Here is a 71,731-nt window from a genome sequence, read left to right as displayed (position 1 = left end):
GTAATACCCTCAATTTTATTTCTCTTGTATAGGAAAAATAGAAATTTAGATAAAAGGTATCTCGCTCAAGCGAGGTAGGAATTTCTAGAAGAGAATGTTTTGGAACTCTCTCGCTCAAGTGAGATGAATCTCGCTCAAGTAAGATGAGATAAAGTTGCCTCAACTGTCATCTCGCCCAGGCGAGAAAGGAGTCTCGCTCAGGTTGGGAGCAGCTCGCCCAAGCGAGATAGAGATTGCCTAGGCGAGGAGTCGCAAGAAAGATAGGGTGCTCTACGGACTCAAGGCTCGCTCAAGCGAGATAGAGATTGCTCAAGTGAGATGATATCTCATTCAAGCGAGAATATAAGAAAGATGAGTAGTTTCGCTGTCTAGTTGTCTTGCCCAGGCGAGAAAGGCTCGCCTAGGCGAGGGTAGAGTTCGCTCAAGCGAGAATCTTATCGCTCAAGCAAGATTGCGCGAGTTTGGAAGGATATTTAAGGAACTTTAGCCTCAAAAACCTTTATTTTTTACCAAACGACCTTCTCTCTTCATTTTCTCTGTTTTCTCTCCTTCCTCTCTCAAGGGAGAACTCTCTTGAACTTCAAATCTCTTCTAGATCTAATCTCAAACATCGATTTCATTTGAATTCAAGTAAGTTTCTCAGAGCCCAGATCTCTATTTTGTTCCTTTCCTTCCGTTTTCTTCTCATATTAAGATATCTATCTTGAAATACTTAGAAAACTTCATCTATCAGATGATATTCTCGTTGATATCATGGAACCTCTTTGTTAGATCTCTCAAAGAACTCGTTTTAAGAAACCATTTTCAAGTAAGGGAGTATTCTCAAGCCTTAGTTTTATATACATATATAGTGATCCCATGATAATCTGAGCAACCTATTTTAGTAATAATCTATAAATTTTATGAAATCATATGGTGAAAACGTATTTTTGGTATAAAGAAAGGTTTTGGGTTCATTTGAAATTAATGAAATTAGATTCTTAGAAAAGATACGGGTTAGAATAATATCAAGAAGTTTTAAGGCTAGGTTACTAAGAATATATATGAGTTAAGTAATAAAAGACACAAAATACTAAATTTTAGGTTAGAAGACCATATTGAGATTGTACGAATTGGACTGAGTTCGAAGGTGTCTGACCTTTAACATATTGTACTGATTGTATGGTGTGATATTGTGTGATAACCTCTATGTTAGATTGACACATTGTATTGATTGTATGGTGTGATATTGTGTGATAACCTCTATGTTAAATTGACACATTGTATTGATTGCATGGTGTGATATTGTGTGATAATTTTCTATGTTAGACTGGCATAATATAATAAGTATAGATATAATTTGATAGCTGATATGTGTCCAAATTGAGTAAATTCATATGAATAATTGAAGTGTTGATTTATTTTGAAAGCATGTGATATATGTAAGAGAAAATAGAATATGACTGAGAAAGGATGAGATTCATTATTATGATACGTGGGCCAAATAATTTGAAAAGTGTGATTACAATATATATATATATATATATATATATATATGGTGATACATAAGATTATATAAATCATAACTCATGTATTATGACATGTTGATTGATAAAAAGGATATGAAACTGAAAATGAGAAATGCTGAGAAAGAAAAAGAGAATAAATATAGACAGTTACAGAGATACACTGGGGTATAGAGTCTGGAAAAGATTTGGAAAATATGAGGGAAACGTAGGGTGAAGGATGACATTCGCTTGAGTGTACACATTTATAAAATTGCGAATGCATCGTTTGACCACACACTCATTTCGTGACGAAACTCCTGACTATACCTTTGCTAAAAGGAGTCGAGGTGGCACACGTGTATTCGTGATGTTGTGACTAACCAACAGCTATCTATGCTATGAAGTCCTCAAGGGATCCTAGGGGCAATTATTATGAAAGTATGATGAATATAAAAGTGTCATAGATGTGAAATGGTATATAATTTGTATGATTATAATATATGCATCGTAACAGATCGATCTATGTTGTTATGATATATGAGTTGTAGTACATCAACGAGTGCGACTAGGACACATGTATTGTGACATATTAATTGAGACGATATGATATATGTATTATAACATACAGGTTAACATAGAAATATATATAAAATGAGTGAATCGTTGTATATACTTTGATTGGTGGTTGTCTTGTTGTATATGCTTTGATACAATGGCTATTAATGTAAGTTGTTATTATTAGTAATGAGTTAGAATAGGATGTTAGGTCATAACTATAGTTTTATTTAAAATAATTTATAATAAAAGAGATTTAGTGGGGCGAGAAATACTCACTTTTACTGATATTTTTCAGGTAATGAAAGAATAAAGATAAAGATGGTTGATCTGTTCTAGGGTTATACTCGTTAAGGAATATAGGAAAGAACACTCAGATATAATTAATTTAATGTAATAGATATATAAATCTATTTATGTATCTTTATTTCATTGATAAACAAATTTTTGATTTGATAAATTTTATAAATTTGTCAAGTTTTATTAGTTTATATTTCTATATTGTACTATTTTCTCAAAGTTGTACAAGTTCTTACAAATTTCTTAATCATATTTTCAATAACATAAATTATTAAAGAAAGTTATTTATATAAAAGAAGGATGTTACAATTATTTTGTTTACAAAATTTATAAATAAAAAAATCTTAATAAAACTTATAAGTAAAGAATATTAAAAAGAGCATTATACGATTACACAACACAAGAAATAAATATTGAAAGATCGAGCATATAAATTCAAATGAAACAAATTTAACAATTTCATAATTTGAAATTACAAAAATAAAAATAAAAATAAATCTTAAAATAACACGTTCTTTGCATAAACACTACATTAGAAAAAATATGAGAGATCAATTTCACCTCACCTTAGAGTGAGGTTTAAATTGTTCTCATAAATGGTATTATGCAAGTGATTCAGACTTTGGAGAGTAATGAACCACTCTAAAAAAGTACTTTGGAAAGAGGTTTTAAGTGACCATTGCTCTCAAATGTATACAATACTAAACTATTCTTGATATTACACTCTCTGCAAAGCAATTCATGTGAAATTGTTCTTCAAAAGTACACTTTTGAAAGAATTTTTTTTTTAACAACTCGCTTAAGTTTTGGCAAAATTTACTTTTATTTTAAATTTTATAAAAACTTGACACACTTGATAGAGAAGAATTAATATGACAATCAATCGATAAAATGAAGTTGTGGATATTTTAGTATTCCAAATACACCTAATAAAGCAAGTTATATATTAAAATTAATAAATAAAATAATTTGAGAACCATTCAATATCCCAAATTCTAAAACAGTACAAACAAAGACATAATGAATATAATTATATTATTGCTAAAGGAAATCAATGGAACTCTAGGACACTCTTAAGGAAATACACCTAGTGTCGTAGCTAACTGAGTAGCTCTTAAAGTATGTGTACAAGCTCATAGTAACGGATGTTATCTTGCTCGTGAAGATAATGAAATTATCCATGAGACTAACAAATAATACACTTACATATATGAAATATCATACTGAGTTTTCATATGAATACAATTATTAAGAATATATTATACTTAATTTGTCCTTGAAAATTTTATGATAGAGATATGCACGTTAAATCAATATGTTTTAAGAAAAAATATTGGAATCTCATCAATCTCATAAGTATCATATAAATCCCATCAATTGAATCACTTTTCTAAGAAATACGAGACATATAAGTCATATAAGTAAAGTGATATATTTCTTGATAATTTAAAAATTTTATGTTAGAGATATGTGCATCACTCCCTCTAAAGTTGAATTATATGTTTACTTGTTAAACAGGATTTGCATATATGTTTGGTGTGTAAGCTTCTTGCAAAGTGGATTCATTTAATATAAGGTCTAATCAAAGGTGTTGATGACAATTAACACTCAACGTTGCCTACCATTAATGACTACCTTTAAGTTATTTACAACAAAAAATATGATAACAAACAATAGAGTGAAATATATGTGACAAAAGAAAGAAGTTGCAACTTATACAATATTATAAGATGCTAAAATCAAGTGATCTTAGCCTACATAATGCTTTAACATTTCAGCTATATGTTGATGTAGGGTGGCATTAAACTTCTCATTCAACTCATACAAAGATATAAATAAGAACTTACTTGTCTTATCAATGTTATGCAAATATGCTTCACATTGACATCTTTGAAAACAAATTAAATAACTAAATGCATCAACATGCCATGAAAATAAAATAACCTAATTAATAAGAAGTTATACAATGGTATTATATAATATAAAGACAAATGGTAAAGGCACTTAACCATTAGTGACATATAATCTCTAGGATGTAATTTCCTTCCTAACAACATAATCCTTACCTAGTGCTCAACAAACATAAGAATAAAAGTTTCATTAATAAATTGATCACGTATTACAACAAGCTTCATGATGTCAAAGCATGCAACACTTTGGGTTTTTGCAAACTTTATAATGTTTGAATTAGAAATATGACCTTATTGTATGGATCAATGATAGACTCCTTAGCATGATCTATTTATTTTACTATTCTTTACTTAATGATGGTGCAATCTAAAAAATTACTTTTAGATTTAATATTTATAAATCATAAATAATTCTAAAATTATAAAGAAAGTTATATAAATACCTTTAGTTGTAAAGTTATAAGAGACAATAGTCACGCAACATAAGCACCTATCACATCTCTAATGCAAACAAAGTTTGCTTTATGATTAAGTACGAGCAATGAAGACTCTTCTTCATGTTGCTGCACTATTTCAATTGAGATCGTAACATGATTCAGAGAAGGCTCCTAGTATGTAAGGTATCTCCAACCAGTATACTATACATTATTCCTCTTGAACAAGTCAATATTAAGTGTTTAAATACAACATACATTGATGGTCACCTTAGCCAATAAATTAACATTACAATTAGTTAGTAATCCAAAGTATAAATATAACTAAATAACTATATATAAATTAAATTTCTAAATACCTTAGGAATCTTTAATGATCCTATTGGTTGCAACTACTTTTCTAGTTATTATAGGGTATATCTAGTTGTGATTGAGATTCAAGTACCGGTATGTGAGACATTTAAGGAGGGATGATGAGAGATGTTTGCATAAATGTATGTATGAATGGTGGTGGAGTAGCTCTAGGTATAAATAATGTTTTGACCTGGCATAAATGGTGGAAGTTCATGATCCCCTGTCAATTGTGCTACAATTTGTGTCCAATGTGTTACTCAATGCTTCATATTTTGTCATTTGATAAATGATGAATGAGGAGTCATTTGTGATGACCCAAATGCAAATCTTTGTGTAACACCAAAATCTGCATGTCTAACATAACTAGGATGCTCAGGTACACTAAGTGCTTGAGATAGGATGTCATGTCTTCCTTGTGATTTTGACCTATCTTCAAGGGTGGCCTGTGATAGGGTCTCCTAAAAATAACCAAAAACAAAACATATGTTGTTAAATAATGTAAATTTTACATTTTTGCATTAAAATACAGGTGCATATATAGGCTGACTAAATGATAGGCTACTTTCTAAACTCCTTCATCATCTATTGCACCTTGTTTGTTAATACTTATTGCCTTCTATAGAACATGTTGTGGTACAAATGTGACATTTGACCTTGATGATGCAATCTACACGTAATAATTGAAATGTAAACTTTAAAAGTATATCAAAAAAACACCTAACAAAATTTAAATGCATTAATATATACTATTTCTTGGTTCAGCTGAATATATCCCTTTTCTAATCACTTATATTTGTAGGACATTTGTTTAACTCTTTCTACATTAGTCTTACTTTCTCTTATCTTTGATTTTAGCAAAACATTGAAAACTATCAGCAAACAAAGTCATAACATGACTATATTCAAGCAAATAAGCTAAAATTACCTTAAATTCTTCTATAAAGCTTTGGATGTGTGTTCCTTAAATTCTTCAAGACATTTGTTTAACTCTCTCATTCATTTTTGTTATTCCATGTGTGTTCCTTGTCTCTTAGGACTGAGAATGAGAACTTTCTTCCATGTTATCTAAAGAAGTCATTTATGAAAAAAATAAATATTAGCAATAAATAGTAATACAGAATTAAACGTGTTAGTTAAAATCATAATACAAAGAGATACATGTTTAGGTGAACTCTTTTCTTTTCTTAAAAATCTTACAATCTTTTCTATATTCTTTTATGGTATGAAAGGATGAATTTAATCAAATACCTTCTTCATGATCATGTCTTGCATAAAAGTTTTCGTTATTAAATACTAAATTACTATTCAACATGTGTTCTACACCAAGAAAAAAGATATTTCTTAACATCAATGTCTTTTTCCTAATTTTTGCTATCTATGAAAGCGTTGATTTTATTTTATAACAAGTCAACAACACAATTAACCATGAATTATCTTCTTCAGATCAACTCTTAAAAAGCCTAATTCGTCAATACGACCATCATTGTTATTGTCAACTCATTTGCAACCGAACATGACAATGTGAAACTTTGTGTAATCTAACTTTCATATGTGTTCAATTACATTAAAGAATGACATATTTGCATAAATAAAGTTTCTATCTTTTGCACTAGAGATATGTAGTAATTTACTTACAAGAGTCATCTTTGATATTTTGCATTGTATTTTGATTATCATGCTATTTTGTGTAAAAGGTGAAGTCATTGATTGAGTATGAACTATAAGAAAATGTAACAATACAATAACCTTTTAATAACCATCAAATTTTTTCTATAACTAAATTTTTATCTTATATAAACTATTGATAGACATGCTCTTGTAGCCATGTAATGAATCTTTTATTATGTTCTTTTGTAATCCAATTTTCACTGGTGTTAGAATTTTTACGTTTCAATATATCATTATGTGTGATTATATAAAGCTCAATCTCAATGGTGTTTTGTAAAACGTAGAAATGCACTTGATCTCATTGTAATCTCAAAACCTTTGAGTTCATAACTAGTGTTTTTTTAACTCAAACATCCTTTAGTGTGATGGAATTTTAGGAGACATGTTAATTTCACATTTGACAAGTATTCATTACAAAATTTAATAACTTCTTTGATTAAATATCATTTAGCAATACATCCTATTGGTCGACTTCTATTCTTGATACACCTATTGAAAATTTTCATATATTATTCAATGGGCATACATCCATTTTATATATGTAGGTCCACACAATTTTGTCTTCCCAATAGAGTAGATGGTCAAATGAACCATGATATTAAAAAAAGAAAATAGAAAATATATCTCAAGCTCACAAAAGGTTTCAAGAATATGGTTTTACAAAGCTAGTAATCTCACATGGTCAATCACCTTACTACAAATTTCCTTATCATGTTCAATAATGTATCAATAACACTTTCACATACATTTTTTTTTCAACAAGCATAATATCAAAGAAGTATTTGACATGTAGTGATGTCTAATATGATAATTTTAAAAAATTAACATCTTTTTTCAATACCGAATTAGAAGCTCTTTAGTAAAAGGTTTAACAGAATTTGTTATGATGTGTTTTATCTTTTCAAACACTATCTCCTATCATCAAATAAGAATATTGCCGTTCTTCATTACTTCAATTAAATATTTTATTTTCATATTTCTAAAATTATGAGTACATAAAAATCACCTATGATATCCCATAAAAATATTCTTGTGACAATTTTCGAGTCTGATGTAATATGTTCTTTCACAACTTATTGGATATGCACTTTATCCTTTTATGGTATGCCTATATAGATTGTCATATGTTATAAAATCATTAATTATACTATATAACATTGTCTTTAAGGTAAGACTTCCTTCCCTAAACCCATCACATACTTCTACACCAATTTCCTTTAAAAACTTTAAATGCTTACTTAAAGGACCTACTAAGTACACATAATAAATTTTATAGGATCAGAAATCAACAAAGGAAACATCATATATTTTTACTTCATGTAAAGCCATAAAGACAAGTTGTAAATCATCAAGATCATAAGTCATGTACCATGAGTCCCGCTTTGCATTTAATAGGGATTATTCCATCAGTTGCCAAAATAAAACGTGCCTAAGCTTCTTATCTCTAGACTTGCCTTTGGCAAGCTATGTCAAATGTTTTGCACGGCAAAATAAGTGTCTTAAACTCAGTATTATGACGGCTAGGCAGACTGCTCGCTGGCAATTAGTGACTAGTTCCCGGATCAGTATCAAACCGGGGAAGTTACAAGTCCCGATCCCACTCAAGCTTAAGAACTACTGCTGAAGGAACGGAGGAAGGAGCTACAAACTCGCTAGCAAGAGAGAAAGACTGAACTGGGAGTAAAGGCAAGGCCGGTCCGCTAAAAGGCTTCCAAGCAACCCGGACTACCTTAGTAAGTACTACTTCTGAAAGGAAGGACGTAAGCTTACCTGGTCAACAACAGAAAATAAGGGCTACTCTTCTTTTTTGTCAATCGAGCCGCTTTCCCTCATTCCACTCGTCCAGCCTCTTCGCGAACTTGTACAATCGATGCCACAAAGATAGTCAACTCTATTATCGAAGAAATAAGGAAACGGGCGACGATTTGGCACCAGATATCCGGAGGTGTGGAAAGAGCAGCTGTGAGAAGCGGAAAAACCATCAAAAAACGACGATTGTTCGTGAAGGTTTCCACAGAAAGACCCCTTGGTTCTGGCAAACAGATCACAATTACAGGTACCTGAGAGCATACCGATGGAATGAACGAAATACGAACAGTTAGCATAATATGGTCATAGATCTTAGGTTGTAACTTGATCATGAGCGAATTTGTTGATGTTGCACCCACGAAGTATAGAAAGTACCAAACATTGGGAACTACCCGGGGAAGAGTTAGGAACAGGAACAAGGAGAAGCGAGAACCACTTAAATAGAGGAATCGATTGTATTTCCTCCTTTGTTCCCCATAGCAACTGGGGATCAAAAAGCACCAAATTTGATGACTTATTAAGGGAAAGACGAAGTAAGAACATGCTATTGAAGACGTTGCAACATATGTCGAGGAAGCCTCCGTTGATTGTGAACAAACAAAATTCGAGCCGACAGCTGATGGCTATTGGTCACGACTGCCACCAAAAAGCTCCAATGAAGATGAATATTTCACATTTTGAAGTGTGCATCTGTATGGTAGGTGTTCTTTTGTCATGCGACCCGACGACTTATGTGCGACCTATGGCCTACGCCTCCTATTTGTTCAGGGCGGGCCACTTTGATTGATGTAGATTCATTCTTTAGGTACTGTGAGACATTACATTTTGAACATTTTCTTAATGATGCATACTGATTTCAAAATAAAATAGAGTCATTAAGACATGTATTTTTTCATGTGTCAATCCAATGGAATTTTTTTTTTGTTTAGCATCATATGTAATAAGATTGATCAAAAGTATACTTGTGGTACCAGTTATCTAACACTATTTGGAATGCCTTCAACATGATGGGTCTCATCTTTAGTTAATGTGTTTGACTATCTAATACTATGCTTGAAATTATCAAATATATGTTGATTACGTTATATCTCATCATGCTTTGTCTAATAATTACACTTTCGATTAATTACTTACATATTAGATGTTTTACAATCACTCGTATTATATTCAAACAACACAAAAAATGATATGAAATAATATTTGTATCACTACCATGCTTAATCACAAACCTAATAAAGTTATTCATTCCATTTTCATATTGTTGCATCAAATGATTAAGACACATCCAACTTTGATCCATATTTGTTCCAACTACTCAAATGCTAATTACATTGTATGTTATAATCAATGTCTTATTTTGTCTCACATGGTAAGGCTCTATCATATTCAAGAAATTTTTTTTTTCATACATCAATCAATATTTTCTAGTTAAACATAGTATTTTATGTTAGAATTTTGTTTAATCTATTATGTAATTTCCATTATGTAATGACTATTATGAAATTACCTTTTCCCTTTGTGATCTTGATATAACGCTGCTCTCACAACACAATATATGGTTCTCATACAATTAAGAATTTAGAGAGCACTAACCTGAATCCATTGTTACTTGATGTTACCTCTCTCTTTAATGTCGTTGATCCCTTGGTATTTTCCCCAACTATTCCTTCTTCTTTCAGCTTCTCTTAGATGGTTGAGAGAAAGTTCCTTTCTTGCATTTACCATAAGCTCACTCAGAGACCGTGAAAGTAAAAAATAGAGAATATCGTTACTTCTATTTGGTAACCGCTCTTTAATTTATATGAAGGGAGAGGGGAGGGTTTCCTTATAATTGTATTTACAATTATACCCTTAATGACTCTATATTTTATATTTAACCACCATCACATTAAATCATTAATTAGAGTCATACTATAAGTTACATAGGCCACTATAATAATATTATTAAAATAATCTAACAATCTCTCACTTGGCCTATGTGACAACTTGAAGATTCAATAAACTGTAAGTGTGCATATCATTGATAATATCAAGTCATCATCTTTTGATGATTTAAGTTAATCGGATCATGGCAGTCACAAGTCATTTGACGACATAATTCCTTCCAAGTATCACAGAACCAACCAAAATCAATATAACTTTAATCAGTCATACTACAGACTGTAACTCTTATGAGTTTTTAATACTTAACCTGTTATCAAACTCAAACCATACATGTACATTAATACAATTCATATAACAAGTAAACAAGCAGAAACAATACTTTTAATGAATTCCCAAAATGTCTATAATAATATGAGCAAAACAATCTATACACATATATGTGAATTACACAATCATGCTAACAAGGACTTGTATATAATGCCCATTCTACCAACATGGCCAGAAAAGATTTTAGGGGGCAATCCCTTAGTTAGCGGATCCGCTATCATTAAATCATTACCAATATGCTTAATAGACACTTTCTGTTTCCGCACTTCTTCTTTCACTGATAAGTATTTTAAGTCTATATGTTTTGCTCCTTTTGAATACTTATCATTCTTAGAGAAGAAGGTGGTTGCAGAATTATCACAGTACATTCTCAATGGCTTTTCTATGATATCAACAATACCAAGCCCTAAGACAAATTTTCGCAGCCATAAAGCATGAATAGTAGCCTCAAAGCACGCCACAAATTTCGCTTCCATGGTAGACGTAGCAATAATGGACTCATTTCCACTCTTCTATGAAATCGCACCTCCAGCCAACAAGAAGATGTAGTCAAAGGTCGATTTCCTTGAGTCTACACATCCAGCATGGTCTAAATCCGAGTAGCCAACCACTTCCAGTTGACTAGATCTCCTATAAGTAAGCATGTAGTCCTTGGTGCCTAGTAAATACCTAATAACTTTCTTTGCAGCCTTCTAGTGGTCCATTTTAGGATTACTTTGATATCGGCCTAACATTCCAACAGCAAAACTGATATCAGGCCAAGTGCATGTCTAATCATACATTAAACTCTCGACCACTGATACATAGGAAATAGATTTCATTGCTTTCCGCTCCAACTCATTCTTAGAACATTGCATTTTACTAAACTTGTCTTCGTTTTGAATTGGAACTAACCTTGATGAGCACTTTTCCATTTTGAATCTCTCTAATACTTTGTTGATGTAGACAATCCCAGTAATCCTTGTGATATATTACGGAATATTTCTATTCCAATCACATAGGAAGCCTCACCTATATCTTTCATCTCAAAGTTCTTAGAGAGAAACTTCTTCACATCTTGCAACAACCCAACATCATTAGTAGCAAGAAAATGTCATCAATATACAGGACTAAAATGATGAACTTGCTCCCACTGACCTTCATATAGATACACTGGTCAACAATGTTCTCTACAAAATTGTATGACATGATGGTATCATTGAACTTAAGATACCATTGTCTGGAAGCCTGTTTCAACCCATATATTGATTTCTTTAACTTACACACCATACTTTCTTTACCTGCGGTCAAGAAGCCATCTGGCTGATCCATATAAATTTTCTCTTCCAAGTCACCATTCAGAAAGGTGGTCTTTACATCCATTTGGCGAAGCTCTAAGTCATAATGAGTCACCAAAGCCATAACAATTCTTAAAGAGTCCTTCTTTGAAACTGGAGAAAAGGTCCCTTTATAGTCTATGTCATCCTTTTGAGTGTATCCTTTAGCAACAAGTCTAGCCTTGTATCTCTCAACGTTGCCTTTTGAGTCACGTTTGGTCTTAAAGATCTACTTGCAACCGACTCGTTTTGAACCTTCAGACAACTCGACTAGATCTCATACCTTGTTATCACTCATTGATTTTAACTTTTCTTTCATGTCATTAAACCACTTTTCAGAATTGTAACATTCCATGACTTGCTTAAATGAGACTGGATTCTCATCAATACTCAAGTCACATTCATGCTCAAGTGAGTAAACCACATAGTCATTTGAAATAGTAGGTCTTTTCTGCCTTACAGACCTCCTTAATACTATCTCTTGTAGTTCACCTTCCTCTTGCTCACTTATGACTTGTGCATTTTCAGCTGGTTCATTCTCTATATGTTGTTCTTGTGGGTTTGGAACATTAACTTGTTGTCTCCTTATGTTGTGTGACTATGATACAACAAGAGAAACAATAACTGAAGAAGAGACACCAACTACAGGAGTTTCAGCACGTGTCCCTTTAATTTCCACCTTTCGTGTTTCACCACTCCCACTAAATTGACCATTTTCAATGAACCTTGCATTTCTAGATTCAACTATTCTCATACTATGGTTAGGACAGTGGAATCTGTACCCTTTGATTTTTCAAGATAACCGATGAAATAACCACGTTTGGTTCTAGCATCAAGCTTCTTTTCATGTGAATTATACGCTCTTACTTCTGCTGAACAACTCCAGACATGAAGATGCCTTAAATTGAGTTTCTTTCCTGTCCACAGTTCATAGGGAGTCTTTGGAACTGCCTTACTAGGAACTCTATTAAGCAGATACGCAGCGGTCTTTAATGCGTACGTCCATAAAGACATAGGTACAGAACTGTAAGTCAACATACTCCTAACCATTTCAATAATAGATCGATTCTGCCTTTCAGCCATACTATTTTGTTGTGGTGTACTAGGCATAGTATACTGTGCACATATGCCTCAATTTTCCAGAAGTTTCACAAATGGACCTGAACATTGTCCATTTTCATTAGATTTTCCATAATATTCACCACCTCTATCTGACCTCACAACCTTTACCTTTCTATCTAGTTGCCTTTCCACCTCATCAATGAACACCTGTAAGACATTCACTGATTGAGATTTTTCATGCAACACATACAGATAACAATAACGTGGGTAGTCATCAATAAAGGTAATGAAATATCTTTCATCACCTCAATATGGGATGTCAAACGGACCATAAATATCAATGTGTATCAACTCTAAAAGTTGACTGCTTCTTGTGGCTGGATTCTTTGATGTGTGTTTGGTTTGTTTTCCTTTAATACAATCCACACATACATCCCAGTCAACAAAATTCAACTGAGGTAAAATTTCACTTTTCATTAGCCTTATCATCCTTTCTTTGGATATGTGACCTAACCTTTGATGCCACAATAAAGTAGAGCATTCATTACGCACATTCAAATTACTACTAATAACATTCTCAACATGAAACAAAGATTCAGCAAATTTAACATTAAGATTGAAACGATATAAACCATCAATTAATGTACCAGATCCAAAATAGTACAAGTGTTTATACAAAGAAAATGTACCGTTTCCAATCTTAAAGACACTTTTCTAGATCTATGCAACAACCAGTATGCAAGATCAATCTGTAAGTTCCTATTCCTTCTATCCGTGCCTTCATTCTATTTTCCATGTACAAGAACTCTTCAGTTCTTCTTATGAGCTGGATTGAAAGAAATCCCTGCATTACATGTGACTGACACATAAGTAGTTGCACCAGAATCTAACTATCAGATTTTTTTAGGTACCTTAATAAGATTTGATTCAAAGTATATTGAAACATAATATATATCTTTCCTTTCAAACCAAACTTTTCTCTTCGGATAATCTTTCTTGAAGTGACCAATCTTCTTGCAGAAGAAGCACCTCTAGCCCTTCTGAATTCGGTCTTCACGAACCTTTAATAAGGCCTTATCCTTCTTATCCTTGTTGTCCTTCTTACCTGGCTTAGCCTTGCTACTATTAGCCCTTTCATGAAATGTGAGATGGACGGAGTGTTCTTTCACCTTCTTCAGCCTCCCTTCCTCCTAAACCAACATGACCTTAATTTCTTGTATGTTCCATTTATCTTTAATGGTGTTGTAATTCACCTAGAATTGACCAAACTCAGGAGGGAGTGAGTTCGAAATGAACTGTACTAGAAAGAATTCCTTTACCTCTATGCCCATTAATTTCAACTTTGCCGCTTGATTGATCATTTCAGTCACATGGTCATGAATAGGCCGTGACCAATCAAACTTCTTAGTAATCAGCTCAGTCAACAGGGTGCCTGTAATGGACTTGTCAGTAATGTCCGATTGTGCATACTCTTTTACCTTTGTTATAAATTTCCTAGCATTTTCAGTCTTTGGCATTGATGACTTCACATTTTCTACCATAGTTATCTTTAGCAAGCTCAAGCTCAACCTATTTGACCTTTCCCAAGCCTCACGAAGAGTCCTTTCCTCTAAAGCTGTAGGCTCTTGTTCCATAATAATTGCTAGGTCTAAGTCCATAACATCTAGCTGGAATCGAACTTGTTCAGCCCAATCATCATAATTAAGCCCATTGAACTTGACTAAACCATTGCTCATGCCATACGTGTTCATAGAGAGTGAAATATTTAACACATGCTTAAACATTTATGCTTTGAATAAACTTAATGGATTCAGAGAGTCAACTATCATCAATTATGCATCTAAGTTTACTTTTGGGTAACGCCTAAATACACAATTTATCTATAATGATGCTAATAAACAACTTTAATTGACAACCAATCACTCAAACCAATATGCAAGTCATCTTTGGATATACAAACATATTATGAAGTGCTTACATGTCTCTTTAATGTCATTAATCATATGCAATAATCCACTTTTGGGCGATCTCCTAACGTTATAATTAATGAGCTAAATTGTTCACACTTTATGTTTTCATATAGCATCAAACAATTTTGAACAATTTACAACATACAATTAAATGCTTAAAGAACTTTTAGAGCTAGGCCACTTTAGTGACTAATAAGCTACCCTTAAAATTAAGCATTAAATTGTGAAGTTTTCATTATGATCATACAATTTAGAATTAATTAATTTGAGAATTTAATCACTTTGGTGAGTAAAATCCACCTTGATATAATTCTAAAATGATCTATAAATTTTATGAATTATATTCCTTATTCTGTCGTGAAATCACTATGCACAACCGTACTTTTACTTGATGCATGGCTGTGCTTACAATATGCAAGCTCGTGCTTCCATTATGCAAGGCTGTGCTTATAATTGATGCATGGCTGTGCTTAAAATATGCAAGGCCATGCTTCCATTATGCAAGGTCGTGCTTCGTAAAGCATGACCTTGCTTGTTCCTGATGCGTGGCCCTGCTCCCTGATGCATGGCCCTGCTTACTAATATATGACCTTACTCATATTACAAATTCAAAATCCAATGTTTCTAACTTCCAAAACCTTAGGGTTTTCAATTATTGAATCCAGAAATAATTATTCAACATCAAAATAATGCCAATCCATCATATAAAAAATACCTAAGGTTCATGTAATTTGAAAAAAACTTTAACGGAAAACCAATCTTTTATGGAGAATCAACGAAATTTACAACTTTGCTCTGATCCCAACTGTTAGAATTTTCTTTAATCCATTATGTAATTTTCATTATGCAATGACTATTATAAAATTACCTTTTCCCTTTGTGATCTTGATATTACGCTGCTCTCACAACACAATATATGATTCTCATACAATTAAGGGTTTAGAGAGCACTAACCTGAATCCATTGTTCCTTGATATTACCTCTCTTTTTAATGTTGTTGATCCCTTGGTATTTTCCCCAACTCTTCTTTCTTCTTTCAACTCCTCTTGGATGGTTGAGAGAAAGTTCCTTTCTTGCATTTACCGTAAGCTCACTCAGAGACTGTGAAAGTGAAAAATAGAGAATGTCGTCACTTCTATTTGGTAATCACTCTTTAATTTATATGAAGGGAGAGGGGAGAGTTTCCTTATAATTGTATTTATAATTATACCCTTAATGACTCTATATTTTATATTTAACCACCATCACATTAAATCATTAATTAAAGTCATGCTTTAAGTTACATAGGCCACTATAATAAGATTATTATAATAATCTAACATTTTATACTTGATGAAATTTTGACAATATTTTACATTAGTTTTCAAGTACATAAGTTGAATGCTATGTCATTACCACAATCAACCATGTACCCAGAGACAATGAGAAATGTACCAATTCAACAATTGGACAAGTATAACATACAAGCTTTTAAGAAGCAAATGCTAACCAATCATTGAAAAATTTTGTTCTAAGGTTATCTTACTTGGACCATTTAAGATTTAACATAATGACTTTTTCAATCATTATTTTTGTCATTGTGTTGAATCTCAAATGAGAAACTAATATTTCACTCAATTTTTTACGTCAAATTATAAATTCAAAGTATACTTAGATAACAATTTACATGATTTACAACATTTCATAAAGTATAACTATGTGCATTATAATGTGTTTTACCAAACAATAAAATATACAACAAAGTTATAAAATATATAGTCAGTTGCCTAAGACATACCATTTAATTACCCAGGGACAATCATAAATTAATAAATACAACTATTTTCATTTCACTTATCCTAAGCAAAGGACTTTTAAAAACTATTCTAATTCTAAACACACTAAACCAAATACAATTTTGACAACACTTTCTTGTAAGTTTATATTCTCTGCCTAAGATTATAAAATAGGACAAATCATAAATATTCAACTTAAAAATTGAAGCACATAGCTCAGAAATCTCATCACAACTCTATCTTTATTACTTTTTGTTCTATAAACTACATGGTCTTTGTGTTGTATAATTGCTAATTATGTAAAAAAAATGCTAAGTTCACTAATCTAAAGTTTGACATTTGTAAGACAAGAAAAAACCTAAATATCAGTTTCACTAAAAAACAAAAATTCAATGTCATTAACCTCACTTCAACTTCAGTCACCATTCACTACAATGCTAAGGACAAAAGTACACTATTCATTTCAAATACTAGTGCATTTGAGTACAGAGAACAAAGATTATTGTTGACAATGATGAAAGATAGAGAAGAAATATACCTTAAGGGTGCAAATGTGAATGAATAACTTGACACATGATAATGACAATGTCGACAATATAGACAATGGCGCAACGATGATGTTACACGATAATCGCGATGTTTAAGCATAATGAACTGAAAAAAATATGGGGGTAATGACACAAAGGAGAATAAGCACAAGGACAAGAACTAGTGTTAATTTAGGTTCAATTTTAGAGAATGATTCCATGTGTCAACCACTCTCTGAAATATCTTAATTAGGGATTTCACTGAGCAATTAAATTTTTATTGCTCTCTAAGCCTTTCTTAGAGAGCGTTCTAAAGTAACCACTCTCTAAATTGGTTTTATAAAGCAATTTATGATAAATGCTTTTCAAGTACATCATATAGATTAATTATCTATTAATTGCTCTCCAAGTTAGTGAACCATGTAGCATAATATGGTGTAGTAAAGTATTAAGTTACTAGAAAAAAGATTTTACTTTTGTCTTTCTTTTCTTATTTTGAATTAGCTTGCACTCTAATATTAAGTCAAACCAACAAAATCAAAAGCATGAATTGAATAATTTTTTGTCAAATGAAGATGTTGTGATTAACTTATCATAATGGAGTTATAACAACTTCAATGTTTTTGTTGCTGCTGAAAAATTGTAATGAGAAGGAGATACCAAATAGATGATGAATATTAAGAAACTAAGAAAAGAAAGAAGTGATAAGTAAAAGAGATATACAAAAAATAATATCTTACTTTAGAGAGAGAAAAAAACAACTAATATATAGATAAAAAAACATATACAAAAGCAAAAGATAACTTTATGAGAGGAAAGCCTCCATAGAATGAGAAACCTTCATTCCCAAAGAAAGTTCCACTATTGTGATTTTTAGAAGTGGCTAAGATTCTACTATTGTAGAATTCAACACTTGCTTTAAGGTTTCAATGAATTGCGATAAAAAAATTAATTTAATGCTAAAATAAGTTAAAAAATTTAATTGGCTTATACAAATTATCTCTCAACTAATCTATTTTACATACTTTATTAGCAGTCACACACAAATCTTCATTTCAAATACTTTAGCATTGGTGACATCCACGTCGTAATAGTATCAAAACTAAGCTAGATTCCTCAAACAAACATGCAGTTTATGGAGTAACCTAGGTCATTTCTCACAAGGATGCAAATGCACATTGTTTCAATATCAATTATATAGAAAAGGTTGTATGTTTGGGGGAGTTTTGTGATTAATTCAAACAAAAATTACATAGAATTAAATCGTGAACAACAAATGTAAATCAAATTAACAATAAAACATAAATTACGATGCAAGTAAAATCAATTACAATCAAACCAAAAATGAGATTAAAAATCGAGAATGATAAATTGAGAATGAAAACCGAAAAACACAAATACACAATCCAAGATCTAGAACACAAACACAAACGTGAATTGATTATACCAAATTTGCTTAAATCTCTTATGCACAACAAATCAACTAATCAATTGTTAGTTATACAATCAAGAAAATGAGGCACAACTCAATCAAATTATACTTCCTAAGCAATCGCACAATGAAAGGTCAAAAAACAAACTCAAAGCAATCAACCAAACTTCCAATTCTTGTTCGAGCAAGTGCAATCTAGAACTTGGTAACACAATTGAGAGCAAAATGCAGAAGAAAACAACTTGAAATTGCAAAATTCTAAACATCTTTCAACCATAAATGCAAAGCAAGATGCAATGGAATTCTAAAAGGTGCAAGAGAATGAGAGAATAGGTAAAAAAAAAAAATGAGAGGTTTCTTGGAAGCGGGAAAGTTTACAAAACTGAAAAACAAAAAAAGTAAAATAAGTGTGCTTCCAAATCAACCCTTGACCTCTTTAAATAATAGTCCTAAATGAATAAAAATGAATGGGCTAGGGCTGGGCTGAAAATAAATTCAACAAAACTGCAAAAACAAAAGCAATACAAAATCAATACAAAAGTCAAGCTAAAAGTCCGAACTTCTAAAATTCGTAGAAAATAGCTTTAACCTCCAAATAGCATGATCCATATGTCTAAATTGAAGCCCCAGAAGTAAAGAATCCAATGCAAAAAGAATCAGCCAAAAAGGATATCTACAAAAAAAAGTTATGGCTAAATTAGTAAAGTTCAAAATAGAAAATATGAAAAAAAAAATGAGTATTTACAAAAGTTCCTAATTAATGTGGAAAATGCAAAAACACACTAATAGAAGGAATAAGGGAATGAAAAGACATCTAAATAATGCAATAAGACTATAAATGTGAGAATAAAATATGAGTCATTAATTGACTAATTGTTACTAATGTTTAAGAAAATTATACTTATACAATAAAATTATATAATAATTTATACAACATAATTTATTAATGACTTATCACTTAATTTATATTAGACATAAATTGAGTTAGGATTATGTAATAAATAAATAATTTTTTTAAAAGTCTATTTTATTTAAAAATCTTTAAACTATTTAAATGAAAATTTAAATTTAATTAAACATTATTATTATTATTATTATTATTTGAAGTGTTTATTGTAATAATGTTTTAAAATTATAATTTATTTAGAGACTTAAAACCATTAACTTATATAAATTTATGTCCATTGAAAAATTTAGAAATAAGTTTAGAACTTTTTTAAAAATGATTTCTGTGAATAATTTTTTTTTTATAATTTCAAATCAAGTTAAGTTTTAATTTTTTTTAACTTAACCTTTAAAGTTGAGAAATTAGTAAAATATTAATTTTGTACAATCTGATTCAATTCATCTCATTTTTATCTTTACATTCAGAAAATTTAAGTGAAAATGCTAGATTTTTTTCTCCTATAATTTAATAATGGGTTACGTTTTTTTTTTCCATTTAATAATGAAATTTAAGCTTAAACATGTCCTAAGTATATAGATCCATTATTTTTTCTTGTTATTTATAATTGACGCACTTAATATTTAAATATATAATTATCATCAATAAGTTATATAATATAACCATGTTCAGATTAACAAGCCATAAATTAATGGCTATAAATTTGATATCTGATTTAATTTAAAAAAAATTTATATTAGTTAATTATCACAATTAAAAAAGAGGTGGAGATCTAGATGTGGGACAAATTTTTTGAACTCTTACTTTTTCAACAGTTAATACATAACATGTTCTTATTGCTATTTTAAAAACTTTTAAATAAGAAAAATAACTACATAAATTCATGATTTTATTAAAAACAAAGCCATTTTAAGAAAAATAATATTTTGAGAGATTACAAATTCAAAGAATTCAAAGTTGCAAAATATTAGATAATTCACTTCAACTCTATACACAAATAAGGAAGTGTTTGAAAGAAATTATTTCAAAAAATAATATTACTAGAAAATGATGATTTAATGATTAAATTTTATTGAACTAAACATCTTTCATCGTAGCAACACAGAAAGTAGACAGATTGCAGAGAAATGAAGAAATTGAGAATGGTAAAAAACCATACTTTGACAGTATCTTAGTAGCATAAAAGAGCAACAATCCAATGAAAGTTATTTTCTAGTAGAACTAATTGTTTGTTTAAAAATTAATAACAAAAATTAATTCTTACACTTTCTAATTTAAAATACTTATTTTAATAAAATGGTATGATTTAAATTAATTTATGTACATATCTTAATATTATCGAAAAACTCAAAATCAGTTATACTTAATTTGAAAAATCAAACAATTACTAAAGATTAAGTCATATAATCACAATCAATAAATAGAATCTTTATTTTAAAACTTTGAGTTATTAAGCTAAATTTATGTGATGTTAAATTTAATATAACTTGTCAATTTTTATTTTATTTTTTAATTGAATTACAAAATTATTTACTCTTCTTGTTTTTACATTTGAGTGATTTGCACACTTTTCAATAGATAAAATGATTAATTTACTCAATATATTTTAGTGTTTAATTAATTTTAAATAGGATTTAAATAATTATGATTTTAAAAAGAATATAAATAACCCTAATAGATAACAATATTGTGAATATCATCTATAAAAAAACTGTATTTAAAAAAAAAAACAATCTTTTGATATAATTTAATACTTCTAATGAGAAATTATTATTTTATTATTAAAACTTTTCAGTATCTTCAATCTAAAAATAATAATAAAATCATTCAGATCTGTTGAAGAAATTGATAAACAACTTGAAGTCTTCACCACTTCAACTTTGCATAACAGTTCACTTCAATTTTTGAAATTAATTAGAAAAAAAAAGGAATTACCATAGTAAAATGAGGATAACAACAAATTAGTAATAGAATAAAAGAAAAGGTGAGAATCTCTATCGTTAAGACAAAAAAAAAATGTTTATAAAAATATTGAATATAATTATATGTGTAAATTATAAAAAATTACAGCAATTATTAAAATTTAAAGTTAAAATTTTATAACAATGATTAAGTTATGAATTAAAATTTAATTTTAAAGTGACCACAAAATTCTATAAAAAATTATTTTTAAATTTAAATTAATAATAAACAAGAATTATTAAAACTATATATTTTTATATCTTAAGTGACTATAAATACTTTAAATAATCTCACACAAACGTCTAAACAAATGTAAAATTTGAGATACTTGTTGATTTAGTGAAAACTTTAAAGATGTCATATATATACTTTATAGGTAATTTTATATAAATGTGATATGTCTTGATGTAGTAAAATAAAATAAAGTATATCACTCTATTTTTGTGCATAAGTCACCTAAGAAAATAGAATATGAATTGTCTAAAAATAATATGAATTATGAATAAAGTTAAAGTGACCCACAAATATTAGTTTTATGCATAAATTACATTACTCTTGTACAATTTATGTGCAAAATTTAAATTGTGTTATCTTTATATTTTTCATAAAATGTCTTATTTTTGTGTGATTTTATTCTTAGTCCTTCTTTACATTAAAAAAAAAAAAAACCTTAAAATTTGTGTTTTGTAATACATACTTTAATGATTAAATTTTTCTATCACAATTGTAATACTTTAAAGTGAAATAAAAAAGATAATTAAAGTTTTCTTTTTTATAAAAATTTATTTAAAAATAACAACATTTGAATGACTTAATCAATAGAATTTAAGAATTTTTTTTTTGTTATTCAAAGGGGTTTTTAAATTTAAATTACTATAACATTTTAATTCATTTGATAAACTTAAAGTTTTGTCTAGTGTTTTATTAGTAATTAAAATTTTATCAAAGTGCTTTAAGCTTTTTTATTAGTGATTAAGATTTGTATGAAAGTTTATATTTTACAATAGTATATATATTTTATCATTTAATTAATCTTTTACAAAATTCTGTTAATTAAAAAATTGTAAATGAACTTTGTTATATTTACTTACAAATATTTTTAATAATTCTTTGGAACTTTATAAATAATATTTAAATAAAATAGTGTAAATATTTATTAGCTTTAAAATATTTAATATTTATTTTAATAATTATAAGAATTAATAAACATGAAAATAAATAAAAAAAAACTTAATTTTTTTTATACAAATCTACATAAAATCCATTTTTCAGATTCTTATGACAATAAAATTTAATGTTATATTAAATATTTATCAGAGAAGTTCAATCATAACGAATAATGAAAAAAGATTAACAAAAATAAATGAATGAGATATTTGAAATAAATAATTTTTTTTTTATAAAATAGCTAAAATTCTTGATACCTTAATATTTATAGTTCAAGCACTTTTCTAATTTTATAGAGAAATTTTTTAATTTACTCTATATTGAAAAAACTTTAGCGTGTTTTATTCTTAAATATGAGGATACATTTTATGATTTTTTTAAAATATATGATTTTACTATTATTATTCTTTTTTTAAAATTATTAAATTTTAAATTTAATCACTTTTAACTTTTTTGTATTATGTTGGAGTAAGTTTTCGTTCTACAATGAAATATTTTTGTTATCAAATGGTTTCTTTACTTATTTTATTTTAATAATTTTGTACTCTTTTAATGCTTAGAAATCTCACAAGTTTATGAAATTTTGTAATGTATAGAAAAAAAAATTTCTTGATATATAAAAGGATTAAACGAAATCCATAAAAAATCATCATGTAAACAAATGTTTTGTGATTAATTTATTTTAAAAAATAAAAAAAATTAGATGAAAATAGTTGCCTTTTGTATTTAAATATTAATATAGAAACATATATATATATATATATATATATATATATATATATCTTAAATCTTAAATACTTATATTTTAAATTAATTTCCTTTAATTTTTTAAAATTATTATTCTTGTAACTTTAAACTAGTTAAAAAAATTTATTATATTTAAAAATATTCATTTAAAATACAAAACATTTGCCGTTTAAATTATAATTTTGTAAACTAATTTGTAGTTTGGATATGTGTAAATAAAAAAAAAATTTCAATGGTAGGACTTAGTTGTATACTTTTAAGTATTTAAAAAATAAAATAAATAATATTATAAAATAAAAATAATGAAATAAAAATTTCAACTTATACAAATTTTTTTTTAATATTATCTTCTATTTTATTATTTTTAATAAACGAAACTTAAAAGCTCAAAAACAAAATAGAAACTAGATTAAAGTCTAACAACCCAAACACCTAAAGAATTTATTCTTAAAAAAGGTAACAAAATAGAAAAGCCTTATCAAAATAGAAAAAGGGTAAATCACTTTAGGCCCCAATTTTACCTGACCAGCACTCTGATTAGGAGGACCGGAGTACTAGATAAAACATAAATAAAAAATAAAATAAAATGTGTGGGGATAAAAGAGAAATAAAAAATAAAAGAACGACAAGAGTGTATTAGATCTCAAATCCTTGCTACTGGAAGCATAGCCATCAGAAATCCAATTTGCTGCAATTAACATTACCCCTTTCTATTTTGTTACCTTTTTCTTCAGATCAGATCAGATCCACAACGTTTCGTTCATAGATCCACCATGGATTTCATGAAAGTCTTCGATCAAACCGTTCGAGAAATGTGAGCCTTTTAATCCTTCATTGTTTTGCATTGCAATTTTCACTTTTCCTTCAAAATCAAAATCTATTTCAATCTCCTATTCGAATATTAAATCATCTTGTTCTTATGATTGCGATTGCTTTTGCGAAAACAGAAAGAGAGAGGTGAATCTGAAAGTGCTCAAGGTTCCCGAAATCGAACAGAAGGTAACACTCTGCTTGTTGCCAATTTGCTCTAATTGCATAGATTTCGTCGAAAATCTTACAATTTCCCCTTTAATTTTTTTAGTTTCTAAGAAATTATGGTATTTCGATTTGAGTATCCATTGTTAGAGTAAGCGAATCACATTTAATATTAATGTATTTTTCCTATAAGGATTTCTGCGTTTCTCTAACATTGATTTGAATGGAGCGCCTATGAGGATTGATTGCGACACAGTACTTTCCTACCTATCTATTATCACGCAATTTTCGAATAAATTTTGTTGATGCCACATGATGTTGGATAACTGCCTGATTTCATATATTCACAAAATGTAAAGGGCACTGGGATTGAGCTAGTAGTCAGGAGCTTGGGTAGTTTGCATGAGGTTATAAGTATAAACATTGTGGCTACTGTTGTACCCAAAAAAAATACTCTCAAACTTTAAGTTTAAACTTTAAGGAAGCATTTGTTGTTTTGATTTTCTATTTCTCATTTTGATTTTTCAAATTTAATAAACATGCTTGGAAACAAAAGATCAATAATTATTTAGAAACAGACTGATAAAACTCACTTTCAAAAGCTTACATAAGACATCTTAACCTGCCCATCACATTTAGGATTAGACATCTTCAAGTTGCTCAATATTAAAACTTTTGGAAAACCAAAACACAAAGCTAGTCATTGTAGGTGGATAACTAGGGATGACAATAGGTAAAGTACCCGATGGACACGGGCAAAATTTATCTACAATGGATAGAGTATTTACTCCTATATGAGTATGGATATAGGTAAATACTCGTAAATTTTAATAGAGATGGGTGTAAGTATGAGTATCTAAGTACCCATCTCGTTTTTATATATATATATATATATATATATATATATATATATATATATATATATGCTTGAATTTTGTTCTACAATTATGTATTAAATTTTTATATTATTATATTATTTATATGAAGTTATATAAGATTAATATAAAAATATATTTACTATTTTATATAGTTTAATTAGGCTAATATAATTTAGTTATTATATAGTTGATATGAGATTGACTTTTTTTAAAAATATTATTTATATATGACACACATATAAAATATTTTTCACACAAATATTTTTGTTAATAAAATCATATTAATATTTAAATCATAAAATGAATGATAAATAATAAACATGTTATAAATATTTTATAAATTTTATAATCACCTACTATTACCGTAAGCATATTATTTATTGATAATATTTAAATTTTTTTTTATATTTTAATTTAAAATAATATTTTTTATGCAACATGTGCATTACAAGCACAACTATAATATATTGAATCTAAATAATATTATTCTTATTATTTATTTACATTCAAAGAAGTTTTTGAAAAGATATAAAATATAAAAAAATATTATTAATTCTTATTTGTTAATTTTTTCTTCAAATAAAAAAGTATAATTTTTTGATATACACATATTTCTTTATTATAAAATTTATTGTGACCATTTATTTTTTTATTCAAATTCTTTCTTTTAAAATTTATATACATTATAAATATTTAATTCATTAAAATAATTTTTTAAAAATTTATATTTTTGACAAAATACTTTTGTATAGTACATGAGTTAAAAATACTACTATTAATATATATTAATTATATTATTATTATTTTAAATAAATCAGTTATTTTTCTTACAATTTCAAATTCAAAAGTTAAAAAAAATTTGTATGTATTCACTTTTCGTTGTTAGTACATAAACTCCTCTGTTCTAACTCTACTCTAATTCTCAATCTCATTAAACCTTAGCAATTATGAAACATTATTCATTATAGTTAGTTGCCACAAGAAGTCATCAAGTTATCCACATGAAAGGCTACTTATTGTGAAGATCTATTTCGTTGTCGCTCTGATGTTAATGATCAATAGAATCTCACACAAGATAGGGTCATTGCCAACAAATAACTTGTGTATTTAGTTTCGCTTATTGTTTCTAAGAATTTTAGTTTAAAAAATTATTGTATTAAAATACATTTATCACTTGTAATTTTTGAATATTTATTTTTTTTATCTATGTTTGTACCTTGTTCGGCAACTACATATTGATTTTTTGTATTATTAGGCTGCTTATGTGAAGTTATATAAACATATTTTTCTTTATAAATATTTTTTTCTCAAACAAGTGCAGGTAATGGGTATAAAATAGGTATGCGGGTACTCAGAGGGTACGGATACTGGGATTAATATTCATACTCATGCAGATATGGGTTTGAGTATGGATATCTTTTTAAAATACGGGTATAGAGATGGGTACTATAGTTCCCTACCTATACCCTACCCATTGCCATCCCTATGGATAGCCAAAGCTTTATAAACTCTGCATAGAATCCCATACTTACAATGTGTTACTTCTGTCATATATCTTGCAATTGGATCTTAACATCCAACCACATGGGCTAACTGTGCACTAGCCCTTTCCTGTCTTCATTTCAAAAATTTCAAATCATATTACAAAGTTGCCTCTGCCTTTCAACTTCCAAAACAAAGGCCAGATGTTACTTGTTTTCTTCTTGTTAAGAACAGAATAATTTAAGCTTTTGGTTGAAGTTGATCATTGACATGGTCTTTATTCTTTAATTTATAAATCAACTTCAGGCCTTCATCAAATATCTAAAGCTTTTGGTAGAGTTGGTCCTTGAAAGTTCTGACCCCAGTTTACAGAAGTTTTGTAGTCTCTTAAGAAGAAAGATGCCTTGATGTATGTTCTTTTCTCTCTATTTTAAGATCTACCCATGACCCTGACTGCATGTATAGATGGTTGTTGGAAATTTGTTAGTTTTGGGCTTACCAGTCACTGATGGAGATGGCAGGTTTCTGACTGTAAAGGGAGGAACTTCGTGTATGACATAACATTCTCAGATAGATATGGAGTGTTGTAAATAATAATCGTTCATCTAATTTGTTGTTAGATTTCAATTTTGAAGTTAACAATCATGTTTGTCTTTTCTATTTTCTACTTAACCATAATGTGGTGATCTATGTGAAGTTACTATGAGATGAATCATATGTTGTGGCGCTCCTCCACAAACATAGACTGCAAATGTATCTTCAAACTTCAAGTATAAATGTACTACTTAATAAAGCGAATTTCATTCACATTTTTTAATACATTTTTCTGTTATTATTATTTTTATTTATATTCATAAATAAAATAACTGCCCCTCTTACATGGTTGAATACTGTCCCCTACTTGATTGAAAAATGAAAACTGTTCCTCATATCTCCTGTCTCTTTCTGTTTTTTTTTATTTTTAATGTTAAAATTAAAATATTTTAAATACTTTGTTTTCATTATTATAACAATATTAATTTTTTATAACTATATGATTGAAAAATTAAAAATGCAGCATGTTGGTTCCTGTCAATCTAATCCACTGATATTATTTTATTAAGTGTTTTACCATTTTTCATAATTTAGGTATTGGATGCAACTGATAATGAACCTTGGGGTCCTCATGGTACTGCACTGGCAGAGATTGCACAGGCCACCAAAAAATTGTAACAGACATCCATCTCTTTTATGATTGCATTGCTTTTTTGCTTTTTTTTTTTTTTTTTTTTTCTGTTTTCATATTTTGAGAAATTTTCTGATATTTCTTTCAAGTAAATTGATTTTTTATGCCGTACTTTCAGCACTGAATGTCAGATGGTCATGAATGTCCTTTGGACAAGACTGGGTGAAACTGGAAAAGATTGGCGTTATGTATACAAGGTAACACTTTCCAAATAACCATGTACTTCCAAATAAGGCTTTTTGGCATTTTCTATGTTGATACATACAACATGCTTTTCTTTTAGTAACTTCAATTAATTTTATGTCAGGCATTAGCTGTTATAGAGTATTTGGTTGGACATGGATCTGAACGAGCGGTTGATGACATTATAGAACATACTTTTCAGATCTCAGTAAGAGCCATTCCCTTGTATTGAACTTTTTTTTTCTTGCAATTAACAACAGTGCTGGCAAGCAGAATAAAAGATCATTTTCTTACATAATCATTGTTTACTTTTGATTGTTAAAGGCACTTTCTAGCTTTGAATATGTTGAGCCTAGTGGGAAGGATGTCGGACTCAATGTCCGGAAGAAGGCAGAAAATATTGTGTCCCTTTTGAATGATAGAGATAAGATACATGAAGCCAGAAATAAAGCTGCTGCCAACCGTGACAAGTAGGTCAAATTTATCAAAATTTTCATCCCTGAATTATGAGGTTGACAAAGCTACTATTGATTGTGAAGTCAAAAAATAATTTTCTTGTTTTGGTTTGGGTGCTTAATCTAGGTATGTTGGAGTTTCTTCTAGTGGAATCACATACAAGTCTGGTTCATCCTCATATGGCAGCTATCAGAGTAGTGGTAAATATGGAGGCTTTGGTTCTAGAGATGGTGACAGGTTTAGTGATAGCTATAGAGACAAGGGGTCCTATGAAGAACAAAAGGATGAAAATGATTACCCTGGAAAATCACGCCATGCCATTGCAAGTGATGATCAAGAGAACTCTTTCAAGAAGGGTTCTGCACGTTCTGTCAGGTAGGGCATGTCTGACTGCTATTATGGTCTACAAATAATGGTAAATGTATTTTATGATTGTTCCATACTATAATTGGAGTATATTGATGTGAGCTTAGGTATGTTTGACGTTGGAGCAACTAGTGACTAGTCTAGAACTTGGTGTATACATTTAGTTATTAATGCCAGATGGCATTGCACCCTATGTTGGAAGCAACATGGCTATACTAAAATAAAATGATAAGTATACAAAAAGTAGACTGAAAAATTTACAGAATATAATGATAAAATATAATAACATATATCGAGAATAATAAAGTGTAAAAGTATTGTAAGAAATAAAAATCACCACAAGTATATGTGTATCACAACTTACATACTTGAAGGATAATATCATAAGCACCATAGCATAAGTTCTGAGAGGGAAAATCAGAGAGGAATGAATAGGGAGTGACACAAAACTGAGGAATAGAAATTTTTTACTAAATAATGATTCATTCATAATAAGCATACAGGCATGCAATCTCTTGTCTGCACATTGCAATTTAACTTGGGATATATCCCATGAATATTTTTATGTATCCATAAATTGTTTTAATTTTTATCTTCCCTTTACCTTGGAGTTTGCAAAATGAAACCTCAGACTTCGTTACTTTTACTTGTTCTTCATAAAAGCATAATATTAATTGAAAATGAATGATAATGCGAAAAGCACCTCTTTAAATGTGGATGACATAAGGCCTGCACTCTTTGTAATTTGCCCCTCTTTGCTTTCTAGAAGGTTTATACTTTTATATATTTGTTAACATCAGAAGTTGTTTTATCTTATGGATCTATTAAATATTAGAGAAGTGTACATAAATAAAAGGAAGTTAAATATTTTGTGCTGAGTTAAAAACATGTCCATTGTAGGACACATGTCCAGGCTCAAGCCTTTGATCTGGACTTATCCTTGCCTAGTTCAGCAAGCTTGTTTTGACTTTTGACAATACTTTTAAGTGGGAAACTTGGTTAATGTTTTAGATGCTCATCACAATTTTGACCTTTGCACTGGATTTGGATGCATTTTGTCTGTTTATACTGCAATGACTATATTGCCCTTATTCTTATGCAAGAATGTCTATCTTGCAGCAAAAGTCAGGAGAATATGTCACCTAGAGTATCAAAATCATCAACTAATGCAAAAGTCTATGATAATTATGGTTCAGTTTCTTCTCAAAGTTCAAGTGTACCTGCAAACAATACTGAGGATGACATGGATGATTTTGATCCAAGAGGAACTTCTACTAGTAAGTATTAGTCTCCAACAGTGCAGTTGTTGATTCCATTGATCTATTAATTTATGTGGAGTATAAATTACCATGATGCTCATTTTGTTATGTGTGTGATGCACCTGCTACTCGTACTTACAAGCACAAGCCTTCCAAATTCCACATACTGGTGGTAGAATCAATTATCTGTAGACTTTGCTTTTCTGATTTTTCAGTGTGAAGCTGACTACAAACTATACCTAAACCCCTTTCTAGCCCTTCTTTGAGCATGACCTGCTTTGTTTGTAATAGCACATACTGATTCAGTGATTCCATTCATTTAGTAGAAATATTAAAAAGTTGAGAGTAAACTACTATTGTGGTGCACATTTTAATTTATATGTGACACGTATGCAAATTGCACATACAAGCCTTCAAAGTCCTGTATAATGTCTGGTAGAATCAATTATCTCTGTAGACTTGTCACCATTAAGTTGACTGCAAACTAGTTAATGCCCTTTGCTTCCTTTCTTTGATTGTGACCTGCTTTGTTTTTTCTTATACTGACAAACTAAGGCCATTTGGTGCTGAAACAACCAATAAACAAAGGTGTTTTATGCTGTAAGTTTTACACCCCCTCTCCCACCAGGCACTGCCCAAAAAAAAGAAAGAAAAGTTGAATTGAGTATTTGACTAAATATTTGGGGGCAGGATTACTTTTCCTTTTAAATGATATGGAATTGTTTTTTCTTTTCAACAGAGGCTTCAGCCACAAGCTCTAATCAGGTTGATCTCTTTGGACAAGATTTAATTGGTGACCTTATGGATGCTCCAACATCTGTTCCTGTAGAGAAGCCAGCAACTAATAATGTGTCGGAGGTCGATCTCTTTGCAGATGCAACATTTGTATCAGCAGCACCTCATGAGGACAAAGGAGCTAGTTCTCAACCACAGGTTGTATTTCATCATCTCTAATTTTAGTGTTAGTTTGATTTTCTTGTCATGTCTGCTGGCAGCTGCCAATCACTCACTGGTTTAATGGAATAAATCTCTACTATTAATTAGGTCCTAAGCTCAATACCTACCTCACCCATGATCATTGGTGCCCCCAAAAATGAGAATGTTGCTCAAATATGATCAATTGACTTCACTGTACTTCGTTAAATTAAATATATTGGTCTATTCTCTATGTTGAATTATGATATTTCATTTTCAAAATTATGTTTTGGAGATTATAGTTACGGTAAACTGTAGAAATTTGCGTGCTTTTATGGATAGGGAGGGGAATCAAGATGAAGGGCAAGGTGCACCATTTACAACTATTAGTGATGTAAAAAGTTTTCATATTGTTCTAAGTGTATTAATTGCATGTGAAAAAAAAATTGTTCATCCTAAAATTTTTTAATTGTGATTCTGAATTAATCATGGGAGACATTCGAGAGAAGAATGGATTTGCCGGTTTACCCTCTTTCCCCACATTTTTCTGTCACACTGCTAAAATTCCATTCCTTTTTGTTTCTTATTGATTGTGCTTGAAGGCTGAGGTGGATCTATTTTCTTCGCAACCAGCCATTCCTTCTGTTACACCAACAGTTGACTTGTTTTCTATTCCTGAACGAGTAGAGCAGCCAGACATCAAGTCAGAGAACTCTGGTCCTATGAATAACAGCACATTTGATCCCTTTGCTGCTGTTCCTCTTAATAATTTTGATGGATCTGATATTTTTGGTGACTTTACATCTCAATCCGATTCTGTATCTTCACAGCCTTCCAATAATGTTGTCAGTGATAGCAAGCATGATAATATAAATGGTCAATCCTTAGCAGACTCTAAAGTTTCACCTAAAAAGGATACTTTCCAGGTGAAGTCTGGCATCTGGGCTGATTCACTAAGCCGTGGACTGATTGATCTCAATATAACTGCTCGTAAGTGTATTTGCCTGGATACTTTGTCAGCTTTCCACTGCATAATACATTTGTGATATGTTTCAATTTTGTTCCCTATATCTGCATTACTGCATATTAAATAATCTGTAGTTTTATGATCCTTTTCCTTTAAGAGTACAGTCGAGCACAATTTATTCATCAGGGTTTTAGCCTTCTGGGACAGGATATTGTGCCTCTCACTGTGGTTAATCCATTGCATTCTTGTATATGATATCTTAAAGATGCCCAAGTCCCTGGCTTAAAGATGTGTACATGAATTTGGTTGGATGATCCCAGTAAACCACTTGTTTGTTCATCCATTTCCCCCTTGCTCCCTATGCATGACCACTATCATGAATCAATGAGCTAAACGATGCGCTCAAATAAATGTACTCCAGAGAGCAATTTGTTCTGTTTATTTGCCTATTAAGTAAAATTGTGCTTAAAACCGTACGAGCACATTTTTCATTTTCCCCCTAATTTGCCAATTATTTGAGTAGCTTCTGTAATTTTCTTGTATTGTTTTGCAGCCAAGAAAGTATCCCTTGCAGATGTTGGGATTGTGGGCGGATTGAGCGATGGATCAGATGAAAGGGAGAAAGGCCCTCCACCTTCATTTTTCATGGGGAGAGCTATGGGTTCAGGATCTGGTCTTGGTATGTCAAACCAACAATATCAATTCACTCCTTCACAGCCAGCAGCTGGAGACGACATATTCTCAAACCTTAGCAGCCAACAATATCAATTTGGTGGGTTCCAAAAGTAACATTCTCAAATTTTACACTCATCCTGTCACATTTTCCTTCATTCTTTGTGTGTAGGCGTTACCGAGCTTGTCACCTTTTGGCATGGTTTTGTACTTGTGATTATATTATGTTAAATTTTAAGTTACTGTTGCGTCTAAAACGCTGTTTACATCTTGATTGATTGCAATTTCCCGCAGACTGTAGTGAAATATATGGTGGCACTACTTATGGGTTGTAAAATATCCGCGTCAACAATAAGGTTGCTGTTGACATGTTAGCCATCGCTTAGAGATAAACATATGAAAGCTTATTTCCCCTTGTTTGTTCGGTCGGGCCAAACTTCAACATTTAACCTCTCTTGCTTGCTTTTTTTTATTCTTTTTTGGTGTCAGAACCTTCCTTGCTTGCTTAATCTGGTGTTTATGCCAATTATTTAATTTAAAGGGGCGTGGAGCCACTACTAAAGCGGAGGCTATCATCTAAATAATCTTTAGTCATCTCATTTAATTCGCAAGTTTAACAGAAACTGTTAAATAAATCCTTGAGCATAGTGGACAAGCGGGGCTGCCGCGCAGAAATCATTTGGGAAAATTCGAAGTTGAAATCTTAAGATATGTTTGATTTCAAGTTTTAAAATAGAAAACAAACATATCCTTAGTTGCTGCATCTTTGCAAGCAAATGAATCTAATTGTTGGTTTTTTTTTTTTTTTTTCTCTGAAACGAAGTCTAATAAATCTAATTTGAAGTTAAAATGCGCATTGAGAGCATTGTCTTCATAACTGAGTATTTCACTCAAATTAATCAAATTCAAAATAGCCATTGGATCGTAGGGTCTCAAACTTGAAGTTGAATCTCCAAGAGGTTACTGGTTTATGATTTGGTTTTATTTGCCCGAACTCGAATCACCGAGTCGATGACATTCAATTTCTATTTTAGTAAGCTGGTCATCTATATGTTGGTTCTCAAATTTCTATTTTAATAGGCTGGTCATCTATTTGTTAGTTCTCAGACATAGTCTCGGACCCAGCTTGATTCACGTTACAATGCATGCGTGTGTATTGATTGGTCAAGGATTTTGCCGCAATCATTATTTTCATAATCGTGGATTTTACATTTTCATTGGTTCAGTCATTCCACATATTGATTACGTTATTGTAACTATTTGCCTCGATTATCCTTCCAAAGGTGAGATTGATAGGAAATGTAGCACAGAAAAAATAACGGCGAAAACAGCAAGATGAAGATTTATTCGGTGAGGGAAGAAAAGTTTTGGTTAAATTCTAATTTATTCGATAATGAAAGCCTAAATTTTCTTCTCTTCTTTTTTTTTTATCCCCTAGTTCACATCAAGAGGTTCAGTTAAAAAAATTGAATTTAAATTTCACATGAAGTTTTTAAATATAAATTTTAAGAGACAAATATCAAGAGCATGTTTAATTTTTTTTTAAATGTTTAAAAATATAATATAATACAAATTTATATTATATTTTATTTTTAAAAATTATTTATATTATATTTTATTTTTAAAAATATAAAATTATTTTTAAAATAAAAGTAAAATTTGCTCCAAATATCCAAATGTTTATAAGCATCCATGCCTACAAAAATAGCAACTTTAATACTTGTGCCCTTAATGTTTGGAACCTATTTCTCAAAACTCATTATTGTATTTTAATTAACTTGGATAAAATCAATCAATGTTTTTGTTTGACAGCATCAATTAAAAGTACCAAATATAATTTAATTAAAATATATTTAAAGATAATACAATTTCTAATATAAAACATTATAAACAAAATTTAACTTAAATGCAAAATTCTTTAAAATATTTTAAATTATAATTATAAAATATAATAATTATATTGTACAAGCAACATTGATAATAGAGTATATTACTCCAACTTCTTCTTATTTTGCGCTACTTACAACATCTCTTTAAAATCCTACATACCCCTTATGTTTTAAAAATGTTACACTTTTAGTCCAACTTTTATCCACTTAAAAGAACCATTAGTTAATAATCAAACTGTTATCTTTTGTATTAAAGTGACTAAAATACCTTTTATTATCCCAATTTATCTAATTTTAAATCCTACACAGAACCCTAATTTTGTTCAAAATATCCCTTACGATGCTTTCATAATTAATTTTTTTAAATGTACGTTTTAAAAACCTCAAAATACCCTTTTTTCATCTACTAAACTAAGAAAACATGTTTTGTTCGATCCTATTACAGTTAGTTGGTAATTAATGTTTAAGAAATAGCCCCCATGACAACAATTAGTTTAAATAATTATTGTAACATTTTTAAAATGTTGTCCAAGTATTTAATAATTAAGATATAAAATCATTTTTTTACTTATTTCCTGTGTTACTGTAATTCTTTTTAAAGAATTTCATTGTCTTAGTAAGTTATAATTCTAATTTTTTAATCATAACACATTTGAGTGTTGAGCATTTACAAAATAAAGGGGGGGGGGGGTTGTTAAAGCACAAAAAATTTGTGCAACGAATTAAAATTTAACTTAAAGGATTTTGTGCATCATTCACTAATGAATTCTATCAAGTGCAACATCAAAATTGGACTAAAGTGTAACATTTTAAAAACATAGGGAGTTTTTGTACAGCATTTAAAAATAGAGGAGAGTTTTACAAAAAGCGTAAATAAAGAGGTTGAACTAACTTACTCTTGATATTATAGTACGCATTCTTGCACACATACATTTACTTAAAAATCGATTTGATGGGTGAAAACTTTACTCATTGTGTGTAATTTTCATATTTGAGTTCAGTTGTCATTTCTAATAAGAGCTTGTGAACGCTTCAATGTTGCATATATTTAGAATATAGATTCCATAAATAAAATAAAAATATATTTTGTGAGGGGGAAAGGAGTCAGGTTAGAGTGATAAGTACTGAAATAAAATTCTCAATATTTGAGTTGAAAAAGTTTATTCAGTTTAGTTGATTAAAACTTGATATATTTTTTTTCTTTAATTTTCCCCCTCTTTTCCAGCAGATATAACCATGGAAAAAAGAACCCCAAGTATTGAACAACACCCATCTCACTACCTCATTCCAAGTATCAGAGGCAGTAAGCCAGTAACTATTGGCTCAGAAAAATAATTTATTGCAGAAGTTTGGTTGCCAGAGAAGTAAAGCATTTCCTTACTACATATCCAAGATTCTACCTCGTAACATGGCCTCGGCTTTTCTCACCTGCTTCACTGGTCCCATGATGAAGACCTGCATAACAGTGTTTTCATGTGCAAATTATGTTCAAAATTGAACGAAGAAAGGTGGTTGGAATAGCATATTAAAAGAAAAGATAATAGAATGACCCTTGCAGATGAACTTTTTCAGATTAACCAAAGCCCTGTTTGGATGAGTTCGTGAATAAGTTCTTATAAGAGAACAAAAACAACATAAAAAATAAATAAAATATCTCTCATAAATTAAAATTAACTTATACTTCACTATTTTTTACAAGCTGTTATCATTTAACTTCTTTAAAATATAAAGAGATGAGTTATTTTTAATTTATGAGAGAAGCTTCGCTCATTTTTTATATTTTTTTTTCCTTCTCTTACAAGGACTTATCCATAAATTCACTCAAACGAGACCTAAGTCTAAAATGATCTGGAGATCATAGGGATTCTCAATCAAATCCATTGTAACAAGATCAGTTGCAAGTCTAAGACGCAATATTGACAGTAATAGGTGTGTACAATAATAAAAATTGAAATAGACCACCTTCTGCAAGTCCTCAGAGTACTGGTACGGAATAACTAGAGGGAAAAATAGTATATAGATGTAGTAATTAATCAATACCAAACCACAAATTAAAAAATAAAAAATCAAGCACAGGGCACATGGTGCTGATATACCAACCTTGTCAGGTGGGCCCTTGGCACCTCCAATGAGAATTTCCGCACTGAACCAACAAATGCATTTGAAAATTAAAACAGACAACGGATCAAATTATTTACTAATATACCAAAAAAGGTATGCATTTACTAAACCAGGGGAATGGAAAGGAACAAATTATTACTTGCAAGAATCCTTAATTGACAAAATTGTCGCCCCTTTTTTCCCAATAACACGTCCCATCTTTCCTGGTGGAACATCAAGAACTGAAAGAATTTCTTCCTCAGGACCATTTCCATCAACTTTAAGCTTATCTACAGGAAAGCATATTCTTCAAACAATCAATTGCATGAATCAATCAAACAAGCATTCCTAGAATAAATGTTATCATTACAGTAGATTTACACAGAAAGCTAAAATTGAAATACTTCATTGTCAATTGTAATATAGGCTAATGAACAAAATGGACCAAAGTTTCACTGAATAATATAATTTACATATGAACCTGCAAGAGGAGTAACAACACTAAAAAAGGTAAGAACCCCCCAATCCCACCAGGAAGTTTCAGTTCATGTCTCATGTCAAATTTCTCTCTTTATGAGTTTACTTAGAAGCTGCATATATTCACTCTTTTATGATAATCTGCAAATTATGTCATTACCTTTAAGTTAAACATCATGACTGACATCATACATCATACTGTTTAAATTTTAAATTAAACACCGTGGTGGAAAGTAAAGGAAATTTAAAGGCAAATGGCAACATAGTGTATCCATCTAGTTTCATAATTTCATGATATATAAATAAGGAAATGTATTTTTTGAGCTCTCATTCAGATTTTATAGACCTGGAATTGGAGGTAGAGATGGCCAATCTGCATAATCATTGCTGTTCACACAGAAACATCGGCAATACAAGGCACCACGAACTGCAAGATACCATAAAGACTGCTCATTTAATTTCTCCATCATTTGGTGATAGATGAAGAGAAGAAAACGAACATCATCAGCAGCGGCACGGACCATCTGTTCAGATAAAGGTCTGTATGTCCAAAACATGGGGTCCTGACAAAAAAATTAGAAATAACATCACAATATGACAGATTATTTGGATTTTGTGTAGATCATATAAACAATTCCTATTTCTACTTTGATCGCCCATGAAACTATTTTCATTGACCATGACCTGAACATACAAATCAATATCTACAAGTGGATAAATAAAATTCACAAATTATGAAGCATAATAAATGAAAATGACATCATATCCAGATTAATGGTGTTTTGTTAACTCTTTCCTTTAGAATTTTTTTTAGTAACATGGTCTGTACTTTGTATTGTTTGTTTGTTTGGTGCTAATCAAACCTTGGACATTACATCAAATAATAAAATCAAACATGCATGCTGGCCAACAATTTTAACTTTTGAATATGAAACAAAAATATATTATTTTTTTCAACCAAGTAAGATTATTCTAAAACCAACCTGTCGAAGGAGGACACGAACTTCTTCCTTCTCAAGATATGATATGCCTACATGCAAATCCTCAAAGTGAATGTGGAGGGATGAACCAAATGACTTAAAACTTAAAAGAACTTATTAGTAACTATTAATCATCTGTATCTAGAATAACGTGGTCAATAACATAAAGAACCTCGACCAACCAAAAACATTTTAATGGATACGACGACGCACAGTACCACAATAACGTGTATCTGCAAGGAGACCAACAAACGAAATGTAGTCATCTGGAAGTCTCTTTCGTCCTTCTTGCTCCTCTATAAGTGAATAAGCAATCTGAACCAAACAACAAACATGATTAATGACTCAACAGAACACAAGGATGAAGACATACAACCGCATTATGCAAGTGTAGGAATACTATGGAAAAATTAATAATATTAACAAAGGAAAATAAAGTTAAGAAAATAGCTAAGGGAACTTAAACTTAATCGCATTAAAATTTTCACCTCTTTCCAACCTTAGACATTACTTCAATTCAAATGGACCACTAATGATAGGGACAAGCAAAGAAGCCCCACTTCAAGAATAACTCTTCTAAGAGGGAAACCCTGTTAATGTTTAGGTCATGCACAAATCATTCCTCAAAAGTTACCAGTGGTATAGTTGTATGTCTATGGGTATATGTTTTTTCCACACTAACCTTTTGTCAACAAAACCAAAATTAAATCATAACCCGCATGCTACACATACTACATTTCAGTGACACAATGCATCTAAGACATTATTCCTGAACCTTGTAAAACTTCACCACAGAATCATTGTATAAGCAAGAGACAGTTACTAATAGAAAGAGTAGGAACAAGATGACTCCAATAAAAACTGGATTCAAATAGGCCAGCAACAGTGTGAGAGCTTCTGTGGATTGTTTGCAACATTCTAGACTCCAGAGATTCAACAAATGCTATAAATTGTCTTGCGTAAAATTAGTCAAAGGAGATATTTATGTGCTCCAAGAATAGCTCCAGAAGTGATCCCACCTGTTTTTAGTTGTCCAACTACCTTTATTACAAGTAACGAGCACAGGAACTCCTACTGCTTCCGGATTATAATAATATAAATAATCTACAGCACACATTATGGTAAGCTGCTTGAACACCAACTTTGCCACTACCCTGCTCATGTACATAATTTGTTTGATAGTCTGCTCAAGATTATAATCAACAACTAAATTTGAAGCATCCTAATCATAACTGTATGCAGACCCATTTATCGTCTGCAGCAGATGTACTGTTGTTTGCTGTCTGAGTTTGTCCTTGAGGCTTAGGTGTGGGAAGGAATAGAATGACACTGATACAGTTGTAAATGTATTCCTAGCAGGCGAAAGTAGACAAAGCACCAACAGTGTTCAATGTTTTACCAATGTTAAGATAGAGGAAAGAGGGTGAACCATAGTTGAGCAGTGATGTTGGAGTGGCATGCATGGAGATTGGCTAGAGAGGAGCTCCCACACACTGAAAACTGGCAATTCCTGGCTGGGTATTGGCCAGAAATGGGGAGACAGGTCAATCTGAGTTGATGGCTAGTAAAGGTGGTGTTTGACATACTGGCATGAGGCCAAAAGGCCACCATAGATGGGTCTCACATGGAAGGGAGTTTCCTGGAACACTTGTGAGGATTAATTGACTGGCATCCTCAAGCTCTAGTGGTAGGGTCAATTCATTAATTGAAGATTATGAAACACAGCAGAGAAGAAAACCAAGCACATACACTAACGCCAGCTGGAAAGATGTGTGGCATCCAAGGATAGGAAGAAAAAGTAGGGTTCCTAGGTAACCCGCAAAAAGCACTAAAGGTGGACCTTTTACCGAGGTAAACTCTAACTTTGACTAAAAAACAGCACCAAAACACTTAAGTTTTTTCTAACCAGAAATACATGCAAATCGTGAAAGTGGAAGTGATTTATTATGTCCACTTAACAAGACCTGTAAGAATGAGAAAGAAGAATAGTGAAGGCTGCCTAGTAATATGAAAGCTCACCTGGGTATCCACCACATTGTTCAACTTGATGCCAAACTGGAAGTACAATGCCTAGAAAACAACAAGAAGTAAATAAGGGCTTTAAATGGTAGGTCAAATTGGGAAATGACAAGATTACAAGTCAAGCCTCTCAAACATTTTATTATTTTTCTCTCATTATTTGTTCCCTAAACTTCAACATTTACAAAAGAGGAAGGGTCAGGGGAGGAAGCAATCAAATAAATCAGAGACCTCACTATCCCGTTTGCAATCATGAATCACTTTTGTGATGTAATTAGACTCGAGTGCAGGCTTACAGGCTTTGATAAGCTCCTCTCCCCCTTCAATTGCATCAACCAGGTATACAGCATCACGAAATGCAAGCTGCAGAAACATGAAACTTAACTGAAATCCTTTGCCAATTGCAAAGATCAAACATAATAACAACAACAACACTTAACAAAAAACAATGCAATTCAAACAAACAACACAGTCCGTAGCCCCCCACAATCACGATAGGAAATTAAATAATAACACAACAGAGCAATAATATATTGCTGCTATTAACACATAAGTTATTTCTATTTATGCAAACACTAATTAATAATCACAGAAAATTCACCAAAATAAACCAATTAATAAATAAATAATAACACAACAGAGTAGAGGTAGGTGACCTGCATTACGCAGAGAGTGCCATGGCGACACAAGTCAACACCCTCGCAGTCAAAACCAATAACAAGCTGCGATTGCGGCGAGGGTTCCAAAAATTCAACGGGAAGTTGAGACGCGACGGTCACGATGTGAATCGGAACGCGCGATTCATCGTCATCCACGCGCTTCTCACCTGATAATAGCAAATCGAATTCGTCAATTTCCACCGCAACTGATAAAACAAGTACAATTCAAACAACAATGTTAACGCGTGTATGATTCAACTTATTTTGAAGGTACAATTGTTAAATAGCTTTTCAAAAATAATCGATTCTTCTTCTTCATCCAAACATGCTGAAAAACAAAAACTAAACCGATCAAATTGTCACATAATTGGAAATCCGCGAGTTATCAGATTTTTTATTTTTTGAAACAAAGAGTGGATTGAAGAAAGCTAAAACCCTAAATGAAGCGCGATGTACGAAACGCATGAAGCAGAAAATGGAGAAGGAAAAGGTGAAAAGCGAGTTGCGAAAAGGAGCGTGACCTGAGTGAGAGGTTGAAAGTGAAGGAAGAGGAAGGTGTGTGAAATAAGAGGGAAGAGAAGAAGCCATGTGATTGGAAGTCAATATCCAACCACATCACACACACAGACACTCGTTGCTCTGCACTCCGCTCTGCTCACTCCCTTTTTCTATCGAACAAGGCAAACCAAATGGAATGCTATTAGCTACCTGTTCTCCCGTCGAACGGTCAACACTTTAACGCTGTGTTTGGGCAATAAAAAAAATCAAAGCAAAATTATAAATTTAGTATTTATATTTAACGCGTTTTTTTTTTATCTCTGAAAAAATATTATTTAATGTTTTCGTTAATAAATATTTTTAGATTATCCATTACTGTTTATAAATATATTGACTGTGTTAGATGAATGAAATGAACTCAAACTTAAGAAAAATACTTACACAAACATTAAAATATAAATTTTTAACTGTTAAAATTAATTTGTAAATAAGTATTAATTATATGAATAAATGTGTTTTTAAAAAATTAAAAAAAATTGTTTTTAAAAAATAAGATACAAAATAAAAAAATTATCAAATTTTAATAAACAAAAAATTTATATTTAATATGATTTTATAAATTTTTTAAAAAATATTTGTAAAAAATAATATATAATAAAAATATTAACGTTGGTATTTTATTAGTTTTTTTAAAAAATCATAAAAATAACAAAATAAAATATTAACTTAAATATTTATTATATTTTTAAAATTTTAATATAATAAATATATTTTTCCCTAAAAGTGTTTTATTTTAAATGTTTAAATTTAATTTTAAGAATTAAAATTAACAAAAATTATAAAATAGAATAAATTTTTTTATTAATAAAGAACAAGTGTGTTATGAAAGAAAGATTGAGTTTTGAATATGTTATCTTTAATACGAAAGAAAGAAATTGCTTTGGAAGGATTAAATTATATATAACTGAAACATTTTTTTTTAACTCATTTTAAAGAAAATAAGTATTATTAATTTTATTGGAAAGCTTTTAAAACACTGACAGTTATTTCCTTAAAATATGATCAGAGTGACGACTTAGATTCATATCGAATCTTGCTTTTATGTAGTGCTCTTCCCACTCCTCACGAAGATGGAGCTTCACTGAATCCCTGACACTGAGAATGAACAACCCGCAACCAACGATCACTCCCCAGCGCTTCTATATATATATATTATCAATTTAACGATTAATTTTATTTTTTATTCGGTGTCTAAATAAATTAAGTAAAAATTGTTCATCTTAAAACGCAATCTTTTAGTCATTCTTTTGCTAACCATTGACCCATTATCAGGATCCAGCAATTAGAGGGAGACACTATCATCCTCATATATTTTGATGGATCCACAATTCTAATTGGTTGCAAATTAAGAGGTTCATTTTGCTGACGAAGTTTTCCCGGGACAACTTTTAGGCCTAATTTTATTTGGTAGAACTGTTCGGCCTAATTGTATTTGGTAGCTGGTACAACATTTTGGCCTGAGTTTATTCATAATGATGGAATAAAATAATTATATAGTCGGTTAAATCTTTTTAAAAATCGTCGTTTCTATTTTAAACTAAGTTAATAAGTTAATAAAACTAAATAAATAAATTGATTTTACCTTGTTGAGCAACTAAGAGTTTGATTGGTTAAAACTGAAATTTGATTATGGTATAATCGGGGGAAAAATAAAATTCACCGCTGGCCGCAGTACTTCCTTTTATTTTAATCGTTGATTTGTTTACTCAAAATCAACTTTTACTGATTCTAACTCCAAAACAATCAGGCAATAAATTTGTTTCGTTACCACTTTTAATATACTAATTTTAATAAGTTATGTCTATCATTATATTCATTCAGCAATCATTTTACATTCAACTTAATTGCATTAAAGTTTTAAGAAATTTTCTAACTATATAATATCATTTTTACAAAAAAATATATAAGAAATCTATTTGACTAAGATCATAATATTACAATGTTCACGTGTTGTAAGATTTAATAAAATACTTAACGTTGGCATAAAAAAATTGAGCAAATGTTTATTTTAATTCTTAAAATATACATTAAATTAATTTTTCAAATTATAAATATAAAAATGTAGTTCTTGAAATTAGTAAATATTAATTATTTTAACTCTCTACGTTAGGAAGTATTAAAAATAGATAAAAGATTGTTCAGTTATCACGTTAAGTGATAAACTAAAAACAACGTTGTTTTACAATATTTTTTTAATGTAAGTTGTTTATTTTGAAAACTCTAATTTGAATCATAATTTTTCTTTTTCAAAACATAAACTTTAACTTCAGCGAACTCTAACTATTAGCCCTTATGCTTTGAATATAGATTATTCTAATGTTATTTCAAATGGGCTAGAGATCATAAAGTAAATAACTTTATGAGTAGTCTTAATTAATTATTGTGTCTGTCATGAGTACTACTTGTTCAAATTCTAAGAAAGTTGGAATGATAGTGGGTGTGAGTATTGGAGCATCTAGTACAATGATCTTGATTGAAATTTTGTTTGTAATATACAACAAAAGAAGACCTTTAGAAAGACAAGGTATTCAAAAACATGGATTCCCTTATCAATCAATTATGGAACTTCTCACACCATGGGAAGTAAATATTCTAATGGCACAACAACAAGTGCTGCTTCAAAATTTGAGTATCACATTCCTTTCATCATAACTCTAGAGGCTAGAAACAATTTTGATGAGAGTTGGGTTATTGGCATCCATAGTTTTGGTAAAGTATATAAGGAAATGTCACGAGGGGGAATTCACAATCCTAGCAAGTGCTTAAAAATGTTGTCCCAATTTCGCTGTCACCATATGTATCATTGATTGAGTATTGTGTTGAAAAGAATAAAATGATATTGATATATAAATATATAGAGAAGAGAACTTTTACAAGTCATTTTTATAATGCAAGTTTTACTTAACGTGATAAATCAATACCATAATATCTTATAAGTAACAAAAGTGATTGACGTTTATTAATTTTGAATACTATATTTTTAAATTTACAATTTTAAAGACTTATTATTATTTGTGTATATTTTATGACTTAAAGTGAATGTTTATTCAAATATAATTGATGCATATCTGTGCAAGTATTTTTTAGTGAATTATTATAAAATGTATATATTTAAAAAATTAATTAGTTTAAACATGTGCTTAAAAATCTAACATCTTATTAATTATTTTAAAGTACATTTCTTACTTATTTTAAGTAAGTTTATCAAAAAAGGGTCAAAACATTTTTACCATACCTGTTATATAAAGCTTGATAATCACAAACCAGCAAAAAACTGTTATCCCCACCATTCAGTGAATGTTTAAAAATATTTGTTAAAATAAAAAATGTTTTTTTACTTAAAAAAATAAACAAATAAAAAAAGAAAAATTTATTCCTTGAACATTGGTGTTCATTTTAATAAACACTTATGATTAGTTTCAGTTAAGTGGCATATGTTTTAATAAAAAACTTTTTAAATTGACTCAAGTTCATAGTTTAACTACGTTTAAACCTTGTTTATTCATTTATTAAAACTAATTTTCGTAACTTCTAATGTAATAATTTTAAATTTTATTAAACCAATATTATTCAATCTTAAATCAAACAAATTTAATAACTTAAAAATAATTTTATTCAATTTAAAAATAATCTGAACCTAAGATATTGAACGGTCTTCCTAAAACCAGTTAACAAAAGTGTTTTATTTTATTCTAAAGTACAAAAAAACAAGTAATAAATAAAACTTAGTCATTACATACAAAAGGTAATAATTAGTCAGAAAAAGGAAGAAAAAAAAACAATATGAACAAGAAAATCTAAACAAGTGTAGATAGATGTTGTAGTGGGCCCCACAAGACCGCACTTTTTTCTTCTCTCAGCTCGGAGAGACCTTGTCTGAGAATCCCTAACTCTCCTGTTTCGTTCCCCGTACTTTTCTGCTGTCGTTGCCCATTATTTTTCTTCCCGTCAACTGTTCCTCCTCTTAGGACTTCAGTTTACTTCATCTGGGTATTGTAATTTAAGATCGAAAAAGAAGGGCGAGGATGAAGAGAGGGAAGGAAGAAGAGAAGGGGCCGATGTTCCCAAGGTTACATGTGAATGATACAGAGAAAGGAGGACCACGAGCACCACCTAGGAATAAGATGGCTCTCTATGAACAGTTTAGTATTCCTTCTCAAAGGTTCAACCCAAATTCTTCTTCTAACATACTTTCTCAACCACCATCCTCAACCCGAGTAAGTTTTGGTTTTGTTTCTTTTTATAAGCCAGTTTTAGTTTTTAAATTTTTAATCTTGAAAAGTTTGTGCTTGTTTTTAGTTGGTTTTAGCATGGGACCAGAAATTTAGCAGCTTAAATTGTCTACCTAGGATTTTGTTGTTTGAGTTAATATACCATTTGGTGCCTAATGTAGCAATTTCCCTGTAAAAATTTCTCTTCACAAATTGTTCAGCAAAAGTGTCAACTTGTGAATAATTTTATCAACCAAAGGACTAATTTGTATGGACAAAAAATTTTAGGGTCTGAGTTGTGTGTTAACCATTGTTTTCTTATTTTATAAGTCTCTCTTTATGTTCTCTCTATGTGCGTGTAGACTGTAGATTAAGATATTGTCAAGCACCAACTCTTGCAATGTCTTTTAAGTTTTTACAGAAGAAAGACCATGAAAGGTTCTATACATGCCCTTTTTTTAATCAAGTTCTGAAATTCAAATTTTATTTAGAAGAATGATGCAGCAACAATTAAACTACTTACTGTTCTATTGTGAGGGATCTGTTCTGATGTTTACTAGTAACTCTCCCAAAACTTTAAGCTGTTTGGTGAAGGTTTGTGATTGACTTTATGCATATCTCAGACGAATATACGTATTTTCAGGGGAATGGCCGTGAGAGAAATTATATCTTCCCTGTTCGTTTGCCTTCACAAACACCCACTTGTCGAGCCGAAAGTTATATTTCTGGCCAATCTGATGGAGGAAGCTCTAACACTTCATTTATGCAACTTGAACAGAGAAAAAAAGTGGACGAAGATGACTTTTGTGTATATATTCAATCGAGGGCTGGTCAGTCTAATGACAAAACACTGGAGAGTTTCAATAAAAAAAAATTCACTCCTTTGGGCACTAGGAATTTCTGTTCTTCAGTTTCACTGCAAAATGATGCTGACAAGGATCCAAGTCCAACACAATTTGGCTCCCCCCTCGTTGGTATGAGAAAAGATGTGAGAAGTGAGAATCAAGGGCACCCAAAAGTAAGTTCAAGTAGACAGCAACCTATAATGTCTGTTAAAAACAAAGCAAGTGGAGAAATTGAAGATCAAGTGATGCAAGCCAAAGTGTTTCCAAATCAAGAGGATCAAGATTGTTCCGTGCCAAATATAAGATGTCAGGATGATGCTTGCTTACAGCAGGAGTATGTAGATGGGTCCCAATACAAAGAAATTGATCGGGGAAATGATCTCTCTACAAGGGATATGGATAATGAAAATGCCCTTGTACCAAAAGGCTGCTTTTGTGCCACAGCAAACCAAACCAGTCTACTTGAGGCATCCAATGACGCTGAATATCATGACACCGGGTCTGGCAGCCCAATACAGAAGGAAAATTTAGAAGAAAGTGGTGACTTTTCCAAGGTTTCCATTGTAAAAAAAATATCATGCCTGAAAGTTTCTCCTGATGATGTTGTAGGCATAATAGGTCAAAAACGGTTCTGGAAAGCACGACGAGAAATTGCCAAGTAAGTCTTGTTGACTGTCAGTAGCATGCGATACAGTGGTGATCTCTAACTTCAATCCCTATACTGATTTATGATAAGTGAATTCTCTTATATGTTTCAGCTGCATGATACTTGTAACTTTTGAGTTTTGTAAATATTATAAAACTTAATGATTTTGTCTTGTAAACAAAGTCATAACTTGTTTTCTATGTTCATTTTTGCAGAATTTTGGAATAAAAAACCCTTAGGTTGATTTGTCCACCCAAATTGATTATCCTTAGTTTGATCCCTTTCTTATTTTGCATGCATATTTGATTTGGATATGAGGTGTGGTATGAAAATATGTCAAAGTTTTACCCTACAGCCCCTTACTACTGGTATTTACCTTTCTCCTGTGTTTAAAAATGTAGAGCTGCAGTAGTTTCTTGTACGCATTGTAGCTATCCTAGGCAAATGGCCTGGATATTTGGATTTCATTTGAGGAGTTGTAAATGCAGCTTTGAAGGAAGAAAATATGATCATCTTGGGGTCCCATTTTAATTGTTTTTCCTTTTTTTGTTCAAAGTCCTAAATAATGAGTTAATGGTGGGTACTGGATCGTCTTACAACAGGGTGGTGAGGAGTCTTAAAATATTGTACTATGTTGAAGGGGGATCCTTGTGACAGCAGATCATCTCATGATTCACTATTTGATATATTCCTGTCTTGGTTTTCCTCTTACTCGGTTCTCCATGTGACCGCTCGGGCAAGTTTCCTTACTATAGTGCTTGCCCTTACTGCACTGAAAGACTTGGGCTAAGAAGGGGACCAAGTAATGCAGGATAACCCCAGGGAGTATGGTAGGGACATTTAGAGAGTAAAAGATAACTTGATGAATCATTAATAGATGTTATGACAAAAGGGTTTTTTTTTTTTTTTCCTTCCTTCTTCCTCCATTTTGTAGTGCCTTAATTTTCTGTGTCTCGAGGCATTTAGGATATTTTTGGGATTTGAGTTTTAGAAAGGAAGGACAAATGTTTTTATTTTAAAATTAAGAGAGTTATATAATGTTTACAAAAATAAACAAAAGATTTACACATGTATACTGATCTATCCTTGTATTTCCTTTATTTTAAAAAAAATATCAAATTAAAAAATATTTATTGAAAATAAAAAACCTGTCCTCTCCTCCTTTTTCCTCCAAAACTCAACTCCCAAACATACCCTCAGGGATTGTGTTGGGATTTTTCTTTATAATAGTAGTTTAATATACTTGTTGCTATAGCCTGTAGTTATTTAGCTGTGGCATGTTCTCGCATCTAATAGTTGTGCAAATGGATTAGACATATATTATATGATTTGATGTACATATGCCCAGAAAAAAAGTAACCATAGTTGATTGCATGCTCAATGCTTTCTGGTTGAGTCTGGTCTTTATCTAGAACCAGAAATGACGAAATAGCTTAAATATTTCATCTGAATATATAATTTGTTTTTCTCTCTGAGCTTTTACCATACTAAACTGGATTTTGTTCCTTTGAAGTCAGAAAGATGAAAGTGTGTTAAATTACTTTTACTTTAGAAGAGCTTTCACCTTATCCTCACACATGCTTACTTAAAAGGAGCTAAATTCTTTTATATGACGTGAGCAAGCTTTTGAGTTGTAGAAATCTATGACCTGAATAGGCACATTATCTGTTATAAAACAGCTACAGTTGCAATATTTGTATATTGTTTATGTATTTCAATCCTCCTAAAAGAGTCATGTTAAGATGGTTGAGAAAATATGATACGTCTGAGTTCTATAATGGTAGATATTTGGCTGAATTGACTTCTTACCTGATGTGATTGGAGATCCTTTTATTTTGGTAGGTATTGATTATATGATTTATAAAAGTCCATTCGACATTATCATTTCTAGTTCCAAATGCATCATGTTCCATTTTATGTTGATTTTATCTGTCTCAATTTTACATTGGATGAGTATTGTGTAAATTTCTTGATTGAACTCCCATTCCTCTCTACAGTCAACAGAGAGTGTTTGCAGTCCAAGTGTTTGAATTGCACAGGCTGATAAAGGTAAAAATGATCTCTTGTGCGGGTCCAAAGTGGGAAGCATGTCAAATTTTCTCACACACAGACTTGGACATCAACCTTTCAAGTCTGTTCATACACAATCGCACTTTAATAATTCTTCTAATTTAAACAGGTCCAACAGCTGATTGCTGCATCACCGGATATTTTGCTTGAAGATGGTGCTTTCATTGGAAATTTTCCTCGGAAAGGATCTACTCCTAAAAGCCTTGCATTGGAAGTTGTTGTTGAACCTCAGCAACAAAATCATAAGCGGCAAAATGATTCTGAAAAGCCAAACCATAAAACGGAATGTTCTGCCGAGAATGCAGTTGGGAAAAAAACATCCTTTTCATCCCGGAAAAATGGTAGCCACCTTACAAATCACACCCCTTTTCCTGGAAATCCGCAGCAGGCAAATGAAACTACTGATAATAGAACGAGTCCCTGGTGTTTCAATCAGTCACCAGGACACCAGTGGTTAATTCCTGTTATGTCTGCTTCTGAAGGGCTCGTCTACAAGCCATATCCTGGGCCTGGATTCACAGGAACAATGCAGGGAGGACCATTTGGACAAGTACCTTTTGGTGCTACTTTCATGAACCCTGCTTATGGAATCCCAGCTTCTCATCAGGTTCCACAGTTCGTTCCTCCAGGCAGTCATGCCTGCTTCCCTCCCTATGGCATGCCGGTAATGAATCAAGCAGCATCAGGATCAGCGGTTGAACAGGTGAACCGGTTTGCTGCACAGGGTTCTCATGGTCAAAATGCTCATGCATCTGTAGAGGGAGCCAATTTCAATACTCATCATAATCAAAGCTCATCTAACTTGCGAATTCAGAGGAATGAAACACAGAAATTTCAGGTGTCAAAAGGAAGAGAGCTACAGGGGAGCCCAGCAAGTAGTCCAAGTGAAATGGCACAAGGAATCAGAGAAAGGAAACTTTCTGAAGCAAGTGTTGATGCACATTCTCTTTTCCTTCAGTCTCTTGAAACCAGACACCAAACTCAAGTAATCAAAGTCGTGCCACATAACCGAAATTCTGCAACAGAATCTGCAGCTAGAATTTTTCGATCGATTCAGGAAGAGAGAAAACAGTATGATTTAGCCTGATGCTGTTTGCGGATGTGGAACTTCAGGGTTGAGTTTTTGCGTGTTTGGTTCAGGTTTTATACATGACGCACGTTCATTTCAACACAACATAGTGTAGCATCAGGAAAATAAACGCACATAAATATGCTTTTGACGCTGAACCAGACACGCTCTTTGTATAGTGCGTTTAGTTCTTGTACTTGTTGTATGACAATATGTATCGAGCTGTTGTTACCTTTCCCTTTGGTTGTGTCTTGATTACACCATATTCGTATGTAGATATTATATGGGATGTTAAAATTGATAAAATGTAATATTAGTGTATGTTGTCTCCTTGTACAATGATGTTTTCATTTTGCCGTTGGAATTGACTTACTAAGTGTGGGATGCTCTTCATCCCATGAGAGAGAGGGGTTGAGTTTTGACCCTTGTGTGTATTTCTTCACTATTTTGATTCATTCCATTAGATTGCAAAACCAGAGTTTGACACTGGAAGATAGAGCATAATATCGATGTAAATTAAGAGTGAAAAATCAGGCCTCTACAGTTGTTTACAGTTTTCTTTGTTTGTTTTATGGTCCAAAACTTGTTTATACAGCTTGCTTAGTATCTAATTTATCATTTGTTGTTCATAGCTAATCGAGGTTAAAGGTTAAAATACTTTATTTTGATTATATATTATCGTTTATGTAAGATTGAAAAATTAAGATTAAGTGCGCAAGTGAGATAAATTATTTTGGAGAAAATAATTGTTTTATTTTAAGTTCTCTCGCACCCAGAGTCCCTGTTGTTAACTCATTATAGGTAGAAAATAATTAGAATGTGGGTGTGGGTGACTATTTTTTGTTTGGTATTTAATTCATGATGAATATTAATTTTAAGCATTTTAAAATAATATTTTTTGTTTTATTTATAAAATACAATTATCACTGTTTATTTTTTGTTATAAATATAAAAAAAATAAAAACTCAATTTTAGATGTATTAATTGTTAATTTTTTTTATATTCTCATTTATAATAGGATTTATATTATCAAAATCCTTAATCCTTATCCATTGTTCGTATAAATGAATGTATTTATTCATATAATGTATGAATTATCAATTTAACTTTTATTAATATGGATATTATTGGAGTACACTAAAAATTTATGACATATAATTTACTTTTATTAATTTTGGTGAATTAGTTATTTGCTTTTTATAAAAAGGATCATACAGAGTAAATTAATTTTTTTTTAAATATTTATCACATTTTTGAGTCCTTAAACTTATCTTAAGAGTTGAAGTTAATGAAATCTTTAATTTATATGAGTTGGTAAATATTTCTTTTCATCCTTTTTATTAGATATAGTCCAAAGGTTTAGTAATATGTTTTATTTATAGTTTCTATAAAATATTCATAATATTTTTTTTCTTTAATAAATAGAGTTAGTGAGATTTTAAATTAAAATCAATAAAAGTACATATTGATAATCGAGCTACCTTCAAAGATATCAAATAAGGATATAATTATTTTGTTATAATACTCTTTTATAAATCAAGAAAATTAATTCACCTTAATTATTTTTTTAATTTATATAGTTTAGTTAAAGATGCTTGGTAAAATATATAAAAAGTCAGGAAACCTTTCAAAAGGATAACAGAAGCAAGAACTTCTCTCTCTTTACTATTCGTTCTAACTTCTAAGTTGTAATTGGTACTCATTATTTAATGATCAAGGGCACTTTGGATTTCTACCTGGCCCTCCATAATAGAACTCAGGATCTTCAACATAATCGTCAACGTACCGAACATCGTAGCAGTTATATTCGTCTGAGAAATCAGAAACCCATTCAGGGATCTTCAAGGCTTCAGCATTGTCATGAATTCTCATCCTTGTTATAGATGACGAACCAAAAGGAACTGAAGCAAATTGCCCATTACCCATTTGCGTTGCAGTGTGAGGAGTGTGCCCAACGGTTGTGCTATAAACTTCACCCCCCCACTCCACAGATTGCGCATTATAGCATATGGTGTCAAATAACTCGGGTGGCCAATAGCCTATGTTGGTCTTCTCACCATATTGCACCCACCAATTATTGGTAATGGGGTCCTAATGTAAATGAAAATCATAAAGAAAATTAAAAATCCTTATTTTAGAGAAACGATCATTTATATAGAGTTTGAACACACAACACGGATTGAAAACCATACTACGCGCAGCATAATATAATTATAAAATTAACAGAAATTAATAATTTTAAATTACAAGAAATTATATTTTAAAAAACAAGGATGGGTCATTTTATACTTAAAAAATACAAAAAAAAGCATATATTGTTATATTTCAATAATTATTAGTAAAATATGTTAGATTATTTTATACTTAACGTAATGAGTATTAATTATTTAAAATAAAGTCAATATAAATATAATTGTAAATTTATATTAAAAAAAAACCCGTAACTATCAGAAAAAGACTAAAAAACAAAAAAAGTTGAAAAAAAAAATTCAAGATCATATAAATGTTTGTAATAAACTTTTAAAAAAATTTAACTAATAAATTTTAAAAAAAATAGGTAAAAGAATTATAAAAATGCATATTTAAAGTGTCATGCATAAGCCTCATAGTTAATATACACAATAGTTCAACAAAATACCAAAAATCTATATTTCTTAACTCTCCAATTATTTTAGGTTTCGTTACCCTCTCTCCCTGAGAAAATATAAAAATGTTTATAGAAAGATTCTTACGTTTAAAATTTTTAAAAGTAAGGTTACTATTATATAAACCTTCCATTCCTCCCTTCGAAATTTAAGAAAATGTAGAAAATATCGTCTTAAATCAATTGTTACCAAACTTGCTACCCACCTTATAGATGTAAATAGTTATTTGGTATGAAAGATCACCAGGAATCGATATTGGATAAATTGCAGCACCCAAGGCAATTTCATTGCTAGTCTGAACAAACCCAGGACAAGTCAGATCAAAGCAACCCGTTCTCTTTGAACCATCAGCCTGCAAAAATTGGAGTTTCGAAATTATTAGGACCCAAAAAGTAGAACAAATTAATCAAATTTGACAATGAACCCATACACCATATATGTATCATACACGTATTATTTAAATTAAGGATTAGTAATTCACAAATTTTGGTTCCCTCTTTTTTATGTCCCAAGGTTGATGTAATTGCAAACTTACCGTCCAATATACAAATAACCGAGTCTGCCTATCTCCATACACACTGGGATTGACCTGGAACAAGTTTATCAAACATAGATATAATGACACGTATAAAGGTGAAAAGATTTAAACATTTAAACTCGTGCAAGGATATATTTAACTTCAGGTTCAAGCAGGAGGCTACTAGAGCATTCAGAAAAAGATACTTCAAGTTGGAAGGCTTCTGTCATGCAAAGGTGTTTCCATAACTTTGCATTTAAGTAATAATTATGTACACAAATTATTCTGATAAACACTATAGTAACATTATTTTTCATTTAATAACTCTCATCTTGTCTATTTTCCTTTTTGTCAGTCATTTTGTTTGTTTTTTCTATTATGTCATATTATTCAATAACTATTTTTTCTCTATTTTAAAATAAGATATCAGGCCCATTTGAATTCACCAATGGTGGATAACATGTTAAGTTAAAAAATTAAAATTAATTTTGGGCTCACAAAATAATGTCTAAACTTAACCAAAAGTTTCTCTTTTTTTTCATACCAATTTAATCAAATTAGATTAAAATTTTAAATTTAATTTGAACTTAAAATTTAAAACACAATTCCTCAATTTTGTTGGATGGATTTGAACTATTTTATCAGTTGTAATTTATATAAGTTTCAATATATGCCTCCAGGCGGTATCGAACAATAGTTTCTAAGAGAGGAATGTCAGAATTCTAATTAACATACTCTTTTTTAACACATTTTTAATTATTTACTAAAATTTATTAAAAACTATATAAATTACTTAAATCTTACTATTTCTTGCAATTGTAAGTTAATGTTTCTATCTTGTTATCAATCAATTTTAAAAATTAGCTAAATTTGTTCCTCTTTCCGAGTAATGTAAGGTCCTTACCGCCCATCCAGCTTCAACACATTCAAAGTCATTGTAAGGCCCAGTTAAAAGAGATACTTGGGAAGTGCTGTACTCATCGTCGTTTTCAACGGGAGGGTTGAATACTAGAATGTCTCCTTTACCTCCCAGGTAACGGTACCCATCTGTAAACAATATTGCCTTCTGTTTCACGTAGATATCAAATCAACGGAAGCAAGTTAGCTCTTCCAACAAGTACAAGAAAAATACACTTTAGTTTTATGGCCATGCTCAAAAACATGGAAAAGTTAGCTATACATATACATACAGCAAAATTATAACCATCTTATTATTTGCCACCCTCCTTGTAATACATTATTTATTAGCATTAGACAAAATTTCATGTTGATCCCATTATATAACCCTATCTCACTCTTTGTTAGTTATATCATGAGAGACTTTACTGTATAATAGAAAGTGTGTTATACATTTATTAAACAGACATTTCTCTATATAGGAAGTGTTTAAAGAGTTTTTTAAACTTACAAAAGTGATATATGACATTATTTAAAAGAATATTTCAATAAATATAATAGAAAATCTTATTAAAACAAAATCTTTTGACTTATTTAATTAAACTTATAAAAACTCCTCATTTAATCATAAAATAATTAAACAAGTTTGTTTATTCAGAAGTGTCTATAATATAACAGACTTACAGAATGATTTTGTAGTGTTACAAAGGATTCAAGATTCTCATTAAGTTGACCAACATAATGGTGAGAGAAGCTTGGCTTCTTCCTTCCATAGTCTTCAATGGAATGAGCCTTGAGCAAGTCTCTCTTTTGTATTCTTCGAACAGGTATTGTTCCCTCCGGACAGCTTCCACTTCTTTGCCACACTTGGGAAGTCACAGTCAGAGAAGACTCTTCAGCCCTCTGCTTCTTCATTTTGGCATCCTTTGCTTTATTTCTGGTTCTAGTCCTGGTCTCTGCTATTGTGTCCTCCTTAGCTGAATTATAAGTGGGAACCATCTGATTTAATACACACGTGTTCACAGATTAGTTGAATGGACAAAAAAGAATAAAGCGTAATTAGTCTAGCAAGCTATTTATCACCCAAAAATCATGGTAAGCAAAGAATCAAATGGCACTCACCTGAATTTTGTGACCTGTCAGTGCAGGATGATCAAAGGCTGGCTGCTTTTTAATATCAATGCAGTCAATGACATCCCCGTCTTCACTCTACAGGCAAGAAAGAAAATTTATTAAGCATAGCATTAAGGATATTGTTAACCAGCATTTAAAAATAATAAATTTTATTCAAAAATAATACTTATTATATTAAATTTATAATTTCTTACATATCTAATTTCCAATTATTTTCATTGATCAAATTGGTCACCATATACAAGACTGATTAGATGCCAATATAGAGAGTAGAGTATTTCCATTAATGATCCAACATCTGACAATGTTCTAAATTGTGATTCACTACTATAATTATAGTCATAATATCAAAGTTTTTGCAGTCTCTACAATCACATTGTGACTACAATTATGAATATCTGCTTGTTTCTTTTGCTGTTTAAATAAAGAAACGTACTTTCTAATATCATTTAAATATATATAAAAAATCCTCCAAAATGGAGTTAAATTTATTTTTAAAAAAAATTGCATTTGCATCAATTGTAAATGTTCTCCAATTAAGATTGAAGTTTTACTTTGATAATTTAAATTAAAAAAAAGTCAACATTAAAGCTTTATGCACGTTACTGAGGTGGCAGTTCAATTTTAATTGGATAATAATACTAAAAACATCTATAACATTGCATCTGAATTTTATCTTCAAGAAAATTATGATTAAGAAAACTTTACCTCAATAGTTTTCAAAGAATGCCTTCTAAGATGCTTTAATTTTCTCTCAACTTCCAAAATCTTCTGTCTTGGGAACGAGCCATCATGGTCCACTAAACTATAAACTGTAACTGCCAGCCCCATGAGAATGAAGAATGTGGATCCCATTACTAGAAAGCGCAACACCTTTCCCATTCAAATTTAATTAAAAAGAACTAATCTATCGAAGATACAAAACAGTAGATCACAAAACTAAAATGGAAGACAAAGATATGTTGAAAAACATTGAAAACATGGCATTTATTGATAACACGAAGTCATGAATTCTAGACATTGCTTAACTATAAGTTAGCTAGAACCTAGCGACGTGTGCATGAGTTACCGTCTATATGTCATTCAAGTTCTGTTTACATCTTGACTTGATCATTGACATGCAATTGCATGCTTCATTTATCAGCCACCTCCCCACCCAACCAAAAAAGAAAAACTTTTTGATAACTCAAAGAAAAGAAAGGTTAATATTTTTTTCTAGATTAGAAATTTTCATATTTAGGAATAGATTGAATTAAACTTGAATTTAATTATTTTAAAATTACATTAAAAGAATTGATTTACATAAGAGAGAGCATATTGCTGATGCCTTAAGCGATCCCCTATAGGGGCCAGCTTGGAGAGTAACCAGGGAATTAAATTAATGGACTTTCAAAAATTAATTTAAAAGATAAAGAATTACTTTTGAAATATTAGTATGTTTTAAATTTTATATAAACTCACACCTATAATCAATTGCATGAGCAATAATATTAGCTTGTTTTCCTTAACATTTGATATTTAAAAATTTATTTTTTTAATGAAAATATATTATCGAAATTGTTTATTTCTGCATTTCAATGCACGTTGGACGGAAGTAATCGTTTTTTTTATTCCTACGAAATCAATTCCGGACTCTTGCCAAGCAGGCTGTCAATTAACTTACAACTGACTTTAATTTTCATGATACAAAAGGTAGATTTGACTTTTTTTTTAAAGTAAAAAAGAAAATAAGGGTTTATCTAGCACTAATTTAAAGTAAATTATATTTTAAAAAATATTTTAATTTAATTCAATGATAAATAAACTTTTATTTTTTCACTTTATGCATTTACAAAAAACACAATTGAGATACTCATGGATCAAATTAAAAAATGTGTAGCTTAGCCCATTCTTTTCTCTTTACGTTAGCTTGGTCCATTCGTTGTTTTTTCCGGTTGCATGGCCCATTCTTCATAAAGAGATATTTCCACCTTTATAAAATGTAAGTCCCCATATATGATTAATAGTTACTGGTTAATAAATATATTAGAATAAAATATTATAATTTGGAGTACTTGAACCATAACAGAATTACACAGATTAAAACCAATTCGATTACTATTTATAAAAACCAAAAAAATTATAATAATAACAACAACAATAATAATAATTAAAAAAATGCAAATAATATGATAAAATATGTTGCTAATGTAAAAGATCTTGTGATTTACAATAAAATAGCTAAACAGTAAAAAAATAGAGGAACTAAAACTGAATTTAATAATATTTTTAAAGATCAATAACATACTTAAGTAAAAAGATTCAAATTAAAAAAAGAAAGATAAAAATAAAACTCATTTCTATTGTATATAAAATAGTTTTTATGAGTTTTATTTAAAATTCAAACAATATATCTATTTCATTGTATCTTTTTTTTGTTTTTTTTTATTCCTCATCTAATAAAATATAAATGCTATTTTTTATTGTGCAGGTTATTAGTATTAAACAAATTTTAATTAAAAAATTAGGACATTGAAAACAAGTATTATGTATTAGAAAATGTGAAATTGTAAAAGTATAAAATGTAAATTAAAAAGAAAAACTCAACGAAACATAAATAATAATAAACTCTTCTCGATAGCATCTGAATTCTCACAGCAAAGGTGTCACTGTTGCAGAGAGAGAGAGAGAGAGAGAGAGAGCTTGCGGTCGACGCAAAGAAAAAATGGTGAACTTGATGCTGACGATCAGCGCAGAGCTTGAGAACCTAACCAATCTCGAACCTCAAGGTGGTTGTGATGACCCCAACTTCTCATACTTCTTCAAGGTCTCATTTCTCTCTTCTGCTTCGCATTCTCCTCTCTCCATCAAAATCAAAATCAAAATCTTCAATTTGATTATTATTATTATTATTTTATTTATTTTAAATTTTCTTTTCCTCATCGTCCCCGTAGTTGAAGTGCGGAAGATGCGGAGAACTGAGCCAAAGGGAAACCTGTGTTTCTTTAAACGACACCGTTCCTCTCCCCGTTGGCAAGGGCACCACTCATCTCATTCAAAAGGCAATCTCTTTTCTTCTTCCCTTAATCCTAACCTATTTTAGCCTTTGCGTTTCGTCAATCACATATTTTGATTTTTCAATTAACAAATCCCTCAAATATATATATTTCTTAGTTCAAATTACTATCTGAATTAATAGCGTTAGGGACTAATTTGATAGTTAAATGCTATGCGCTTAGTTTTATAATTTAGAGATTTATGTTGTAGAAAGAAAAGAAAGGCGAATTTTATCCAATATATTATTTGCACAAAAAGGGCTAGAGACACACTCTCAAACACACATTTTAACACAATTTTAGTTACTGGCTGAAATTTATTAGAATTACAAAAGCATAAGGGATAATCATTATATTAGAAGTGTGATTTGCATATTTTTTGTGATTTTCAATCAATTTTAGCTAATAATAAAAATTGTGTTTGAAAGAGTATGTTAGAGTGTGTGTTGTTAGCATTTCTCTTTATTTGCAATCTTTACTGTTATGGTTCCATCAAATTGTTTTTCTACTTGGTAGAATAACTTAAGTTCACGGCAGAAATTCGAAGGAAATGAAGCTCATTCTTTTGTTGCAGTTATATAACTGAAATTAGGTTTTACCAATCTGACTTGTAAATTTGTAAGCTTCCTTATATGTTACAATTAAGAAGAATTCTATTCATTTACCACGCTTAGCCATTTGCTTATGTAGTTATGTTCTGTCTCTTACATAAGAGGGAGAATTCTGGAAATGTTGTATAATTCCGATGCATAATTTTAAACAATAAGTAGATGCTGTATTTTCGTTCACGTGAGATTCTTCAAGCTGTTTGTTCCTGCAGATGTTGGTTTCTTAATGTGCTTTATTTGGTATGCAGTGCAAATTTTGTGGCAGGGACGGTACTGTGACAATGATCCAAGGCAGAGGTAAACCACTCACTCAGGAAATGAGTGAATCGGGGAAGTATGCTCCGTTGATGTTATTTGACTGCAGGGGCTATGATCTAGTAGATTTTGTATTCGGTAGTGGATGGAAAGTTGAGTCGGTGAGTTTCTGTTTTTTTGTGCCATATTTTCATTATTTTTGGCATCCTATTTTATCTTATCTCTTCTGATTGTTCAATGTTGGTGGTATATAAACTGAATATTGTAAATAGCTCATATACCCACTTTTCTCTATTGGAGCCAATAATCTCCCTTGTGTCAATGTTGAGAATCTAGTCCAAAAAGTTTACCCATGAACTCAAATCAAAATAGTTTTCATTTTTCACAATTTGTAAGTCCAAATTATGGTGAGATTTGCGAGACATTCGGCCACTCTTTGCCCTCTAGAATCAAATATCATGTGAAAGTTGTACTATGATTTTCCTGGTGTTGAAACATCCTTCCTCCAGCTTTAGGTATTAGCTTTCTTCTTTTTTCATTTGTAATGCCTTCTTCGTAATTCTCTTCCCCGTCTTTTTGTCTAAGGTACTTTTTTATTTGTTGGTTGTAATATCTATCCTCTAATTCTAGATTTCACTCAACTGATTTTAAATATTTTTAACACGCTAGACATATTGGTATCTCTAATCAAGAGAAGTTGTACTTTTGTAGCTGCAGGGAACCAAGTTTGAGAATGTTGACTTGTCAAGTGGAGAATTTGCCGAATATGATGAGAAGGGAGAGTGTCCTGTCATGATATCCAATCTTCGAGCTACTTTTGATGTGGTGAAATAGAGAGAACTAGTTTGCTGTTTGAATATTTTGTTGGTGTATAAATTTGTCTGTTCTCTTTTGGATGGGCTTATGAGCTCTTACATCATAATTATGCAAGAAATTTGTGGGATCTTCTAACATTACATGTTAAGCCTGTTGTATTTCTTGAAGAGGAGAAAAGACACCTTCCAAGTTCCAAGTGATTGAAGAAAGTTCACTTTTCATTTCATGTTTTGAAATGTATATTTTTTTAAGAAAAATGCTAGCAACACACCACCTGTACTACATTTTCTTACTGTTGATTAAATTTTATTAAAAATTATAAAAATTATATGGGACTTTCTTTTTTTTCACTCCTAAATTAATGTTTCTTTTTTATATTTATATAATTTTTAATAAATTTTAGTGAGATTGAATTAGTGAGTGCGTTGTTAGCATTTTTTTTTTCAATGCCTTTTTTCCAGCATAGATGCGAGATTTGTGCTCTATTTCTGCCCGTGAGGTCTGAGCTGGGGTTCTTTGTTCTGGTCTCAGAATGTTTTCAGTTTGTTTTGGTAAGATTTTGGATATAGCTTATTAAAAAAAAAAAATTAGCTTGTTCAAATAAATTTTATTGTTACATTATGATAAAAGTAGTTATTTTAAAAATATTTTATTAAATAAACAGTAATTTAAATTTATTTTTTATTTTCAAATGATATTTGTTTTAATTAAAATTATGAGTTTTATTCTCTAACTGAGTTTTTCATTCTTGTGTATTGGCCTTTTTTCGTTTGGGCATTTGTCTTATGTATGAAAAAAAATTATAGATGAAATTGGATTTTTGTTGTTTAAATAATAAAAATATGTTTTTTTTACTCTTTATCTAGTCAGTGTAGAACTTATATCGTTTTTTCTGTTGTTTAATTATAGAACTTATTTCTTTTAACATTTCAGAAATAGTTGTAAAATATCCATCGCATACAAAACCAATTTTTATGTAAAATGTTGTTATTGGCTGTCAATCTTGTCCACTGCATTGCCTCGATAGGATTCATGAATTTTTAAGCCTATTAGACAAATTTGTCGTAAAGTATATCTCAAATTGTAATTTCATTTTTGGAATCGAATAATCTGATATGTTGAAACTTAATAGAAACGCAATGGGCTGAAATTGCTAGAATCGCACGGAAGTCCTAACTCGGGTGGTATTTGCAAGAAAAATAAGAAATATGCGTTCTGCGCATGTTGTTAAGGTTGTATATACGAGATTGTTTTCTGGGACAAAATTTAGATATAAATTGGGTTATCTTATGTGTTACTGATATAACAATTACTCCTATTAACTCTTGTTAGCAAGCTATCTGTTTCTCCATTAAAAAAAAATGTTATTTGACACTGCTCAACTATTTATGCTTCCCTAACTCTTTCAAATGCAAATTTCTCTAGGACCACTTGAGCAACTTGGGGAACCAAATTTCAAGACCATGGCTATTGTTGGGTGATTTTAACGAAATCTTGAACTCCTCCGAAGATTCTGGTGGCAATTTTAGTTCTAACAAAAGTCTCTTATTGACTAATATAATGTCTGCTTATGGAGTTATGGATTTGGATACAGGTGGTGGCTAGTTTGCTTGTAGGAAGAAGGTTCAATCTGGTGACCATGTTCGTAAAAAGCTCAATAGATGCACGGCTGACTTTGAGTGGCGGGTTTTGTTTTTTCACGCTCTTTTGGAAGTGTTCCGTATGCATAATTCAGATCACAATCCTTTATTGCTCAATTGTTTGAAGTTTAGAAGCAAGAGAGTTCAATCTTTTATTTTTAGACTGTTTGGCTCTCTCATTCGAACTATCTTAATTTAGTTAATCATACTTGGAATTCTACTTTGGAAATGTTTTCCATAAACTTCATAAGATTCAAGTAGAATCAACCAATTTCAATAAAAAAATGTTTGGTAATATTCTTAAAATATTATTAAATAACGAGAATTCATAAATAACTTAATAATTTTTTATATTCAAATCTAATTGTCCTTAAAAAAAGTTTTAAGTATTATATAACCAACTATTTAATATAAAAAAATTCTATAGTACCAAAAGTAAAAAAAGTAATAGAATAAGTTTGAAAATAAAAATATCAAACTCTTTCATACATAGACAATCAGAAGGAGAAGAAGAAACAAAATTTCTGACATTATTATTAAGGATATTTAGTTATTTAATTTTTTAAAAAATTTTATTTCAATTGTTTTTTATTTTTTTCAACCAGCGTGTTTACAACTTATTTATATTTTTTAAGTAGGCCATGATCTCTATATCCTTGATTTAGCTTATTTTTATAAAGAATGTTAAAATCGTCATTTTCTTTATGAGCTCATATAAATCTCCTGAAGTGGATGACTTGTATCCAATTTTTCACAAGAATTTTTGGAATGTTGTTAAAAAGGATGTGTGGGAGATAGTATCAATGGTCTTTATTTCTAACTCCTTTAGATCTAGCAAAAATACTCATTGTTCCTATTTCAAGGATTGATTCTCTTCTATCCTTTAAAGACTTTTGACCCATTAGTTTATGCAATGTCTTGTTCAAGACTATCTTCAAAATTTTGGTAAATAAAATTTGACTCCATCTAAATAAAATCATTAATTCTCTTTAGAATAGTTTTATTCTCAAAAGAGGTATGTCTGATAATATTTTAATTTTAAAAAAATGTTATTTTACAATTCATTTTGAAAAAGCTTATGCGATAATTGACTAAAATTTCCTCAAACTTATGGTAGTTGACTTTGACTTTCTCTCTCAAATTGTTCTCTTATCACAATTATTCCACCTCAACAACTTTGATCCTCAAGTGGAATAGTGAAAAGTTTGAGTCTCTTGCACCTACAAGAGGGTTAAGACAAGGTGATTTCATGTCTCCTTATTTTTTTATTTTATGTATGAAAAAGCTCTCTCTTCTTATACAATAGAAAGTAAATGAACATTTCTAGTTTCTATCAAAGTGGATAGGAATGGACTTAGTATATCTCATCTTTTTTTTTTATGATTTCATGTTGTTAAGTGAAGCAAAATTATTTCAAATTAAGTTGGTAAAAAAGGTCTTGGCTACCTTCTGCAAAACATTTGGCCTTAAAGCTAATCTCCAAAGTCAAGATTTATGACCTTCAATAACATCTCTAATGTGAAGATACAGAAATTTGCCTCTATTTCTCTCTTCTAGCATACTAGACAGATTGGTGAATATCTTAGCTTTCCTATGCTCACAGACAGAACAAGAAATAATAACTTTAATTATTTATTTGACAAGATCAATTCTAGATTAGCAGGATGGAAATTGAAACTCTTGAATAGAGCATGAAGAGTGACCATGGCCTAATTTGTTCTTACATCCATGTTCATTTATACCATGCAGAATCTTTGGATACGAGAGTGCGTTTGTGATCAAATTGATTCTATCATATGTCGTTTCATTTGAGGAGGTAATCATTCTCATTGGGTAGACCGGGAAACCATCTTTCAACCGAAGATGCAAGGGGGACTTAATATTCGCCCTGCCAGACAAGTTAATATATCTCTCTTATGGAAGCACGTATGGGATTTTTGCGTGAGAAGCAAAAGCTCTGGGTTCAAATGCTAGAATCTAAGTTGCTACGTTAAGGGGAGTTTATATTTCAACCCTCTACACTTGCGGAAGCATCTTATACATGGGATTCTACACCTTCACTCAGGATTCCAATAACATCTAAGGAGGGGTGATATTTCTTTGTGGTATGACAAATGGCTCGCCGATGACTATCTTTATCATGTTGTATCTTATGTGAACATACAAGACATCACTTGAGAGTGTGCAATATTTTTCAAGATGGAATGTGGCATTTTGAGAGATTAGCATGAAGGATATGATTATTTAGGGTCCTCTAGGAGATGGAATGTTTACTACTGCTGCTTTAAAATGGCTTATTAACAAGAATCCTTTGCCTGCCACTCCTTTTGGAAATTGGTCTTGGGTCTGGAAGCTACAAATTCTAGGAAAGATAAAACATTTTTTTTGCTTACCTTCCATGGTAGCCTTCCAACTAACGATTTTTGTGTCTTTAGACACTTACCTATTGTTTCTTCTTGTATCAGGTGCATGCATGGACAAAAAGATGATCTTACACTTACTTCGTGACCACCAACACTCTCGACAAGTGTGGAAATTCCTTCAAATGGATTGTGGCTCAAATTTTTACATTGCATCTTGTGTGGATTGACTTGTGAACAACATAAACAACGCTACGAGAACCATATTCGCAGTGTATGCTGGATAATTTGGAAGAGTAGAAATGCTTTTGTCTTCTAAGACAAGTGTTGGACTACTTGGTGGAAATTGTTATATTAGAGACTATGCTAGAAATTTCATTATAGCTTTTTATAATGCTTGTGACTTGACTACCAACCTAAGAGCATAACTCTTTGCCATTTACTATGGGCTTAGCAAGAGAAGGAATGATGGTTACCAACATGTTCTTTGTGAATCAAACTCAACTCTTGTTGTGCATATGATCACGAAGGGGGTTAATGAATATCATTCGTGCTCTCCTTTAATTCAACTAATTCAGAACCTTTTGTCTTTGAATTGGACTGTTCATTTTAAACATATACTTCAACAAGAAAATATGTGTGCTAATACAGAAAGACTTACTTTTATATTTGAACTCAATGTCTCATTTAGTTATTAACCCTTCTGCAGACATAATAGGCACTATCTATTTTAGGATTCGAGTTTTATTTTCTTGTTTTAGTTATCTTTTTGTTGCTTTGTTTTTCAACTTTCTCATTACAAAAAAATTATTAAAATATTAAGAAAAACTTTAATTATTAAACTGTAATATATTTTTAATTTAAAATAAAAAAACCTGTTTGTTGCAGCACTGCTATCTAGTTGTCCTTTATTGAAGACTGACCTTTATGGCTGCTACACAACATATAGCAGTATAGTTTGTGCAATTATATGCCGAACATTTAAGCCTTTTATTTTTTGGGTTTTTTTTATGCCGTCCCTAGTTTATACAAATGACACACGACAAAACCAACATTTATGAGAAGGGTGGGCGTTACACACTATATGATCCCTCAGCAAACCAAAGAAACGAAATCCTTTTGTTTTTGTTTACCGTGACAAAAACAAAATATTTGATCCAGATGGTGAACTCAATCTCTTTGATTTTACAAATACGAATTATTGATTTTGGTTGAAACACAGGAAACTAAAATTCCATTGTTGACAATATTTTTGTATAAAAATATTTTTTATCCTTCTAGCTCTTCTTAAGTTCTTATAATATCTAGCTCTCTCTTGAGAGATTAAAAAGTCATTTGTAGGAAAGAAAAGTATCGTATAAAAAGTTATTCCTTCCTACGTGCCTTTTTTGAGTTTCTATTTTATTTTAAAAAAATTAATCTATCTAATATTGGACAGAATAACAATTTATATAAGGTAAATTTTTATAGAAAATTATAACATTTAATACTATTAACATATTAATTAACATTGAATTTATAATTTTATATATATCTTTTTTATCTTTTACAATATTGCATTGATTAAAAAAATTATTTAATTGTTTTTCATTTTGATTAATTAATAAAATATTATTTATTTATTTTTAGGTTTTCATGCGTTCGTATGAAAAAACTTTGCGTTATTACTATGAATATTTATGAATTTTTTTTAATAAAAATAACAATCGTTACTCTTATGTAGGTTATCAAAATAGCACTAAAATTAAGCTATATTGTTTTACCAAAGCTTTGTTGTTAGATAAACCATTCAATCCTAACGTTATTTATTCTTACATTTAATGAAGAGAGAATGAATATTGTTAGAAAATTTAAAATAATATGAAAAATTAAATTGTCTTAAGTAAGAATGAATTAATAAAATATTTTCTACAATAATCTTAAATATGAAATATTTTGAAACAAATAAAATAAAAATCTATGTCTAGCTACAAATAATAATAATAATAACTTATAATCATCCTCCTTAAAAAAATAATTTTGAAACTCAATCTTTAAAAATTAATAATAAAAAAATTATTATGCTAGAAATATAAAAATATAATAAATATTTTTAATAAAATTTTATTATTATTAATTATTTTATTTTGACTTTAAGAATTAGGTTAATATTTTCTAAAAAAGAAAATCATGAATAATTACTTTAACATTTTCAAAACATTATTGATTATTCCTACCTTGTTACAAAGGAAAGAATAACCGAACAAGGAAAGGTACAAAATCAGACCACTGATAATCAACTTTTCATGCAAAACTGTAAATACACTTTGATTGTGAACAGTGAATACTGAATAAATGCTATTGAATATCAATGTTACATTACACGGCACAAAAAAGTAGAAAAATAGAGACCCTCTTCAAGATTCGGTATCCTTATTCCTCACACACACATCATGACGAAGTGCAAACTCTCAATACGAGAAGTCGTAGGAACATACAACGTTCTTAGCCGCTGCCCGTGTGCATAACAACAAATCCAGATTCACTCATCAATTATCTTATGTCTACAACTCAATTTCATACCCTTTTTCTTCTTCTGAGTTTTGATTATTCACACCTTATGCCACTGATTTCGCACCAACTAGTACTTTGGTAAGATCAAAAAAGTAAAAATCCCACCTTTTGTTTCTGTTCTTTGGAAAGTCTCAGTTTTTGTTAAGACCCATGTGCCATAATATTGTTATTTCCAACATCACATGTTCGAAAGTTGATGTGCTCTTATTAGATCCACGGTGGTTGTTCTATGTGCTCAGGTTGATTCTGTTGTGGCACAAAATTTTCTGAAATTTTGATGCCCATATGATAAATTTCTCACCTTTATATTCGGTGGTGTTGACTTCATTTGCATTCGAGATTGGATCTTATATGACCACGAGTCATAGTAGAGGGTGGTTACCTTAGAAGATTTTTAATTTTATTTAGTTTATTTGTTTAAATTTTTTGGTTTTAATTTGTGAGCAAGATGCAATCAAGGGTTGTGGCCCTTGAAGAAGGAAAGGAAAGAAGCAACCAATCCAAAGGCTTGCCTCTAAGACCACTGCGGCTACTTGTGTTGTTTCTTGCTCTCTGTGTGGTGTTCTCTGTCATTAGCATATACACTGTTAAGCATTTTGGAATTGAGAGTGTGGTCACTACAGTGAGCTCAAGTTTTCAGCCATGTTATGAGGAACCAAGTGGTTTGGATAAATGGATTAAGCCACCTTCGACCTTGATCCATAATATGAGTGATAAAGAACTGCTGTGGAAAGCTTCCTTTGTTCCTCGGATCAAGAAATACCCTTTTCCTAGAGTTCCCAAAATTGCATTCATGTTCCTCACTAAGGGACCATTGCCTTTGGCACCCCTCTGGGAGAGGTTTCTCAAGGGGCATGAGAAGCTTTATTCCATTTATATTCATTCACTGCCCTCCTTTCAAGCTCAATTTCCTCCTTCATCCGTCTTTTATAACAGGCAAATCCCTAGCCAGGTATGGCCATATCCGTCTAATGTTATTATCTGTTTATGAATGAAACTTGATTTGCTCATTGTTTTTTTCTTGTAGACACCCCTTTGATTTGAAGTTGCTAATGCTTAGTTGTTTTACATCATTCTTTTATGACAGGAAGATGTTCACAAATTTTATGTCATTTTTTAGGGACTTGTTTGACCTCATTTTAAGGTTTTGATGAGAATTTAGTCATCGCTATTAGTGGGATCTACACGTTTGAATATAGTTATATGTCTTCCTAAATTCTCTCCAGACGAGTTTCTTATGTGGTACTTGATTAGTGCATCTGGCTGATAGATTTAGTTAGGAAATTAGAAAGAAGCTGATAAGGGTATGCAATTTATCATGTTGTGAATTTAGGTCCCGAACAGGCTTCAACCAAGAAGTTCAGTAATCTCTCAATGTGAATGCAATTAGAAGAGTTCTAATTATACAAAGAATATAATCATGCTGTTTGTTAGAGTGTGTTTAGAAGTAGTGATGACTCAGAGTATGCATTAATCTTGAAGATGAGTGTGCGCTTAGAAACCAGTAAGTATGGTGCCTAGTTATCTATACCTTGTTACAAGTTCAGAATTGTCAGTTCACAAAAAATCATTATGTCTGCTAATCTTATGTAAAAGTTTGTGAAAACCATAAGTTTGGAAGAAAGATTTAAAATAAAAAGATAGCCCAGGGGGTTGAGCTTCCTGGCAGAGGTATGACAGTAATTGGCAATTATTTAATTCATTATTTTCTTTTCTAATTCTTTAGAGAGGTCTGTAGCTGGGGTTAATATATTGTCCTATTGGATGGTCTGAAACCTGCACCTATTTACGATTGTACAGGAAGATGGGAAAGTTTGTTTAATAGGCTATCATCATGTATGATTTTAGGTAGGGTTTTTCAGGGGCCAACTTTTCTAAAAGCTTAAGCTAGTAGGTAAAGACACAATATCTTATTCTGAAATTCCACTTAATTATGCAGAATAGGCATAGAAAGAATCTAACTCTAAAACTTTGTCATGGGGGCTCCAATAGTATAATAATGATTAACTCTCCCAAAAGATTAAATTGTTAGATGAAGGATTAAAATTAGTTTTATATCTCTAAAAAGGCATAAAATATCCGCAATGTCTTGTTTAACTGACTCTCTAAATCTAGCTTCCACATTGCTTTGGCGACCACTGCAATACACGACAACTGACATAAGATTTGGGGAACTCACTGACTTGGGGTACAGCTTAGAGCTTAGAGGGTGATTACAAAAATCAATTGCGGAAAAGCCTTCAGCAAATATGAATGACAAATTATTTTGATTTCCCAATATGCTGTAAACCATTAAAAATTGCTTTGTTTCCTTGAGAGTTAGTGAAATACAATTTGCAAACAGGTAGGATAGCATAGCCAGTAAATTTTTCTTAATATTTTTAGAGCCTGAGTCATTTGAGTCTGTGACTGTGTGTCTCCTTAAGAAAGTGAGATGTCCAAAGGAAAGGTTGTAAATTTATGCAGGATGGTTTTGTGTCAAAGGAGTATGAAGCAATGTTTACACATGCCTTGTGAAGACCAGTAGTGATTGGATCCATTACTTTTACAAGGGTGTTAACATGGGTCGCATAAGGATTCATTCATTCATATTGCACATGCTCTTTCATATCATATATGTATATTTCAAATACAGCTTATGTAGGATTTGTACTTTATGAGATTCACTCCATCAAATTGGTTCATTTTAAAGTTCAGAACTTCAGATTATTCTGTGTCACTTATTTTTGCTTAACCTATGTTACAATTTTCTTAGCATTGAATTTTTCATCCAAACTTCAAAAATACATGAAAGCCTGTATGGTTTCCAATTTAATATAGTTTTCTTGTAAATATGAAAATTTGTGTGCAGTAATTTCACTATGCACGGTTCTGATGATGGACTTTTGGTCTTTCTTGAGCAGGTTTCTGAGTGGGGAAAGATGAGCATGTGTGATGCCGAAAGAAGACTCCTTGCTAATGCATTGCTTGATATCTCCAATGAGTGGTTTATTCTGCTGTCTGAATCATGCATTCCTATCTACAAGTTCAGTGTTGTCTACCATTACATAATGAAATCCAAATACAGCTTCATGGGTGCATTTGATGATCCCGGTCCATTCGGAAGAGGACGCTATAATGAGAACATGGCCCCTCTGGTCAATATTACAAAGTGGCGCAAGGGCTCTCAATGGTTTGAAATAAATCGAAAGCTCGCCATCAACATAGTTGAAGACACTACATTTTATCCAAAATTTGAACAATATTGTAGACCGGCTTGTTACGTCGACGAACACTATTTCCCCACCATGCTTACCATTCAAGCAGGGAATGTGTTGGCAAATAGAAGCATAACATGGGTGGACTGGTCTAGGGGTGGAGCTCACCCAGCAACCTTTGGAAGAACAGATGTTACAGAGGAGTTTTTCAATAGGCTTCGTGGAGGTCACAAATGCGTATACAACAATCGAAACTCTTCGGTTTGTTTTCTTTTTGCCAGAAAATTTGCTCCTAGTACTTTGGAACCTTTGTTACATATGGTGGATTCAAAGGTGTTGGACTTTTGACAAATACTTTCACTTGTGTTGAGTCATGGCAACTAAGGGAAAATATAGGTGTAGAAATAAAGTCTTTAGATACTAGCAAAATTCATTATATGCCATGACATGATGATATTGGAGAGTGCTAGGTGCATGGTAGAGTGACCTCACTTCATATATACTGTTGAGTCATTTTTGAATGTACAAAGGAGACGTATTTGATCATACTTTTGTTTAATATTAATTGTTTGGAACTTTGCTTTTATCTCTTTTTAGTTTCTTGATTTTTATGTTTACAGGGCGGAAATTTTGATAAACTGTGATTTGTGAAGCAACAGCGGCTATAATTTTTGTCTTTAATTGACAAGAATATGGGGAAATAATAACAAACAAACAATAATAAAGTTAAGTTCTTAATGTGACAAGAATATGAGATTGATAACAAACAACAATAAAGTCTATTTCATTAGTTGAAGTTTGTTGCATATTTCATATAATACTACTTGGCTCAGTTAAAAACAGGAATATGAGAAACAATAAGGCACAAAAAATATTCTCAGAACAAAAAGAGGGGCTGAATTTTTTATTTCTTTGTTAAGTAATTGATTAAGATTTCTCAATTACCCCTTTAACTACTGAGGACGGTGATTTTTTTATGCATATTTTGTAGTATAATATAGCAATTGAGATGCAAATAAAAAGGACTATAGGCTCGCCTATTTGTGGTGGACATAGGCCTACGAATTTGACGCTTTAACAATGTGATTATCCCACTTTACCATCTACCTGCTTTAGTTTACTATTCAAACTTTAAAACAACAAAGAAAGACTAGCTAAATATAAAACAAAAAAAATGATTATTTTAACAGTAAATAATCATTAAAAAATGTAAAAACAGTTTAAATGACAAGTTTTCGAAAACTATAGTTTGAATGACAAGTTTTTTTATTGATTTTTTGTCTCAAGCCATAATAATAATAATAATTTTGGAGATAATTTGAACTTGAGAGACTACTGCACACTTAGGGCATGTTTGATTAGTGTTTTAAAAACAGTTTTCTGTTTTTAAAAATAAAATATACTACAAATTTGTTAGAGTACACGTTTTTTTCTTTCCCACGTTTTCCACCAATTTTGGTAGCAACTCAGTTTTGACATCGCTTTCACATTGTTTTTTAGCCTTATGTTCTTACTAGCCATGAGATTTCCACCTTCTAAGACTTCTGTGAGAGTTAGAGGATATAAATATACCAAAGTTGAGT

The 71,731-nt window shown here is 30.7% G+C and overlaps 6 protein-coding genes across 11 annotated transcripts; 4 read left to right on the top strand and 2 right to left on the bottom strand.

The window, feature by feature from the left end:
- The first annotated feature begins 24,186 nt into the window (after positions 1-24,186).
- On the top strand, positions 24,187-33,524 carry LOC113846400 (clathrin interactor EPSIN 1). 2 transcript variants are annotated; one of them, XM_027474602.1, is made up of 12 exons: positions 24,226-24,404; positions 24,538-24,589; positions 28,054-28,133; positions 28,269-28,347; positions 28,458-28,541; positions 28,658-28,803; positions 28,916-28,983; positions 29,017-29,164; positions 30,275-30,432; positions 31,154-31,347; positions 31,938-32,319; positions 32,850-33,378. In XM_027474602.1, exons 1-12 carry the CDS (start codon positions 24,364-24,366, stop codon positions 33,083-33,085), a joined length of 1,668 nt encoding a protein of 555 aa, XP_027330403.1. In that variant the 5' UTR covers positions 24,226-24,363; the 3' UTR covers positions 33,086-33,378. The 2 variants fall into 2 exon arrangements, with proteins under 2 accessions (XP_027330402.1, XP_027330403.1); XM_027474601.1 differs by having other exon boundaries at positions 24,187-24,404; positions 28,916-29,164; positions 31,932-32,319; positions 32,850-33,524.
- A 2,447-nt stretch (positions 33,525-35,971) lies between these two features.
- Positions 35,972-41,800, bottom strand: LOC113847178 (piRNA biogenesis protein EXD1). Of its 3 annotated transcripts, none has more exons than XM_027476100.1 (10): positions 41,614-41,800; positions 41,090-41,259; positions 40,665-40,796; positions 40,434-40,484; positions 38,633-38,729; positions 38,418-38,464; positions 37,781-37,997; positions 37,118-37,247; positions 36,958-37,000; positions 35,972-36,312 (listed from the first exon to the last, which is right to left on the bottom strand). In XM_027476100.1, the coding sequence occupies exons 1-10, from the start codon at positions 41,678-41,680 to the stop codon at positions 36,238-36,240; spliced, it is 1,029 nt and encodes a 342-aa protein (XP_027331901.1). In that variant the 5' UTR covers positions 41,681-41,800; the 3' UTR covers positions 35,972-36,237. The 3 variants fall into 3 exon arrangements, with proteins under 3 accessions (XP_027331901.1, XP_027331900.1, XP_027331902.1); XM_027476099.1 differs by having other exon boundaries at positions 36,077-36,312; positions 38,618-38,729; positions 41,614-41,790; XM_027476101.1 differs by having other exon boundaries at positions 36,077-36,312; positions 41,090-41,243; positions 41,634-41,790.
- A 3,684-nt stretch (positions 41,801-45,484) lies between these two features.
- On the top strand, positions 45,485-51,121 carry LOC113846234 (protein HEADING DATE 3B-like). 2 transcript variants are annotated; one of them, XM_027474262.1, is made up of 4 exons: positions 45,485-45,867; positions 46,505-47,364; positions 49,350-49,401; positions 49,532-51,121. In XM_027474262.1, exons 1-4 carry the CDS (start codon positions 45,676-45,678, stop codon positions 50,507-50,509), a joined length of 2,082 nt encoding a protein of 693 aa, XP_027330063.1. In that variant the 5' UTR covers positions 45,485-45,675; the 3' UTR covers positions 50,510-51,121. The 2 variants fall into 2 exon arrangements, with proteins under 2 accessions (XP_027330063.1, XP_027330064.1); XM_027474263.1 differs by having other exon boundaries at positions 45,500-45,867; positions 46,640-47,364; positions 49,532-50,824.
- Positions 51,122-52,204: 1,083 nt separating this feature from the next.
- Positions 52,205-56,539, bottom strand: LOC113848439. The gene is made up of 7 exons (XM_027477951.1): positions 56,393-56,539; positions 55,673-55,759; positions 55,235-55,549; positions 54,558-54,719; positions 53,672-53,725; positions 53,342-53,488; positions 52,205-52,582 (listed from the first exon to the last, which is right to left on the bottom strand). The coding sequence occupies exons 1-7, from the start codon at positions 56,537-56,539 to the stop codon at positions 52,205-52,207; spliced, it is 1,290 nt and encodes a 429-aa protein (XP_027333752.1).
- A 1,764-nt stretch (positions 56,540-58,303) lies between these two features.
- Positions 58,304-60,715, top strand: LOC113847773 (UPF0587 protein C1orf123 homolog). The gene is made up of 4 exons (XM_027477046.1): positions 58,304-58,490; positions 58,618-58,725; positions 59,576-59,743; positions 60,294-60,715. The coding sequence occupies exons 1-4, from the start codon at positions 58,389-58,391 to the stop codon at positions 60,414-60,416; spliced, it is 501 nt and encodes a 166-aa protein (XP_027332847.1). The 5' UTR covers positions 58,304-58,388; the 3' UTR covers positions 60,417-60,715.
- Positions 60,716-66,784: 6,069 nt separating this feature from the next.
- On the top strand, positions 66,785-70,730 carry LOC113846851 (glycosyltransferase BC10). 2 transcript variants are annotated; one of them, XM_027475544.1, is made up of 3 exons: positions 66,785-67,029; positions 67,191-67,903; positions 69,855-70,730. In XM_027475544.1, the coding sequence occupies exons 2-3, from the start codon at positions 67,400-67,402 to the stop codon at positions 70,494-70,496; spliced, it is 1,146 nt and encodes a 381-aa protein (XP_027331345.1). In that variant the 5' UTR covers positions 66,785-67,029; positions 67,191-67,399; the 3' UTR covers positions 70,497-70,730. The 2 variants fall into 2 exon arrangements, with proteins under 2 accessions (XP_027331345.1, XP_027331346.1); XM_027475545.1 differs by having other exon boundaries at positions 66,785-67,903; positions 69,855-69,937; positions 70,019-70,666.
- The last annotated feature ends 1,001 nt before the right edge of the window (positions 70,731-71,731 follow it).

Source organism: Abrus precatorius, unplaced genomic scaffold (assembly GCF_003935025.1).
Source record: "Abrus precatorius isolate BTA unplaced genomic scaffold, Abrus_2018 Scaffold8, whole genome shotgun sequence".
Classification (NCBI taxonomy): domain Eukaryota; kingdom Viridiplantae; phylum Streptophyta; class Magnoliopsida; order Fabales; family Fabaceae; genus Abrus; species Abrus precatorius.
Note: the sequence above shows the minus strand (reverse complement) of the source record. Positions and strands in the feature narration are given on the sequence as shown.

What these genes read in the sequence shown, in the direction of transcription:
- LOC113846400 (XM_027474601.1), top strand. Translation starts at nt 24,364, where the DNA reads ATGGATTTCATGAAAGTCTTCGATCAAACCGTTCGAGAAAT. An exon ending in TTCCCGAAATCGAACAGAAG is followed by an intron (nt 24,590 to 28,053) that starts GTAACACTCTGC and finishes TTCATAATTTAG; the next exon opens with GTATTGGATGCAACTGATAA. An exon ending in GAGCTAGTTCTCAACCACAG is followed by an intron (nt 31,348 to 31,931) that starts GTTGTATTTCAT and finishes TTGTGCTTGAAG; the next exon opens with GCTGAGGTGGATCTATTTTC.
- LOC113847178 (XM_027476099.1), bottom strand. Translation starts at nt 41,680, where the DNA reads ATGGCTTCTTCTCTTCCCTCTTATTTCACACACCTTCCTCTTCCTTCA. An exon ending in GCACTCTCTGCGTAATGCAG is followed by an intron (nt 40,797 to 41,089) that starts GTCACCTACCTC and finishes ATGTTTCTGCAG; the next exon opens with CTTGCATTTCGTGATGCTGT. An exon ending in TTGTGGTACTGTGCGTCGTC is followed by an intron (nt 38,465 to 38,617) that starts GTATCCATTAAA and finishes ATTTGCATGTAG; the next exon opens with GCATATCATATCTTGAGAAG.
- LOC113846234 (XM_027474262.1), top strand. Translation starts at nt 45,676, where the DNA reads ATGAAGAGAGGGAAGGAAGAAGAGAAGGGGCCGATGTTCCCAAGGTTA. An exon ending in GCACGACGAGAAATTGCCAA is followed by an intron (nt 47,365 to 49,349) that starts GTAAGTCTTGTT and finishes TCCTCTCTACAG; the next exon opens with TCAACAGAGAGTGTTTGCAG. An exon ending in AATTGCACAGGCTGATAAAG is followed by an intron (nt 49,402 to 49,531) that starts GTAAAAATGATC and finishes TAATTTAAACAG; the next exon opens with GTCCAACAGCTGATTGCTGC.
- LOC113848439 (XM_027477951.1), bottom strand. Translation starts at nt 56,539, where the DNA reads ATGGGATCCACATTCTTCATTCTCATGGGGCTGGCAGTTACAGTTTAT. An exon ending in TAACACTACAAAATCATTCT is followed by an intron (nt 54,720 to 55,234) that starts GTAAGTCTGTTA and finishes TACGTGAAACAG; the next exon opens with AAGGCAATATTGTTTACAGA. An exon ending in GGTTATTTGTATATTGGACG is followed by an intron (nt 53,489 to 53,671) that starts GTAAGTTTGCAA and finishes CAATTTTTGCAG; the next exon opens with GCTGATGGTTCAAAGAGAAC.
- LOC113847773 (XM_027477046.1), top strand. Translation starts at nt 58,389, where the DNA reads ATGGTGAACTTGATGCTGACGATCAGCGCAGAGCTTGAGAACCTAACC. An exon ending in CCACTCATCTCATTCAAAAG is followed by an intron (nt 58,726 to 59,575) that starts GCAATCTCTTTT and finishes TTTGGTATGCAG; the next exon opens with TGCAAATTTTGTGGCAGGGA. An exon ending in GTGGATGGAAAGTTGAGTCG is followed by an intron (nt 59,744 to 60,293) that starts GTGAGTTTCTGT and finishes GTACTTTTGTAG; the next exon opens with CTGCAGGGAACCAAGTTTGA.
- LOC113846851 (XM_027475544.1), top strand. Translation starts at nt 67,400, where the DNA reads ATGCAATCAAGGGTTGTGGCCCTTGAAGAAGGAAAGGAAAGAAGCAAC. An exon ending in ACAGGCAAATCCCTAGCCAG is followed by an intron (nt 67,904 to 69,854) that starts GTATGGCCATAT and finishes TTTCTTGAGCAG; the next exon opens with GTTTCTGAGTGGGGAAAGAT.